This window comes from Equus quagga, chromosome 10 (genome assembly GCF_021613505.1).
Source record: "Equus quagga isolate Etosha38 chromosome 10, UCLA_HA_Equagga_1.0, whole genome shotgun sequence".
Lineage (NCBI taxonomy): Eukaryota > Metazoa > Chordata > Mammalia > Perissodactyla > Equidae > Equus > Equus quagga.
The window spans coordinates 53,326,097-53,398,185 of NC_060276.1; the positions used below are offsets into that span (position 1 = coordinate 53,326,097).

Genomic DNA, 72,089 nt, shown 5'->3' on the forward strand with positions numbered 1-72,089 from the left:
GTTTTTATTTTGCTTTATGCTGTTGGAATAGAGCTCTGAGTGCCTATGAGAATTGATTCACAGATGAAAAGCTTTAAATGCAGTTCCTAAACTTGGCAGACTAGGAAGTAGTCAATTGCTCAAAAAATGTAAATGGACATACCTTCAAAGAACAAACAAAAATTCTTTACATCTGTTTTTTTCTTTCACATGCTCTGTGCTTACGAAGTCTCTCCCTTTCACTTTCACTCAAAGTTCTAAGGATTTTGTCAAATCCATATCTTGAACAGATTGTCTTAGCTGGAAATGGAAATATCCTTTTTATTTTCTTGAAAAAATTAAAGCTGAAGCTTCAAGATGTCATCCACTGCTTTTTTGTGCTTTCTGACTGAATGTGAGTATGCGTATGTGTGACAGAGAGAGAGAATGTCTTGTTATATATGCAAAATATATAGACCGTGAATCACTTTCACTAAGTTAAACTCCATGTTGCTGATTGTGAAGATTTTAAAATAATTCTTCTTCATTAATTTTTAAGCAGTTAATTTTCAAGCCGACATGCTTCAAAGCCTCAGAAACACAAACACTAAACACCGTTTAGACATAAAATTTTTAAGTAACTCAGTCTATGCTTCTAATAATTCCATTCCAGAATTTGCCCTTTAAGTTTGATCCCAGTTTATTTCAGGTTCCATTGTTCCTGGTGCAATGTAATAAAGGAGTCAGACATCAACTTCTATTATTATCTTTCAACTAGATAATGACACATAGGCAACCTCATACTGATGGATCTACAAGGGTATTTTCTAGTATTTTTGCCATACTTTTGGCAAGGCTAGGCTCTGCACTCTATGAAATTATGAGTAAGACAATAACAACAACAGGAAATATTACTCCCTTATTATTGCAATTATCAAGTTTCTCACAGAACATACACATTGTACAGGGCTGAGTATAATTGTGCAGGCTATGCTTTTTAAAAGGAGGCCAGTGGAGGGAAGTGAAATCCGGTTCTCATTCCACTTGTTAAACCTTTTCTTCTGGTAATCAGCTCCATTTGGCCAGAAAGGGCAACTTTTCTTAACTCATGTAAAGATGCTGTATGTCAGTGTTCTTAAACCATAGATGCTGAAGGACTAACTTCTTTTTTATTTTTAGGCCAACCCACTGATGATTAATATTTTTGTAAAATGCAAAAGAATTGTTATTTTAATTTTTGTAAAATAAAACACAGAACACAAAATACAAGCTTTACAAAATACAAGCTCAAAATTTTATATTAAACAGAAATAAAATTACATTTCAAAAAATATAATTAGAGCATACAGCATAGGGAATTACAAAAGCCTACACTGTTTCTTGAAAATGTGCATATGATCAATTAATATAAAGACTCCCCATTACACATAACTTTTTATCATTCTACAATCATATCTAAATTAAAAAATTATGGGGGAAGTGCTGGAAAGATGGTGGCATAAGAGGACTCTGAATTCATCTCCTGTAATGGACACAACAAATTTGCAACTACTCTTGGAACAATTACCTCTGAGTGAGAACCAGAAACTGGATAAAACGAACCCCCCAAACAAGGGACAGTGGTGACTGAGGTGGAAGAGGAAGAAATTCCCTTCTAAAGATGAAAAAGCCACATCCTAGCTGTGGCACTTCACAATCAGGAGCAACCTTAAGGTACAAAGCTTTCCCTGGCAAAGCAGGGAAGCTGAGTGGGGGAGCGTGACCACTATAAGCAGCTTTTGAAACCAGCACAACAGAAATGAGGATCATAATATCTGGCTTTGCTGGCAGTTAACAACAATGAGGAATACCCACAGAAAAGCTATCAAACATAAGAGAAAGAAAAGCTTGCTCTTAAAGGGTCTATGCACAAATTCACCTGTTTTGGAAAGCAATCTAAAATCACCAGAAAGAAAAGTGCACAGTCCTATGGTAAAAAGAGACTCCATTGATAGCTTTTGGGTGCATCTCGGTGAGGCCGGAGGTGTTGGGGACCACCTCGCCAGTGACTGAGAAATTGGCAACAGCCATTATTGTGACATAGTCCAGGCATGCTGACTCAGATGCTGGCAGATGCCATTGGAGTTCTTCCCCTGGCCTGTTAGTGCAGAGGTCTGCCACACCCACTAGAGCACCAATTTAATCCAGCCCAGCCAGGGCCGGCAGCCTGCCCTAGGGACTGTCCCCACTCAATAGCAAGCCCTTGGGCAAATACTGGGCCCACATAAGCAATGTGTGTGGGGTCTCTGCAGCAGGGTGAGTGGGTCCCCTCTCTGGAGCAGGGTGTGCAAGAGAGGCAGGGTGTGTGTGAGGCGTGGGCCTGCATTGACAGAGTGTGTGGGGCCTCTGTAGCAGGGCAAGTGGATTTTCTTCAGTAGGTTGGAGTGTGTGCACAAAGAGAGGACTGCATGGACAGGGTGTGGGGGCTTGCACTTCGTGGAGCTTGTCTCCTGCAACAGACTTGTGCTTCTCAAACAGCCACTTAAGGGATTGGCCACACCTTCCAATGCCTGAAACAATTGTGTGCTGCCACACCTGGTGCCAGCCCCACCCAGCTGCACTACTGAGAGAGCTGGCAACAGCCTCACAGGCCAGAGGCCTACAGCAATTGGAAGCCCCTGAACAAAGCAACTAGCCACTCTGGAAGCCTACTCACTTAACAGAAAAACTGCAACAGGAATGTGTTATTAGATCTTGCAGCCAATGTGCTGGGGCTCCCCATGCCCAATAAAGCGACTGAAGGGAGCTTAGCAGCTGAACACAGCTGAGCATTACCACCAGCCAGTCAGGGGGACACCCTAGCCTCCCTATGCACCTGAAGAAAGAGCAAGCCTGCCACGACAGGAGACCAGTAGCCCACACAGAGGACACTCCTGGAACATTTGGAACTGGTGATGAGAGGGAAGCACACTTCTGGGCCTCACAAGGCATCACTTACATAAGGCCACTTCTCCAAGATGGGGAGATCTTAGATGTATTGGATCTATTCAATACATAGATATAAACACAGAGAAAAAGGCAAAAAGAGGAGACAAAGGAATATGTTCCAAATATGGGAACAGGACAAATCCTCAGAAAAAAATAAACAAAACAGAGATAAACAATCCATCTGATAAAGAGTACAAAAAGGATGCTTGCTAATCTTTTGAGAATAATGGATGAATTAAGTGAGAACTTCAACAAAGAATTGGAAAATATAAAAAAGAACCAATCAGAACTGAAGAATACAATAACGGAAATGAAAAATTCACTAGAGGGAGTCAAGGTATAGTAGATGATACAGAAGAATGGATCAGTGAGCTGCATGAAAGACTATAGGAAATTACCCACACTGAACAGAAAAAAGAATTAAAAAGGAGAGCAGCCTAACAGACCTCTAGGACAGCATCAAGTGCACTAATACCCATATTCTAGGTGTCCCAGAAGAAGAGAGACACAAAGGGGCAGTGAATCTATTCAAAGAAATAATTGCTGAAAACCTGCCTAACCTAAGGAAGGAAATAGCCAAGTACAGGAAGCACAGAGAGCACCAAACAAGATAAACCCAAAGAGGTCCACACCAAGACACTTCATAATTAAACCATCAAGAGTTAAAGATAAAGAGAGAATCCTAAAAGCTGCAAGAGACTTCTCAGCAGAAACCTTATAGGCTAGAAGGGTGTGGTATGATATATTTAAAGTGCCGAAAGGAAAAAACCTACAACCAAGAATACTCTACCTGGTGAGGTTATCATTCAGAATGGAAGGAGAGATAAAGAGTTCCCCAGACAAGCAAAAACTAAAGGAATTTGTCACAAATAAAATGACCTTAAAAGAAATGCTAAGGGGACTTATTTAAGTGGAAAAGAGAAGATCACAAATAGGAGTAAGAAAATTATCAAAAAAAACCCTTACAAAACAATAAAATCACTGGTAAAGGCAAACATGCAGTAAAGGTAGCAGATCAACCACCTATGAAGCTAATATGAAGGTCAAATACAAAAGTACTAAAATTATCTATTTCCATTATAAGAGGGTGAGGTATACACATGCACAAAAATGAGGTTAAATATGACATCAAAAACATAAAATATGGGAGGAGGGGAGTAAAAGAGTAGGGCTTTTAGGAAGAGGTCAGACTTAAGATGCCATCAACTTAGTATAGATTGCTATATACATAGGTTATTATATATGAACATCATGGTAATCACAAACCAGAAACCTATAATAAACACGCAAAAAATTAAGAGAAAGGAACCCAAACACAGTACTAAAGAAAAACCATTAAACCACAAGGGAAAAGAGCAAGAGAAGAAAGAAACAGAGAAGAATTAGTAAAACACCCAGAAAAAAGTAACAAAACAGCAATAAGTGCATACTTATCAATAGCTACTTTAAATGTCAATTGACTAAACGCTCCAATCAAAAGATACAGGGTGGCTCATGGGATAAAATCACAAAACACAAGACCCATATATATGCTGCATACAAGAGACATACTTCAGACCTAAAGACACTCACAAACTGCAAGTGAGGGGATAGAAAAAGATATTTCATGCAAATGACAATGAAAAGAAAGTTGAAGTAGTAATACTTAATCAGACGAAATAGACTTTACAAAAAAAACTGTAACAAGAGACAAAGAAGGGCAGTACATAATGATAAAGGGAGCAATCCAACAAGAAAATATAACACTTGTTAATATCTATGCACCCAACATAGGAGCACCTAAATATATAAAGCAATTATTAACAGGCATAAAAGGAGAAACAGACAGCAATACAATAATAGTAGGAGACTTTAACACTCCACTTATACCAATGGATAGATCATCCAAACAGAAGATCAATAAGGAAACATTGACCTTAAACGACAATTAGACCAGCTGAACTTAGTACATATATACAGAATATTTCTTCCAAAAACTGCAGAATATACATTCTCTTTGAATGAACATGGAACGTTTTCCAGGATAGGTCACATATTAGGCCACAAAACTAGTCTCAATAAATTTAAGAAGATTGAAATAATACCAAGTGTCTTTTCTGATGGCATGAAACTAGAAATCAACTACAGGAAGAAAATTGGAAAAGCCACAAATATGTGGAGATTAAACAAAATGCTACCAATGAATGATTGAGTCAACAAAGAAATCAAAGGAGAAGTCAAAAAATACCAGGAGGCAAATGAAAATATGACATGCAAAAATTTATGGAATAGAGCAAAAGCAGTTCTAAGAGAGAAGTTTAAAACAATACAGGACTACCTCAACAAACAAGAAAAATCTCAAATAAACAATCTAACAGCACACCTAAAGGAAATGGGAAAAGAAGAGCAAACCAAGTTCAAAATCAATATAAGGAAGGAAATAATCAAAATCAGAGCAGAAATAAATGTAATAGAGACTAAAAAACAATAGAAAAATCAATGAAACTAAGAGCTGGTTCTTTGAAAAGATAAACAAAATTGACAAACCTTTAGCAAGACTCATCGAGAAGAGAAGAGAGAAGGCTAAAATCAATAAAATCAGAAATGAAAGAGGAGAAATTGCAACAGACACCTCAGAAATACAAAACATCATAAGAGAATACTATGAAAAGCTATACGCCAAAAAGTGGATAATCTAGAAGAAATAGATAAATTCTTAGACTCATACAACCTTCCAAAACTGAATCAAGAAGAAATACAGAATTTGAATAGACCAATCACCAGTATGGAGATCGAAACAGTAATCAAAAACCTCCCCCCAAATAAACGTCCAGGACCAGACGACTTCCCTGGTGAATTCTACCAAACATTCAAAGAAGACTTAAGACCTATCCTTCTCACTCTTCCAAAAAACTGAGGAGGAAGGGAATCTTCCTAACTCATTCTAAGAAGCCAACACTACCCTAACGTGGAGAAAAGGAAACTCTCATACACTGCTGCGGGGAATGCAAATTGGTGCAACCACTATGGAAAACAGTATGGAGATTCCTCAAACAATTAAGACTAGAACTACAAAACGATTTAGCTATTCCACTGCTGGGTATTTACCCAAAGAACATGAAAACACGAATGCATAAAGATGTAGGCACTCCTCTGTTCATTGTGGCATTATTCACAATAGCCAACACTTGAAAACAACCTAAGTGTCCATCAAGGGATGAATGGATAAAGATTTGATATATGTACACAATGGAATACCACTCAGCTATAAAAAAGATGAAATTGTAACCATTAGCAACAATATGGATAGACCTTGAGGGTATTATGTTAAGTGAAATGTCAGATGCAGAAAGTCAAATACCATATGATTTCACTCACAAATAGAAGATAAAAACAACAACAATGAACAAACAGATAGATATGGAGATTAGATTGGTGGTTACCAGAGAGGAAAGGGGGAGGAGGAAGGTGAAAGTCATGACCAGGCACATCTGCATGGTGATGGATGGTAATTAGTCTTTGGGTGGTGAACACAATATAATCTACACAGAAATCAAAATATAGTGATATACACCTGAAATTTATGGAATGTTATAAACCAACGTTACCTCGCTAAAAGAAAATTTATGATTGAAATAGCAATTCCCAATAATCAATGCCTATACACACACTTCAAAGGAATACCATGTATATCAATTTTCAAATATTTGAATGTGAAACATTAGTTTGTACGTTGTTTGTTAACTAATCTAGTTTGGATTGACAACTCTTCTCACAGGCAATAATGTATATCTAAGTGTGTCTATGTTTTATTTTAATAATATTCATGGTAGAGAAGCAATCTCATAGACGTATGTTGATGGGAATTGAAGAAATTTTAAAGCAATTTCAGCGAACTCAGGATACTATTAACTTTTATCCATAATGAAGCAAACAAGACTGTATTTTGAAAATCGTCTTCAAAGCTTCATCAGTAGCCAGAACCAGCAATTTATATTGCACAGTTTTTGATAAGTTTAAATTATCTTTAAATGAAAGAAATAAATTCCAAATTCATAAATTTCTTATGTACGGATTTTCTTCTGAAAGAAAGTAGAATTCAGTACATTCTACCAAATTGTAATGTATTTGGTGGTAACTTTTTACAAATATTCAATATCAAGTTTGATCTACTTATTACATTCATTGTTCAATTATGGAGCACACTGTTATAACCTGTAGAAACTTTTGACCAAGTGTTTATAATTGCCTGTTTCTTATCCTCTGTTTCATTGTGACCAAAAATGTTAATCAGGTTCCCCTCCTCCCCACAAAGTCCCCTGAACTTTTGCTTGTCCCCAAGACTGAATAAGCACTAAAATGTACTCCCCTTATTAGCATACCAAAAGTCAACCGACAACAGTGTGACAAATTTCCTTTCAAACCTCACAGATCGTGTCTACTGGCTCCCTCTGGATTTTCCCCTTATTCATTGCTTGTCCCTCACTATAAAAGTAATTTCTTTTTCTGTTTGATTTTGAGAAATTTGCAGATTTTTGAAATTGAGAGTGTTCTCCCTTTGTGATAGTCCTTTTGAATGAAGTTTTCCCTTATCTAAGTTCAGATTTGTTAGCATTGGACACTACTGTTTCAGGCTTCTTTTTCTTTTGCCCTTTGATCTTAATTGCCATCAAAAAAACAGGCTCCCTTCTTTCCTTCCATGGAATTATTATAATGATTAAATATATCAAATATATCAGATAAATAAGCAAGTCTGTCCAATTAACATCTTCAACTATTTTGAACCAAACTGGTTTCTTAATCTTGCAAAAACACTAAGATTTTGTACATTAATGACAATACTTTAGCATGCAATAAGGTTGTATATGACTAGCATATAAATTATCACACAAAGAGAGTAATCTTGAATTTATCACATTAACCTATGTAATTCACATTTTTTTAAACTTTTTATTAAGATTATGATAATTTACAATCTTGTGAAATTTCAGTTGTACATTATTGTTAGTCATGTTGTAGGTGTGTAATTCACATTTTTTACTACATCACTAAGGAAACTGTTTGGTTCAGCTGACCTTTTTTCATAGCAAGACTTTTTCAGTTATGGAAGCAAATTTACACTCACGGGCAAGCACTCTAATCTGCCTACATTCCTACCATTCTAACTGTTCCACAAAAGCATGCTTTCAGATGAAACTTAAACTCCAAATCACAGTCATTGACAATTTGATTTTTCCTAGTTTTTATATAATCTAGAGTAGTTGTGTTTGTAAGAAAAGGAATTGAAAAAATAATTCTTACTTTATATCGTCATGTTCAAATTGTACGTCTTCACAAAGAATTCTCACATATCTTTGTCAAATTCCCTGTAAAATACTTAGCTAGCTGTATGAATTGTGTGTTAGTGTTCTGCATGATTTTCGAGTTCCTGAATATTTTGAGCTATGGTATTATTAGAAAGTGGTATTTTTGAGCTAACTTTTGTTTTTGCCACATATTCTCCCAACGTTCTCAAGCAATGATAATTGATGTAATCTTTTAATAATATCTCAGAAGCTGTATACTTTTTGGTCTTAGCCACTTTAAGTTATTAAAAGGCCCTAATATTTATTTGTAAAATATTGACTGTTTCTGTCAATTTTTAATACAATGCTCTTCCTTTAAAAGCATTACTTTGGTTTTAAAATTATTTTGATGTTCTGTATGTAAATGTCATTTAAATTTTGATGATTTCATCGCTTAATTAGCCACTATATTCAGTAAGTATAAATTGTGGGTTTAGATCTTCACCATCAATTATGGCCAACATATTGAAATCAATAAATGAAGCAGCACATGTTGAAGTAAAACTACTACAAACTCTACTGGTCTCCCTTTTCTTCCCGAAGAGCACTTCCATCATCAACATTTAGTTTATGGCAGCTGCCACATTCAGAAAAAATATGCCTTTTCTTAGCAAAAAGGTTTAGTGAAGTTTGTTTTACCATCAGTCTATTACACTCAAATGTAAATAATACACATTTTACTTTCCTAATTTGGCTAATAATGTTAAACTATAAAATTTCTTAAAAGGCTTTGTTAAAATTTAAACAATTTCAAAATAATTTATAAAAATAAATCTTTATATTTTCTCAGATATACTTTTGGGTGAATTTGACAAGCTAATCCTAAATTATCAAAATTTTTTGGTCCTGTTGCCCCTTATTAGTAGACACCTCATGCCATATGCACTTTACCATGTGAATAAGCACCCAAGATCATCTGTATCTTGTTCAAGAAGGCAAGTCCACTAATCACATGCTTGAATGTTATAACAATGTCAGTTACTATAAAAGTATCTATAATTTGCCTCTAATTCCTACAATTTTGTTGTGAGCCAGCAACAAATAATTAAGACACAGTTACCTACCATCCTTTGAGTAGCACTTAACTTTGGAGATACTGAAAACTCTCACACTTTCTAAGATACAATGAAAATACAGTAATTACAGCTGTTTGAAGTAAAATTTATTTTCTGAGAGCTTTTCTACCCATTTTTGGATCTTTGATGGTGATCACATTGTTTTAGCCAAGAAAGATAACTTGGAGATTGTTATTCATGTCTAAGTATGTTGTGGCTTCTTTTACTGGTAATATAGTAGATAAAACACTGTTTCAAGCTCGTACTGAGCCTGTCATCAGCCTACTACTAACACAGGAAGAAACAACTGTGGGAGTCTAACATTCATGTAATTCTTTTCATGTTTGAGGGTACAATGGAGGTGGTCTTTCATGATTTTTTATGGTTACTCTGAATCCAAATTAAAAAGGTGTTATTCTTACTTCTTCACTAAGTCTTAAAAGATTTCTGGGACTTACCCTTTTATCTTCTAGTATAACTCTGCACTACATAGCCACATTTGGTCAACAATGGACCATATATTTGACGGTGCTCCCATAGGATTATAATGGAGCTGAAAAATTCCTATTGCTCAGTGACAGTGTAGCCATTACAGCATTGGAGCATAATGCATTACTCATGTGTTTGTGGTGATGCTGGTGTAAAGAAACCTACTGCACTGCCAGTCACATGAAAGTATAGCACATACAATTATGTACAGCACATAACACTTGATAATAATAAATGACTATGTTAGTGACTTATGTACTTACTATATTATAATTTTTATTGTTATTTTAGAGGGTACTCTTTCTCAATTATAAAAAAAGTTTACTGTAAAACAGTATGCCATGTTACACCGGCAGCAGCCTCATAGATCTCGAGTTTACTGCATCTCTTGATTGCATCATTTTCTCTGGTGTTTGATTTAATATAGTGTTGTTTTGTTCATCGTAGGCCCTAAACGTACAAAAGCCACTGCTAATGTTGCCAGTAAGAGGCCACATTGAGTGATTGTCCTGGAAATAAAATCATATGTGATTAAGGACTACAAAGGTGGAAAATCAGTAATGGTTGCTGCTTGCCAGTCAGGCATGTCTCATTCCACTATAGCTATGATCTTGAAGAACAAGAACAAAATGATGGAAGCTGTTGAAAGATCTGCTTAAGTGAAGGCAATGAGATTAACAAAAATTCAGGAAGCGCCTATATCAGACATGGAGAAATTTCTACTGACTTGGATTGAATACCAGACACAGAAACATATCCTTCTCAGCACCATGATGATCACAGTGAAAGCAATTTTTTTTGCAATGTTGGAAGAAGAGATTGGACCTGACTATGTTAAATGTACTGCTATCTCTGGGTGGTTTAAATGATTCAAGAATAATCATTCATCACATATTGTGAAAGTGAGTGGTGAGTCTTTGAGTGCTGATCTAAAGCAGCTGAAGAAGTTTTGGAAACTCTAGATAAGCTGATGTTGGAGGAAAATCACTTGTCAGAGCAAATATTCAATATGAATGAAACCTCTCTATTCTGGAAATGGATACCTGAAAGAACTTTCATCCATAAGGATGCCAAGTCAATGGTTGATTTCAAGGCTTTTAACAACAGGATAATCGTCTTGCTTGGGGGTAATATTGCAGGCTACAAACTGAAAAAAAATCGAAACCCTTTGTGATCTGGTACAGTAAGAACCAGAGAACCTTCAAGCATATCAATAAGCACAGATTGCCAGTGTAATACAGGAGCAATAAAGAGTCATGGATGACCCAATTTCTCTTCCAAGATGCCCTCCTGAATACCTATGCCAGCAAAATAGAGAAGTACCGATTGGAGAATAACATACATTTTGAGATTTTTCTTATTGTTAATAATGATCCCAGACATCCTTTTGTTATTGATCTTCATCCCAATATCAAAGCAGTGTTTCTCTCTCCAAATACCACCTCTTTGATGCAACTAGTGGATCACAGATTTATAGTAACTTTTAAGGCCTACCGCCTGAGGAGAACCTTTGCCCAGGCTGTTGTTACAACTAAGGAAGACACTGAGAAGACACAGATGCAATTCTGGAAGGATTAAAACATCTATGATTGTATCAAGAACCTTTCTTGGGCTTGGGATGATGTCACCAAGGAGTGTATGAATGGCATCTGAAAGAAGACACACAAGAGGTTCATCCATGACTTCAAAGTATTTGCCAAGGATGAGGAGGTTGCAAAAATCAAGGCTGTGGCTGATACAGCAAGCAACTTTAACCTGGGTGTGGATGAGGATGACACTGAGGAGCTCCTGGCTCCTGGAAGTGGTTCCTAAGGAGGTGACTACTGAGTAGTTGCTAGAACTGGAACAAGAACACATACCTTAAGAAGAGACAAGTGTAAAGGACACTGTAGGAGAAGAAAAAGAACAAATCCTAAGAAAATTCACAGTGAAGTGTTTACCTGAAGCTTTTTGCAGTTCTCAATAAGCTTCTTAAAAATTTTGAAAACGAGGACCCCCAACACCAAAAGGTTTTCATTAATAGAGAGGAACTTTCATGGTACATTATCTGTTTATAGGCATAACTATGATGAAAAAAATAACAAACCAAGCAAACCACCGTGGACATATTTCTGAAAAGAGTGATGCCTCCTCAACAAGAGCCTCAGGCAGGTCATTCAGGAGGCCTTCTAGGAGAACACATTATCATAGGAGATGACAGCTCCATGGGTGTTACTGCCCTTGAAGACTTCCAGTGGGACAATATGTGGAGGTGGAAGACAGTGATGTTGATGATCCTGACCCTGTATAGGCCTAGGCTAATGTGTGTGTTGGTGTCTTTGTTTTATCACAAAGCTTAAAAAGAAAAAAAATTAACAATAGAAAAAACCTTATATTTCTTCTATGTTTAGATACACAAATACCATTGTGATGCAATTGCCTACGGTATTCAGTACAGTAACATGCTGTACAGGTTTGTAGCCTAGAAGCAATAGGCTATGCCATATAGCCTAGGTGTGTAGTAGGCTATACCATCTAGGTTTGTGTAAGTACACTCTATGATGTTCACACAATGATGAAATCGCCTAATGATGCATTTCTCAGAACTTAACCCCTTCATAAAACGATGTATGGCTGTAGTTAGAGTTTCATTGATAACTAGATGCCAAAAGAAGTGGTAATAGTAAGAAAGTTCTAAGAACAACAAAAATCATCACCTATTTTCCATTTCTTATATTTTTACCATGTGATTTCCTTTCCTCTCTTCTATAAATATTCAATTTCTTTATACAAATATACCGTATAATTTTATATAAATAGAGAAGTATGATTCCTCTGCTCTCCTTGCCCACATTAGGTCAACTCCCACCTTTCTTGAGGATGACTTATTTTAGTAACTTAGTATTTATTCTTGCATATTTTTATCCATGCTTACTTTATCAAATATGATTAGCTTTACTTGCATATAAAAGAAACTAAATAATTGTGGCCTCAAGAAAACAATGCTTACTTCACTATTAGGAAAAACAAGTCCATAGTCAGGGAAATATAGACAGGTATGGTAGCTCTGCTTCAGGAAATCACCAAAGATCCAGGTGATTTCTAGATTGTTGTTCTACCTTTCTAGGTTAGAGTCATTTTCCTCATGCTTTTTGACAGCTTCTACAGTTCCAGCCATTATATCTGCATTTTAGGTGGCAGAATAGAGAGCGAGAGAAATATTGCCAACCTCTTCTTTTATTCTTAATGTTTTATAATGAAAATTTTCAAACAAAAAATAAAGAGAAGAGTAAAATTCACTCTTGTATACCACTTAAATTAAAAATTGATAATGTTCACAGAAATATTACTGAAGCTTTTAAAAGGAAGTTAAATTTACAATGACCCTTTCTTTCTAAATACTTTCACATGCATCTTGATAAAAGACTATTTTTATATCGCATATAATGATTAGAAATAATTTTCTTATATATTATCTAATAGCCAGATGACATTCAAATACTTCAGAAATAAGCTTTACAGAATTTTGAACTAGAATCCATTTAAGGATAACACATTGAGTTTGGTCAATATTTCACTTGATTCTTCTTTAATATAGAATACTTCATTTTTTTCTCATGATATTGACTTTATATAAGAAGTCAATTATTTTATGGAATGACCCACAACGTAGATTTGTCTAATTGTTTCTCTAAGATGACCTTTAGATTGTTCTAATTATTTTTGTTTTATTGAGGCATAATTGACAAATAAAATTATACATTCTGATGATTTTATATTCATATACATTGTGAAAGTATTTCTCCCATCTAGATAATTAACACATCCATCACTTTATGACCATCTATCTAGTTTGGTGAGATCATCTAAGTTCTAGTCACTCACCAAATTTCAATTATACAATGTAGTGTTCTCAACTATAATCATCATTTATACATTAGATCCTCAGACTTTATTAATCTTATAGCTGAAAGTTTGTACCCCTTAACCAAGCTCTCCCCATTTGCCCCACCTCAGGCCTTTGGCAACCACTTTTCTACCCTCTGGCTCTATGAGTTTGACATTTAATTTAGATGCCACTTATAAATGATGCCATGCAGTATTTAGCTTCTTCTGTCTGATTTATTTTACTTAGCGTAATGTCTTCAAGTTCCATTCATGATGGAACAAACAACAGAATTTCCGTATTTTTCATGGCTGGATAATATTGATATATATATGATATATATGTATATATATGTATATTATATATGATATATATTGATATATATCATATATGTACATATATGTGTATATGTATAGATATTTATATATCATAATATATACATATATGTGATAATATATGCATATATATATACACACACACACGCTCACACACACACACACACATATTACTTCTTTTGTATGTATTCATCTGTGTTTGAACACTTTAAGTTGGTTCCGTTTCCATGTCTTGGATATTGTGAATAATGATGCAAGGAACATGAGGATGCAGACATTGTTTGAATATCCTGTTTTTATTTCCTTTGGATATATAACCAAAACTGGGGTTGGTGGATCATATAGCAGTTTTATTTTTAATTTTTGTGAGAAACCTCCATACTGTTTTTCAAAGTGGCTGTACCACTTTAAATTCTCATCAAAAGTGAGCAAGGGTTCTGTTTTCTCCACATCCTCATCAACACTTAATAGTTCATGTTTTTTGATGATAACCATTCTAATAGGTATGAGATGATATCTCCTTGTGGTTTTGATTTGCATTTCCCTGATGACTGGCAATGTTGAACATCTTTTTATGTATCTATTGGCCATTTGCATGTCTCCTTTGGAGACACATCTATTCAATTCCTCTGCTCTTTTTTAAATTGGATTATTTATTTATTTATTTATTTTCCTATTGAGTCATGTGAGTTCTTCACATATTATGAATATTAGCCCCTTATCAGATATATGATATGCAAATATTTTCTCTCATTCCACATGTCGCCTTTTCATTTTGTTGATCCCTTCCTTTGCTGAGCAGAAATTTTTTAGTTTGATGTAGCCCCACCTGTGTATTTTTTCTTTTATTCCACTGCTTTTGATATCAAATCCAAAAGAATCATCGCCAAGACTGACATCAAAGAGCTTATCCCCTATGTTTTTTTCTGGGAGTTTTAGGGCTTCAGGTCTTAAATTTAAGTCTTTAATCTATTTTGAGTTGACTTTTGTGCATGATGTAAGATGGGAGTCCAGTTTTGTTCTTTTGCATGAGATTTTCCAGTTTTACCAATACTTATTATTGAAGAGACTATTGTTTCCCCATCATATATTCTTGGCTCCTTTGTCATAAATTAATTGACCATATATGCATGGGTTTATTTCTGGGCCTCTACTCTCTTCCATTAATTTATGTGTCTGTTTTTATGCCAATACCATACTGTTTTGATTACTATAGTTTTTAATATAGTCTCAAATCAGAAAGTGTGAAGTCTCCAGCTTTAGTCTTCTTTCTCAAGATTTCTTTAGCTATTAGCAGTCTCTTGTGGTTCCATAAAATTTTAGGATCATTTTTCTGTTTCTGTGAAAAATGCCATTGGATCTTTGATAGGGATTGCATTAAATACGTAGATGGCTTTGGGTAGTAGAAACATTTTAGCAACATTAATTCTTTCAATCCAATACCAAAGAGTAACTTTACACTTCCTTGCATCTTCTTCAATTTCTTCCATCAACGACTTACAATTTTCAGTGTAGAAATCTTTCAACTCCTTGGTCAAATTTATTCCTAAGTATTTTATTCTCTTTGATGTAATGGTAAATGAGATTGTTTTCTTAATTTCTTTCTGATAGTTCCTTGTTAGTTCATAGAAATGCAACTAATTTTTGTATATTGATTTTGTGTCCTGTAACTTAACTGAATTCATTAATGCATTCTAACAGTATTTTTGTGGAGACGTTAGGGTTTTTCTGTACGTGATATCACGTCATCAGCAACTACAGACAATTTTAATTCCTTTTTTCCAATTTGGATGCCTTTTATTTTTTTTTCTTGCTAATTACTCTGGCTAGGACTTCCAGTACTATGTTGAATAAAGTGGCAAGAGTGGGCATCATTGTCTTGTTTCCAATCCTAGAAGAAAAGCTTTCAGCTTTCAATATCAAGTATGCTAGCTATGAACTTGTCAAATATAGCCCTTACTACGTTGAGATACATTCCTTCTTTACACAGTTTGTTGAGAGTTTTTATTATGAACTATGTTGAATTTTGTCAATTATTCTGCATCTATTTAAATGATCATATAATTATTATTCTCTATTTTGTTAATGTGTTGTATCAAATATATTGACTTGCATATGTTGAACCAACCTTACAACTCTGGAATAAATCAACTTGATCATGGTTTATGATCTTTTTAATGTACTGTTGAACTCAATTTGGTAATATTTTGAGGAGGGTTTTTACATCTATGTTCACCAAAGATTTTGGCCTGCAATTGTCTTTTCTTATAGTGTCTTTGGCTGGTTTTGGTATTAGGGTGATGCTGGACTCATTCAATGAATTTGGAAGTGTTCTCTCCTCTTCTATTTTTTGAAAGAGTTTGAGAAGGATTGGTATTAATTCTTCTTGAAGTGTTTGGTAGAGATTGTCTGTGATGCCGTCTGGTCTGGAACTTTTCTTTGATGGGAGATCTTTGATTACAAATTCAATCTCCTTACTCATTATTCATCTGTTCATATTTTCTATTTCTTCCTGATTCAGTCATGGTAGGTCATATGTTTATAGCAATTAATCAATTTTTTCCTGGTTATCCAATTTTTGGCATGAAATTGTTCATAGTAGGCTGTTATGATCCTTTGTATTTCTGTGGTCTCAGTTGTAATGTCTCCTCTTACATTTCTAATTTTATTAATCTGAGTTCTCTCTCTTCTTTCTTCCTAAGGCCATGTGAAGGTTTGTCTATTTTGTTTATCTTTTCAAAAAATCAGCTCTTAGTTTCTTTTATCATTTCTGATGTCTTTTTGGTCTCTCTTTTATTTACTTCTGCTCTGGTCTTGGTTATTTCCTTCCTTGTACTAATTTTGGGCGTATTCTTCTTCTAGTTTCTTGAGGTAAAAGGTTAAGTTGGTTAGTTGAGTTTTTTTTCTTAATGTAGGCCTTTATTGCTGTGAACATCCCTCTTGGAAATGCTTTTGCTGCATTCCATAGGTTTTGACACATTGTGTCTCCATTTTTATTTGTCTCATGATGTTTTTTGATTTCTCTTTTGATTTCCTCTTTGATCTCTTGGTTGCTCAATAGCATGTTATTTAATCTCCATATACTTATAAATATTCCAGTATGCTTCTCGTATTTGATTTCTATTTGAATATCATTGTGGTCTGAAAAGGTGCTTGATATGATTTCAGTTTTGTTAAATTTATTAAGACTCATTTTCTGCCTAACATATGATCTCTGCTGGAGATTACTGCATGTGCACTTGAGAAGAACGTACAGTCTTCTTCTGTCGAGGGGAATGTTCTGTAAATGTCTGTTAAGCCCATCTGGTCTAAAGTGTAGTTTAAGTCCAGTGTTTCCTTATTGATTTTCTGTCTGGATAATCTATTCATTGTAAAAAGTAGAGCATTGAATTCCCCTATTATCATATTACTGTCTATTTCTCCCTTCAAGTGTGTTAATATTTGTTTTATATATTTATGTGCTCCTATGTTGAGTGCATAAATATTTGCAAATGTTATATTATCTTGTTAAATTAACCACTTTATCATTATATAATGACTTTCCTGTGTTTTGTATGTGGGACACTACCAGAGCATGGCTTGATGAGCAGTGTGTAGATCCACACCTGGGAATCTGAACCTGTGAACCCCTTGCCATCAAAGTGGAATGCACAAACTTAGCCACTATGCCACTGATCTGGCTTCACTCTATGTCTTTTGACAGGAGAATTTAGGTAATTTACATTCAAAGTAATTATTAGTAGGTATGAGCATTCTATTGCTATTTCATAAATTGTTTTCTGGTTGTCTTGGTGTGTGCCTCTTTGTATTCATCTTATTTAGAATGTTCTGGCCTTCCTGGATCTGGATGTCTGCTTCTTTTCCTAAGTTGGGAAAAATTTTAGCCATTATTTCTTTGAACAAGCTTTCTGCCTCTTTCTCTCTTCCCCAATGGGACCCCTATAATGCACATATTGGTTCCTTGATGGTGTCCCATAAGTCTCTTAATGTATATTCACTCTTTTACACTTTTTTTCTTTTTGCTTCTCTGATTGGATGAATTCCACTGCCCTTTCTTTGAGCTCATTGATTCTTTTTTCCACTTGTTCTAGTCTGTTGTTGAACCCTTTTATTGCATTTCTCAGTACAGTTATAGTATTCTTCAGCTCTGAGATTTTTGTTTGGTACCTTGTCCTCTTTTCTATCTCTTCGCTGAAGTTCTCATTTTGTTCATGTTCATGCTTTGCTTTCATGACATTGGTGAGCATCTTTACAACACTTATGTCGAATTTTTTATCAGGAAAATCACTTATCTCCATTTCATTAAGGTCTGTTTCTGGAGTTTTATTCTGCTCTTTGTTTAGAACATATTTCTGTGTTTACTTGTTTTCCTTGACTCTCTGTGTTTGTTTCTCCACATTAGATAAAACAGTCATCTCTTCCAGTCTTGACGGAGTGGTCTTGTGTAGGATGTAAACTTTATTGGTCATCCTGGCCCAATCCAGACTTTTATATAAGAATAAATAAATTTTTTCTTATATAAAGCCCCACATTGTGGATTTGTCTAAATGTTTCTGTATGATGGTGTTTAAAGTGTTCAACCACATGTTTTTACTAAAACAAGCTAAATATTTTGTCAAGGATATGTCTTATGTAATGCTGACTATATTACATCACTTAAGAGGCATATAAATTCAATTTATTCAATTAATAATGGTTCCAGTTCATTATAAGTTTAAGATGGTGATAACCAAGATTCTACTTTGTAAAGATAAATATTTCTCTTTGAACAAGCAAACAGGGTGATACTAATGCTTTTTGTATCTACAAATAAACCTTACTTGAATCAATTATTTTATTAGTGATTGTAAAATGTTGATTCTTAAATTGTAACAATATTATTACATTTTTGTTCTGGCATTCTTTTGTAAACAAGAGATTTTCCTCATCACTAGGTCTAGTCATTTATCTTAAGTACAGTTTATACTGAAAAGGCACAGTAACTACTTAATTTTTTCATTTTAATTATAATTTCATAGTAAGGAGTTGATGAAATAGTCACTGATAATGGTAGAAAGTAAGGCTTTTCCTTTTTTGATTAATATTGCAAACTAAGAATTTTTAAACATTAGATATGTTTTAATAAGTTACTGTCATCAGTTTTCTGATCATCAAACTGTCCCAAACTTTCCCAGTGAGAGTTCTTTTGCACTGGCTTTGGTGTCATTGTAACTTGACCACATTAATCTTCAGTGTTTTCCTGTTTTGCAGCACAAAATATTTACAGATTTATCAAGTATTTTCATGGCCTCCTCATGAAATCTGCTTTTTCATCAAGGAAACTTGGTTCTTTATATTAAGTTATGTTATTTAAGAATCACAATTTAAATTCTCAGATTTCTCTTTAATACTGAAATAGCTATAAGTCTAACATATTTTTGTACAATCTAACATTTTGTACATCTAACATATTTTGTAAAAAATATTTACAAAATCTCTATGAGGAAAACTACTAAACTGATGAATGAAATCAAAGAAGATTTAAATAAATGGAAATATATTCCACATTCATGAATAGGAAGACTCAATATTGTCAAAATATCAGTTCTTCCCAATGTTTCTATGGATTCAATGCAATTCCAATAAAAATCCCAGCTATTTATTTTGTGGCTATCAACATACTGATTCTGAAGTTTGTATAGAAAAGCAAAAGATTCAGAATAACTGACACAATATTGATGGTGAAGGACAAAGTTGGAGGACTGACATTACCCAATTTAAAGACTTACTATAAAGCTATAGTAATCAAGATAGTGTGTTATGAGAAAAAAGTAGACAAATAGATCAGAATTACAGAGCACAAAATTGCAGGAATAGAATGGAGAGCACAGAAATAGACCTCCATAAATATAGTCAACTCATCTTTGTCAAAGGAGCTAAGGCAATATAATGGAGCAAAGATAGCCTTTTCAACAAATGGTGTTGGAACAATTGGACATCCACATGTGAAAAAATGAATGTAGACAAAGATCTTACACATTTCATAAAAGTTAACTCAGAATGGATAACTCTGACCTAAATGTAAAATGCATAACTATAAAACTCCTAGAAGATAACATTGGAGAAAATCTACGTGTTCTTGGATATGGTGAGGAATTTTTATATGCAACACCAAAGGCATGATCCATGGGAGAAACAACTGATAAGCTGTACTTCATTAAAATAAAAATACTTCTGCTCTGCATAAAAAAAATGTCAACAGAGTTAGGAGACAAGTCACAGACTGAGTGAAAGTATTTGCAAAATACACATCTGATAAAGGACTGTCATCCGTAATACACAAAGAACTCGTATATGGCAACAACAAGAAAACAAGTGACCTGATTTAAAAATGAGCCAAAGATCTGAATAGATACCTTGCCAAAGAAGATATACTGATGGTAAATAAGCATATGAAATGACGCTCCACATCATATGTCATCAGGGAAAGGCAAATTGAGACAACAAAACTGAGAGATCACTACATACCTATTTGCCAAAATCTGGAACGCTGACAACACCAAATGCTGATGAGGATGTAGACCAAGAAGAATTTTCATTCATTGCTGGTGGGTATGCAACATGGTACATCCAGTTTGGGAGACAGTTTGGTGGTTTCTTATGAAACTAAAACTACTCTGACCATATAATCCAGCAATCATGCTCCTTGGTATGTGTCTTTCTTGATTACTAGTGCAGAGCTGTTATCTTTCTTTATGCCCCCTGATCCCCCACTCTCCTTTAATCCCAACCTCAACCAGTTTAAGAAAAAAGCCATGTATTCTGGCAACTTCAGGGAAACGAGGGACTGAAACTTTTATAGCTCTGTAGCATACATGTCTCCCAATCACCATCCTACCTGCATCCACAAGGAGTGGAAACAACCTAATTCAACTAATGGTGTTTGTGCAATATTCATAGTAGGGAAGGAAGCTAACATGAGCTTGTGACTGGATACCTTTAGACTGATTTAATATGATTTTTTAGTTGCTTCAACATCTGAATATATAGTAGGAATTAATATATTACATGCTTTTACTTTTCTATTTGTAAGTACCATAGAGGGTTTTCTTCTTTGGTGAAGACCTGTGGATAGACGAGTGCTAGTAGGACAACCCCCACTCTGCCATTTCCACCAGTGAGTGTGTCAAGATTTATTATGAGTGTCTCTACCTTCTGCTGTCCAAAACTTTCAATATATAAATGATGTCCTGAAAATTAAGAAGTCACAGCCTCAACAGCACTGACTGTGGTTTTATTACACCTCTGGTAGCAGGGGAATCTGATAACCCTTGACAAAATTCAATGGCTTACTTGCCTAGTAAAGTGTATTGGGGCTATGTGAATGAATTCATAACACTCAATCCCTCCAACAAGCAAAGAAAAATTGCTTTCTCTTTACCCCTTCTTCCCTCTTGCCAAAAGAAAGTCTAGCATCTTATTAGGATTTTTGAGGATTAGAGACTATATCAGTCAGGGTTTTCCAGTAAAACATAACCAGTGGTGCTGGAACAACTAGATACCACATGTGAAAGAATGAAGTTGGATCCTTATCTCATACTATATATAAAAATTAACTCAAAAATGAAGAAAAACCTAAATGTCAGCACTAAAACTATAAAATTCTTAGGAAAAAACATAGAGATAACAAATCAAGTCCAAATATTACAATTGGGTGGGTTATCTCTTAAATCTCTTAATTGTGGGTCCCTCCTCCTCCTTCTTGCCTTTGCTCTCTTCCTTTCCTTTTTTTTCCTGTAGAGTATCCCACAGTATGGATTTTGTGATCACAGCACCTTAGTGCTACTATATGATCCTCTATCCTGTACATTTCCAGTAAATTTATATCTTAGATGAACAACCAGATTCAGAGGTAGGTTTGGACTCAAATTTACTTCATAGGTGGTGTTGCATTCTTTAGTCACTAGATACATAAAGTCTTGGTTACTTTTTTGTCAAATTAGCATCAATTGATGACTAGTGTCCAGATCCATTAATTCTTTCAGTGTCACAAAATTATGTCAGCAATAAATGTGACTTTATTCCAGTTTTTCCACTGAAACGGATTTGCAAATCTTAAATTATTAGGTTGGTTTTTGTTGCTTTACAAAATTCATGAGTTAGGGACCTTTACAACCATTTAAGTATGTAAATGACTTATTTTAGTAATCTTTTCTTATAATACCAGAAAATGGACAATATTTAGTATCCATTCACTTGTGAACATTCCCCATCCCTTTTCTCTAGATAAAGCAATGACATGATATCCTTTATTCAACATATTAAAACCTACATTTTTTTGTGGGTATTTAGCGTAGGTGAAAGATCAGAAAGATTCAGATCAAACAGTAACAGAGTTGATCTAATGGGGAAGATGCAACATCATTGGATCTTGTTCAAAGGGGATTTTAATTGTGTGAACAATATTTTGTTCCATCTTTTAAAAGAATGATAAACATACATATTACTTATACAAATAAATTAATACAGAGCACTATGTTCTAGCCATCCCAGCCCTCTCTATGTTCCTTAGAAGACAAAGATTCTTTCTCCCCAAGACATTTGCAATAGTTTGCCCATTCCTCCAACTTTGTGGAACATTCTTCATCTTAATGCTTTGATTGCCAGCCCCTTCTCATCCTTCATATTTTAGCATAAATTTAATCTCTGCAAAGAGGACTTCCTTTACGTAAAAATCTAAAGTATTTCCTCACATTCCAAAACAAGTATTTATTTGAAGACCTATTTTCAATTCTTTGGGAATATACCTAGAGGTGGAATTGCCGAGTCACATGATAATTCTACACATTTAACTTTGTGATGAACTTGTAAATGTTTTCCAAAGCGATGACCATTTTACATTTCCATCCACAATTTACAAGTATTTCCATTTTTTCATATCCTGGCCAATACTTGATATTCTCTGCTCTTGTAACCTAATCACCTCCCAAACATGCCAACTGCTAATACCATCACATAGAGGATCAGGTTTCAACATACAAGTTTTGGGGGGAGATAAATGTTCAACCTATAGCAAATGGTAAGTAAAATGAATCAATAATACAAATTGCTTAGGCCTCTTTTAAAGTTATTTAGCATGCTCACACAATCTCATACCTGAAAGAAAAAGAACAATTGTGGTTACCTATCATTGTCTCCAGAAATTTCTCCAGGGCTGCTGTGATGGTTAATTTTATGTGTCAACATGAATTGGCTAGGGGATGCCCAGATAGCTGGTAAAACATTATGTCTGAGTGTGTCTGTGCTGGTTTCTCCAGAAGAGATTAGCATTTGAATGATTAATTCAATTAATTAGCAATTAGCATTTGAATCTTCTTTACTCAGTAGAGTGAGTAAAAAAGATTGTTCTCAACAATGCAGGAGGGCATCATCCAATCCCTTGAGGGTCTAGGTAGAACAAAAAGGCAGAGAAGGGCAAATTTTCCCTGTGCTGGAACTACAACATAACATCTTCTCCTCCCTTCAAACATTGACACACCTGGTTCTCAGGCCTTCAGGTTTGGATTAGAACTGTACCACCAGTTTTCCTGAGCCTCCAGCTTATAGATGTCAGATCATGGGACTCTGCTGCATCCATAATCATGTGAGACAATCCCTCATAGTAAATCTCTTTCTATATATATATAGATATATCCTATTGGTTCTGTTTCTTTGAAGAACACTAACTAATACAGATTTTGATACCAAGAGTATTGTAGAGGAACAGACCTTTAAGAATGAGTTTTCTGAATTGTTTCTGGAGTTTTGGAACTGACTCTCTAATCTGATTAAATTTTAAAATGATAAAGACCCTATTTCTAATAGTAAAGAGAGCACTAACAGTCAATAACATGAACTATTTATAGAGATGAGCAAAATATCTTCATTGGATACTTCTAATCAGCCACTTATAAGAAGCAAGGAGCTAAGTGTTATGACACTTTCAAAGATTTTTGGAAAACTAATGACACTGGTTGATTGCTCTGGATGTTAAGGGACAAAGTAGTGAAAGAAAAGGATGAATGCAGGGGTTCAAATTCCAAGTTAAAATGCCATATAACAGATCTAAGATCTTTGTGTGCCCTAAAAGAGTCCCACAGCTCCTGCAGCTGCAGGGCTGAAAATGCTGAAAATCAAATGCAGAGCTTCACTCTGTGACTGGCCAAATTGCAAGACAAGCTGAACTCCTGGCCTCACAAGGTGTCTACCATTAAAGTGAGGGCATTGATTTGGAAAGAATGGGATCCTATGCATTGGATGGAGACATGTGGGAAGAAATTGACGAAGCTAGGGACATTGACCCCAGTGGAATTGGCCTCCACACCCCCAGCAGAATTGGCTTTCTCAACCCAGGGGCAGTGTTAATACTGCCTAAATAGCTAGGACAAATACAGCCATTGGTTAACATAGGTTAGCATAAAGGAAGCTATCTTATAGAAGGGAACCATGTTAGAACTATAAATGATCCTGATCCATAAGATATCCCCTTTTCTTGTCAGTAATGCTTTTGTTTGCACATAATCTAGATAAGTATGCATCTGCTTGTGAGAAATATATATGCTCTGCTATTTTCGTAGCCTTGGCTTACACGTAGACTTCCCTATTCTGATAAGGCGATAACTTTGTTCTTTAAGTTTTTCCCGGGTTTTAACAACCTCTGGGAAAAAAAGCCCTATGCTGATATCCATCACTGATGACAAGAGAAAGGGGAGATCTGGAGTCTCAAGGCCTACAACACCAGATGGTCAACATTCCAAGACTCCCCTTTCCCAGCCCATTTGCCCCATATAACTGCTTCAAAATTTTGTACTTTTAAGATGGTTCTTTAGCATTCTAGTCCACCGTCTTCCCCCTTGCCAGCAAGCTATAATAAAAATACCCTTTCTTTCCCACCACCTTGCCTCTTGACTGTTGACTTGTCTTTGCAGCAAGTAGAAGACCCCTTTTTTGTGGTTATAGTAGTGGCTTCCCCACTCCCAGTGATATCGACCCATCCACCCACAGTATTATTTGCCTTTCTACCTCCCTCTGAGGGAATTAACCCTTCATTGCCTGAAGAAATGGTAATGGCCTCACCTGAGGCAGTAGCTATGCAAGACAATGCTGATTCTCTTTAGAACCAACTCCTACCACCACTTCTAGATTATAACTAGATAGACTCAAGTTCCAGTAGGACCCTAAAGGTGAGATACAAAGCATTACCCATGAGGAGATGTGCTATACTCCAAAAGAACTGGTTAGGTCTTCTATTCATACAGACAGAAAACCAGGGAACATGTGTGGGAATGGATTCCAAGGGTATGGGGTAATGGTGGAAGCAACATAGTTGGGTCAGGCCAAAGTAATTGATATGTGCTCACTAAGCAGAGATTCTACATTTGATGTTGAAGCTCAAGGAAGTTAGAAAGAGCTCTATCTGTTTGTTTGGTTGGCTGAAACATGAAACAAAAGATGACCCATTGTTTGTGAAATGGAAATGCTAAACCTGCCTTGGTTTAATATGAAAAAAAGGATTCAGAGGCTTAGAGAAATTGGAATGTCGAATGGATTTGTCATTTAAAACCTATTCACACACACTGAGAGGGTCCAGAAGACATATCTTTCATGAATATTGTGAAGAATAAATTCGGGAAGGGAGCTCCAGTATCCTTGTAGAGATCTGTGATGGCTTTTCTGCATAGGCCAGATCTCACTGTTGGAACTGATGTCACTTAATTGAGAAATCTAAATGCAGTAGGGATAATTGGAACCTAGGGTGGCAGAGACCAAATGGTGACACTCAACTGCCAAACACAATGTCGACATGATTATCATAACGGACATCAGAGTTAAATTATAAATCAGAATAGTCTGACTTGTGCAGACATATGGCATTGGATAGTTAACAATGCTGTTTTTAGAAGTGAAATAGCTAGTAGGCCTACTAAATTCTTATTTGATCTGTATAAGTAAAAAAGTTCTTCATCAAGTGAAAAAAAAAGTAACTCAAATTATAAAAAAAGAATCACATTGCCTCAAGCAATTACCAGACTTGAGCCAGTTTACAGAACCAGAACCCTTTGAATGGGTCCCCTTCAGAAAAGATCCTGGTAACTACAGAAATTTTATACTTTTAATCTCTTATCTAGTCTTCTTCCAAGGAACCTATGGTTTTTTACTAGGGTAACTTTACATTGGGGAAAAGGAAATAATCGGAAGTTTTAGGGACGACTTGACACTGACTCTGAACTGACACTAATTTCAGGATTGCTAAAATGTCGCTGTAGTACACTAATCAGAGTAGGGGCTTATAGATGTCAGGTGATCAATAGAGTTCTAGCTCTATGCTAATGGCTCACATGATTATGCAGGCTGAGCAATCCTATTGTCTACCATCTGCCAACAGGGAGCCCATGAATGCTGATGGTGCAGTTCCAGTTCAATCACTAAGGCTTGAGAACCAGGACAGCCATCAGTGTAAATTTCAGTCCAAGCCCAAAGGTCTAAGAACCAGGAGTGCCAATGTCAAGGGCAGGAGAAGATAGATGTCCTATTTAAACCAGAGAGGCATTTGCCAAATCAATAGCTGCATACCAAGTATCAGACAATGTGTTAATTTCCTCAAGCAATGAAACGACATCTGGTACAGTAGCTACAATCGGAGTTACCACCTGGTGAAGCTTATAATTATCCGCTGTCATTCTTCAAGTTTTGTCTTCTGCACAGGCCAAATAGGACAACTGAATAAGGGTGTGAGGAGAATCACCACCCTGCATCTTTCACCACCACTTTCATCTTTCCTTGATGGTGGCACTAATCTCTGCAATCCCTCCAGGGATATGGTATTACTTCTGATTTACTATTTTCCTAGGTAGAGGTAGTTCTGATGGCTTTCACTCAGCCTTTTCCATTGTAACAACCCTCACTATGTAAGTCAGGGAACCAATGTTAGGGTTCTGCCACCTGCTAAGGATGTCTTTTCCAATTATGCATTCTAGAACTGGGGAAATAACCACAGGACACGTTCAGTAACTCATTGTGAGATAGACCTGAGCTAAAACTCCCTTGGCCACCTGACTTCCATAAGGCCCACCAGAAGCAGTTTGCTTTCAGCTGGCAAAGCTGGTAATAGACCTTTACTGTCCTACCTAAGGAATACATCGACTCTCCAGCCCTACGTCATAATTTAGTTTGCAGGGATCCTGATCACCTTTCCCATCCACAAGTTATCAATTACTCCATCACATTGATGATATTATGCTAATTGGACCTGGCGAGTGAGAAGTAGTAACCTCTCTAGACTTATTGGTAAGATATTTGCATGCCAGAAGCTGGGAGGTAAATCCAATTCAAATTCAGTGGCCTTCTGACTCAGTAAAATATGTAGGGGTCCAGTGGTTTGAGGCATATCGAGATGTTTCTTCTAAGGTAAATGGTAAGTTGTTGCATCTGACCCTTCTTGCAACCAAGAAAGAGAAACAATGCCCAGTATGCCTCTTTGGAGTTTGGAGACAATATATTCCACAAAAGAAGGCTTTGGAATAGGTTCAGGCTGCTGTGTAAACAGTTCTGCCACTTGGGCGATATAATCCAGTAGAACCAACGGTGATTGAAGTTATAAATAGTATAAATGTGATGGGGCCGAAGTGGGCTCTGAGGGCACAAGTAAGTTACATAAAGAAGGGTACCACATGCCCGTGGTCCCCATTCCTACTACAATGCCTTCTCTCTTCTCTGCGCCTATGGCCTCATGGGGTTTTCCCTATGATTAGTTAACAGAGAAAGAGAAGACTTGGGCCTAGTTTACAGATGGTTCTTCATGATATGTAAGCACTATCTGACTGTGGATATCTGCAACACTACAGCTCTTCTCTGGAACATCCCTGAGGAACAGTACTGAAGGAAAACCACCCCTTTGGGCAGCTATTTGGGCAGTGAACCTGGTTGTGCACTTCACTTGGAAGGGGAAAGACTAGACATGCAAATATTCTGCTTCATGGTCTGTGGCCAATGGTTTGTATGGATGGTCAGGGACTTGGAAGGAACATGATTGAAAAATTAGTGACAAAGAAATTTGGGGAATAGTTACCTCTCAGAATGGGCAAAAATGTGAAAATGTTTGTGTCTCATGCAAACGCCCACCAAAGCGTGACTTCAGTAGAAGAGGATTTTAATAATCAAGTGGATAAGATATCCATTCTTTGGACACCAGTCAGCTTCTTCCCTAGCCACTCCTGTTATTAACCAATGGGTTAATTTAAAAAGTGGTCATGGTGGCAGGGATGGAGTTTATGCATGTGCTAAGTAACATCAACTTCCACTACCAAGGCCAACCTGGCTACAGCTATCATTAAGTACTCAATCTTCCAGCAACAGAGATAAACACTGAACCCTAAATATGGGACCATTCCCTGGAGTAATCAGCCCGCTACTTGTTCATGGTTTGATTATATTGGACTGCTTCAATCATGAAAGGGGCAGTATCGTGTCTTTACTGAAATAGACACTTACTCTGGATATGGATTTGCCTTTCCTGAATGCAATACTTCTGCCAAAACTACCATCCATGGACTTACAAAATGACTTATCCACCATTGTGGTATTCCATACAGCTTTGATTTTGATCAAGGCACTTATTTCACAGCAAAAGAAGGGCAGTAATGGGTTTATGCTCATGAAATTCGCTGGTCTTATCATGTTCCCTACCGTCCTGAAGCAGCTGGCTTGACTGAACAGTAGAATGGTCTTTTTAAGACTCAGTTACAGAGCCAGCTAGCTGACAATACCTTGCAGGGCTGAGGCAAGGTTCTCCAGAAGGCTGCATGTGCTCTGAGTCAGTGGCCAATAAATGGTGCTCTTTCTCCAATAGTCAGAATTCACAAGTCCAGAAGTCAAGGGGTGGAAATGGGAGTGGCACCATTGACTATTAGCCCTAGTGACCCATTAGCAAAATTTTTGCTTCCTGTTCCCATGACTTTATGTTCTACTGGTCTAGTGGTCTTAGTTCCAGAGCAAGGAATGTTTCCACCAGAAGACACGACAATGATCCCATTGAACTAGAAGTTAATAATGCCACCTGGCCACTTATGGCTCCTCATGCCTCTGAATCAACAGGCAAAGAATGGAGTTACTGTGTTCTCTGGGGATACCGATCTTGATTACCAAGGGAAAATCGGACTACTATTCCACAATGGAAGTAGGGAAGAGTGTGTCTGGAATACAGGAGATCTCTTAGGGGCCTCTATTAGTGTTACAATGCACTGTGATTAAGGTCTATGGAAAACTATAACAACCCAATCCAGGAAGGACTACAAATTGCCTAGACCCTTCAGGAGTGAAAATTTGAGTCAGTCTACCAGGTAAAGAACCACGACTAGCTGAGGTACTTGCTGAAGGCAAATAAAATTCAGAATGATTAGTAGAAAAAGTTATAAATGTCAGTTACATCCATGTGGCAAGTTACAGAAATGAATACTGTAACTGTCATGAGCATTTCCTCCTTATTGTATTATGAGTATATTTGTGTGTATATATACACATATAGGTCAAATATTTTTGTTTTCTTCCCTCTTATTCTCTTATCATGTAACATAAGATGTATTGACTTTATATCAGTGTTTAAGTATTGTTAACATTACATCATATTATTTAAGTTATGGGATATCAAGAGAAGAGTAAATATCACTCAAGGGTTTTACCTCCTCTTTTACGGAAGAGATTAGCACATTTTTAGTTGTATGCAGGGTAATTATATCACGTTTGGTAGAATTATGACCTTGTTATTGTCTTTATTTGGAGATTAAGTATGGTTTAGAAAGATGTATATGGGTGTCAGTGTGACGAGGTGTGGACTTGTAATGCTTAATTTTATGTGTCAACTTGACTGGACTAAAGGATGCCCAGCTTGCTGGTAAAACATTATTTCTTTGGGTGTCTGTGAGGGTTTTCTGGAATAAACTAGCTTTTGAATTGATAGACTGAATAAAGAAGATTGCCCTAACCAATGCAAATGGATATCATCCAATTCCTTGATGACCTGGATAATACAAAAAGACAGAAGAAGGGCAAACATGCTCTGTTCCTGAGCTGAGACATCCATCTTTTCCTGCCCTCGGACATCTGAGTTCCTGATTCTTGGGTGTTCAGACTCAGACAGGGACTTATACTATCAACTCTTCTAGTTCTCTGGCTTTTGGGCTGGACTGGACCTACACCACAGGCTTTCCTGGGCTTCTAGCTTGCAGATGGCAGCTAAGATAGCAGGACTTAGCCTCCATAAACACATAAGCCAATCCCTTGTAATAAATCTCTTTTTATATATCTGTATTTGTATCTATATCTATATCTATCTATCTAGATATAGTTATGTTTATCTGGAGAAATATAAGTATGTGTATATATATCTATATATAGATATATATATAGATATAGATATAGATATATATCTGGTTCTGTTTCTCTGGAGAATCCTGATACACTTGATTTTTATTTTTGCACTCTACTAGTCCTTTGTCATGAACAAGTGGTTTGATTTTGATGCCACAATTTGACTTCCTGTCTCTACCCAGGCCCTATATTGACCCTGTGGCTTTAAGATTTCTCATCATTCACCTTCTATAGTGCCCAAGGGTAGCCTTTACCCTAGATGAGTGAAACTCAACTCTCATATCCCCTCTGAGCCTCATGGCCTTAGATGTATCAGGAAAATTTTCAACTTGACCCAACCCAACAGCAGATGGGAATTAGAAGTGATCTAGAGATATGATCAAAGTAAAAGTACATCGATAATAGTCAAAAAGGTAGTCAAAGACTGTAAGGATCCCTACTGTTTGATGATTGGAAGCTAATAAAGGAAAATCAGTTAGGCAGTGAAAATAAAATATTCATCTAAACTAACAAAAAGGAAGACCAGGCAAATGATGTAAAGACAATTAAAAGTTTGGAAACCAACTTAATAAAATGGAATAATCAGCCATATATTATCTCAAGGTAAGATTGCCAGATTTAGTAGACAAAAATATAGGATGCCCAGTAAAATTTGAGTTTCAGAGAAACAATGCCCAAATCCCAAAACAAGCAAGTACCAAAACAAATTTGACTATAGTTGGTACAGACTTATACTAAAAAAGTATTCATTTTTTATCAGAAATTCAAACTTTACTGAGTGTCCTGTACTTTATCTGGCAATCCTATCTGCATGCTGCTTCAATTTTGAGAACAGCATATAGTTAAGATTTTATCTGTAATGAGTCAAAAATTATGAAGTTCTGGGTATTCCCAGCGTTTACTCCCCTTGCTGTGTAAAAATGATTCAAGATTTGCCATTGTGGTTATTCCCTCCTCCTCCCCTATGCAGAGGGTTCTGTTAGGTTGCTGGGTTGCCAAGTTCTGTGGACATTGTGATGCAGAATCAAAAGAGCTATAAATGGAGAGGTAGAAGGCAGAAAGAAAGGAGGAGGGCAGGTTTGGCCTAGTGAAGCACGTCTTTTGGAGGGATTTATCCTACTGAGAGTGGAGGTAAACGGTAAGTTAAAAATGAAAAGGAAAATATACGGGATCTTAATAGGTACGTTTTAGTCTATAGATCCACTTTATAGTGTTTAAAATTATTTTGAAATTAACTTTGGTTGCTTGATTTATGATCCTTTGATAGAGATGCGACTCTGAGACTTGTTCTTTGGGTCAGGCCTTCAATATGTTCACATGTGATTCTGTGCATATACCTCAAATGGAGAAAAGCACCCCATCTTATTTATCGCTAAAATTTTTTGGCATGATAAATGCATTTTAAAAGTAAAATTAACAAATTTGGAGGAAACAAGAGAAGTTAAGTTCCCTCCAATGAAGACATTGGGGCACATGAGGGGTTTCCTGACACTCATAAGTGCTTGGGGCTCAGAAGACACATGTTAAATGAGGACTTTTCATCCAAGATAATGTGAAAGTGTATCTTGGAGAGTTTGTCACAAGAGAAAGATGAGACATTCAATTCCTGTACAGAAATTTTGACTGAGCTGATAAATCCTTAATGCAATTTAGTGTAAAATTTTTAAATTTTTGGTAGAAGTAACAAACATACATATAAGTATGTATACAACTTCAACAGGCCTTGCATGTAAAAATCTGTCAGAAGGGAGAATATTTAAAAACACCAACTCTGGTATTTAGTTACACTTTTCATTTTATATCACTCTTTATAAAGATATAACTGTAATATTGTACTTCCTCAAGGGCCCAATGATCAACTCAAAATGTGTCTTATTTTAAACATTATATTTTTAAAAGCTATCAGGCACATTTACATTTATCTTTGTGAAATACAATTTTGGTTTCCTGTCTAATAAACAGGGAAATGCTGCTTTCAGTAAAATATATATCCAGTATCATATTATATATATAATTAAATATAGATTATATATAATGAATAAATGCCCTAATTGAGTAAATAAAATCAAATATAAAGAATAGAGAACAGGAAAAAAAAGATTAGAAGACAGTATTACTGTATTACATAAACATGTACATATTTGGCTGAGTAATTAGAAAATGATCAAGTAAGGAAGAAGACATATGATTCTTGGCTATTTCCAAACACAAATTCAGGCATTAAAAGATAAAGATGAAGATGTTGAATAGAATAACCCGTATGCTTCTTGAGCAATTTCAATGAGGACTTATTTTTTAAATGAACAATAATGACCCTAAGTACATAGATTTCTGGTGTAGCTTCTCTGCAGAGCACAACAAGCCTTCAAATATCATTTACGCCCTGTAGACCAACCCATCTTAATATATTTTAATAGCAAAAATAAGTGTGATAGATAGAGGCATATGCATTGGATAGTTCTTCTATGAAATGCCAGGGAAGAATGTGTAAGGGAACAAGGAATCTCATAGCCTGGGATGTGGAAGTGGAAGCCTTTACCAAAGGGCAAAGCAGAATAAGGATTTTACTTGAAGGTAAAAGGCGCAGGAGCTGATGAGTCTCTATCTGTTTTATGAAAATATCTTGATTTGTTTTCAGGGTGCATCTGACAAGATCTAGATGACCAATAGGAACTAGAGTTCCCACCAAACTACAGGATCTCAGCCTTACTAAAAAGCAATCAGTCACACTATCCTCAAACTTAGTGAGTCCAATTTTGTTATTTTAGACATCTGATAAAATGTAGACTGTTCATTGTCTTCCCTTGATTATAACTCTGTAGCTGCTGAGATATCCTGGTAGAGCCTCTCTAATTGACAGTCTGGAACAGATCAAACTCACTTAAGCTCAGCAAGGACCCACTCCTTGAAATTTGGGGAGAGTATGAAGACATTGAAGAAGAGAATATGAAAAAATAGACTAGAGGATAAAGAAATAAGTCTTCAGGAATACCTACATTTAAATGTTAGGAAGAGTAAAAAAAAATAAAAAGCAAGTAAAACAAAGACAAGTTAGATAAAGATAAAGGAAGCAGAAGAGTAACAAACAATCTCATGGTAGCAGAAGTCAAAGAATACAGTGCTTAAAAGTAGGGGAAGACGAAGAGTGTAAAATTCCATGACTACTAGAACAACACTAGAGTGGAACGTATAGAATGAAATCTCAATGTGATCACTGTGCTCAGTAAAAAATTTAAAGTCTGTTTGAGAGAAAAATAGTTACACTTGAATTAACATCAAATTTTGGAAAAAAATACTTAAAGATAAAATTTTAAGTTAAATATGAGTATGAAATAACAAAAAGACCAGCAGTATTAGAACAAAAAACTCATGCTGAGTGAATAGAGAAAAGAAAGTTGCACAGGGCAGTGGGGTCAGATTATGGACGGGCTCTGAAGACTGAAGTATGAGATAAAGGCCTATGCCACTTTATGTCTTTAAATTCACCTGACATATACATAAATTCTGTCTAGATTAGCTCATAAAAGCAAGACATAAAAAATGGAAGCCCTGTTTGTTAATTTTGCAACTTCCTCGAGATTTCTTTCAGTCCACTTGCATTTGCCTTTCCCCACCATCGCCTTCAGTAAGAAACTTCCCTATCCATCTTTCTACTTAGGAGAAATCTTCCAACTCAGATTGTCCCAGTTCCCCTCATAGAAAGGAATAGCAGCTATATGGTTCAGAGAATCAGTATCCACTGAAGGTGTTTGAGCAGGTATGTGACATGAGGAAAGGCGCAGGAAAGAGGAGAAGAGTGAGCCAAGACTTTGGAATGAGGAAATCAGCTGCTATCAGCAGTAAAGCAAGCATGATGTGATTATCAGCTTGATTAGTGCTGAGGCAATGAAAATGAAAAGGAAATGGTGAATTTGAAAGATATTTTAATAAATGACTCAGAATGTAGTCTTTTTTCTTTTTGAGGAAGATTAGCCCTGAGCTAACATCTGCTGCCAATCCTCCTCTTTTTGCTGAGGAAGACTGGCCCTGAGCTAACATCTGTGCCCATCTTCCTCTACTTTATATGTGGGATGCTTGCCACAGCATGGCTTGCCAAGTGGTATGTAGGTCCACACCCAGGATCCGAACCAGCAAACCCCAGGTCACAGAAGTAGAACATGTGAACTTAACTGCTGTGCCACTGAGCTGGCCCCAGAGTTTGGACTTTACTGTTCAACTTCCCTCTCTTACCTGCTCTGCCTTCCCCTCCCACATAACTCATAATTGCTGCTCTTTGCATAGATATTGCTTAGAAAGAACAGATGAAAGAATAAAACAAAGGAAAAATTCCAAGGAAAGAATAGCTTGTTCTTCATACGAATTCAACCTTTTCATTTTCATGTAGGTCTTAATTCTCTCTTAAACATATATACTTATAAAAGACTGCCTTCTACTTTATGGTCTCATTTTAAAATCCCAGGTCAGTAATTCAGATCTATCTTGTTAAATAAAAATTCTATTTAATTCACCATCCAAAAGGGAATAATTGGGCTTTCTATTGGGAACTATATGTACTGTAGTGTGAAGAGTACATTTCTATATTAGCCAGAAGAGAGTTTATATTACTGCAAGTTTGTACAAGTTGCAGAACCAAGTAATGAGAATATCTATTTAATAGGAGTCATATTTGCCCTCAGGTTTGATTTTTCTTATTTTATTTTGTGGGTATGGGACTCTGATATTAAAGGTTCAAAAAATATATATTTATTTAAAGATGTGAGAAAGCTCTGGAATAACACATCCACATGCTTTTTGCCAGGACTAAGGAATGACTTCTTATGAAGTGGAGTATTCCTCAATTTAATAGATCTTCGTCTTTCTCATAAATAGAACCCAGAATGACTTCTCTTACTAAAGAAAGAAGTGATCCAGCTGACAATGCTCTCAGAAATCCAGAAAATGAGGCACCAAATGACTGTAGTACCAATATTCAGCCTTTATTTGCTGATTCTAATATAATTTCTCAGATGGAAAGCAACCCAGTGAACAGGGAGCTAGACACACCAACCTCCCAGGAGCATGATGTTCCTCAAGTAGCAGAAAACAATGAGCTTAAAATAGAGAAGACTCAAAAACATCCTCAAAAAGAAGACTTAAGGAAGGAAGAGTGCCTTCTCATTCAGATCCCCATTCCTAGAAAATGGATCTTTCTCACCTCAGGATTAGAAAGAATTATCTATCTGAATATCCCACTAGTAAAAATTGATAAAAACAATCCCTTAACTAATAGAACAAGATTCTACTCAGGAAAAGTGGAGATGAAAACAAGTAATTTCTGTCATAGCATCATAAATTACAAAATTCCTCTCCAACTCTCAATTTCATGGAGAAATCCATTCATCAACAATCACGAGATGAGAAGAATGATTCACCGTCTGCTGTGTGGGAGGCATTTCTCTCAGCCTGCAAGTCTTCAAAATACCGTATGGGTAAAGCAAAAATATACAGCATTTCTTCCTCGTCAGAATGTCCTCACCCACGTGGAGAAGGCCATAATATTGAGAAGACCTTTGAAGATGTACTACTACCATACCGTCATTGAGAGACTTACAGCAGGGAAATTTTACAAGTCAACTGATACTAAAGGGAAGGATGAATTCCACATTTTTGCAAGGCCTGTGTTCTGTGTCCCATCAACCCAAATCCAAGGCACATTTAATGGAAAAGATTTTGAGGATCATTTGAAATCTCACTATAATAGGAAGTTTATGGTCATAAGCAACAATAAGTGTTGGAAATACCTATGTCCTATCTGTGGGTGTAGTTTCAACAATTTGGATGAATTTAGACAGCATTTTTGTAGCTTTCCTTGGAATTAAGTTCAATTGAGGTGAATATATTTTAAAATTTAACTTCTAAAAATTCATATTTTGACTACCAAATTGAGACGAAATTGTATGGACATAAATTTTAAATTTTTAGATAGAGTTGCAGAAAGCAGCACAAAATAATAGGATATCTCGGGAAGAAACACCTTTGAGAAAAGAGGACAATTCGTAAGAAAACGTCTTTTTATACTGTACTAGTACAAATGGATCATCAAAATATCAGGTCCTTGATCTGTATTGGGTCAGCAACTGAACTAAGAAAATGTTTGCACTTTCTCAACATCCATTTCTGCAGGTAAGAATATTGTTAATATTATCAGATTCCAAGTTCACAGGATCCTGACAGTGATAGCAAACATATATGAGAGGGCTAGATAAAGTTCCACCAGATGTTTCTAAAGACTCTGCTAAATTTAATATCTGAAAAGTTCTCCATAAATTCAATAAAAATCATTTTAAAGGCATTGAAAGTTGCATTGTATGCTTACAACTAGGTAAAAATTCCTGTGCCTAGAAAAACAGTGCAAGTATTATAAATATGCTACATTCAGATAATAATTTTGATGATTCCAAATAAAAACTCATAAAAAGAAAATATTTTGGTAGAAGTGGAATAATTTGAGATAGAAAGGAACAAATAAACTGGTAGCATACAACCGTAATCATTTTTTTCTTGGATAGATGAAGCTATCCAAGATGAAGTGAAGCTTCATCACTATTGCCTACCATCACCACCCAAATTTTCCATTCCCCCATGTATATATGCACATTGCCCACACATATTTAAGGAATTTCCTGTCTTGCTACTTGCAGCTCAAACTTTGTACCTCTTCTTTCCTTTGATCTGTGTAGTCATAAAACTTAAAGGTAGACTCCATAGCTACACTTCTAAGTCAACTCATATTTATTGGTCACCCATTATGTGTGAAGCACTATGGTAAGATCATTAGATGTGTTAATTAATCTTCACAATAATCTTACATGTATGCATTTTTATGGTAAAATTAAATGTATAGAAACAGTTTCCGGGTAAGTGAATGACTTTCGCAGGTCACACATTTAGCAAGTGCATATTGTTGTTATCATATAATAAGGTAATATAGCTGGAATTTACTGGGAGGCTTGTTGCATATTATACCTTATTGAATAAGTATGTATAAAATAGCATATAGAATTTATTTAATCCATAGATATACTGCACTACATAAATCCTTCAACTCTCATGATGCAGAGGATAATTATGCTATATCTGAGACAGGTCAAATTTGTTCATCTGGAGGTAAATTTGCTGCTTCCAGATACAATTATTCAGTGTCAACAGTGAACAAGGTGAACAATTAAACGGATTAAGACAATATAGGCAACTATATCAAATGTTTCTCCATTTTTAAAAATACATGCTATTTGAATTTTTATCTCATTAAAGCAAATGAGATATGACACGTAGTTATACAAAACTGCAAGCCATCAGGTAGATGTCAATAAAAATAAAATACAAAAAATCTTTTGTTTGTCATTTTTCCTAACTGAAGATAAAATGAAAATAGCAATTGGATTTAAAAAGTAGTATTTATCGCTGTCATAGTACCATCCGTAGAATCCACATTTTAGCTGACACACCTCCAAAAAATTTGAAAATATTATTCAAATGCAGAAAAAACTAGTTGAACTGAATATTACTCACATTTTTGTCATAAATACAAAGGTATCTCTTGAGTTAAAATTTTAGAAATGATAAGTAAGAATGAGTTAGGACAGAATAGTGAAATCAGAATATTCTAAAATAAAGAATCCTAGATATATCCTTTGCTAGCAGCCCACTTGAAAGATGTTCTCAACTTCTGTGGAGATGGAAAGCAAGTTTATACCTAGAAAAAGTGAATGAGAAATGCAGTTCAATGTTTAAAAAGATTGTTATCTGTCTTTAAAAATTTGCAAACTAACTCAACACCTCACAGGTGTACTTATTTTTTCCCAAAGATAGAGGAACAAGCATGTATTTTATTCCTTTTATGATTGCATTAGTAATTTTCAGAATTTCTTCACAGAACATTATATTTTAAAATATAGGTACAGGATATTGCCTTTACTTAGTATACACACAGTAACTAACTTCTATAATAATAGTTTACGTTAACATCATCAAGACCAGCAAATTATATACTCAACACAGGGTAGAATACATTTTTAGAATAAGTAAGCTTATAGAACTCTGAAAATGGCAGCCTTTTATATTTTTATGTTCTGAAATTTTGACTAGTTAGAATTGAAGACTATATTCTTATATTTTATTTCAAAAATGTATCTTATAATGAACTTTTCTGTTTGCCTCATATTATTTATCTGTCATCAGTGTATTGAATATCTCTTGGTAAGTTATGTTTTTAGACATATTTAATCAAAACAATTCCAGGGTTTTGAAAGAATGAAACTGCATCAAACATATGGTAATAGTTTTATTCTAATTTATGCAAGATACTTTAAAAGTTAAATTGAAAGCATGAAAAAATATTCTAGGAAATCTAAAATCACAACAAAAGTGTACTTGCAAATAATAATTGATTTTATTCCCAATTCCATTGGTACATTTAGTGTCTAATACTATTCGTTTTCCATAGGAACAATCTGAGATGACTCACTTTAATCAATAGAAATAAAGGAGCTGAGAATACAGGCGTCTCTGAGTCTGATTTTGGATTTGTTTTTGCATCAGAGTTAGGATATGAAAGCTCCCAAACTGTGGATTTATATAGTAAGACTACAGTCATTCATATTAAAGAAAATAGCTTTCAATTCTAAGCAGACTATTATTATTCAATTTTCATGTATGAAATATATCATATATTAAAACACAATGTAGTCAGGAATTTGCTCAATTGTCAATTTGAAATTATTTAATTAAATCATGTTGAAATCAGCTTACAAATTTTATTATAAAGTTTGACTATTATGATGCTAACAACTGATATTAAACAATTTCACAATACATTCATTTTTCAAAAGGAAAACTTGGGTAACAAACATTTATAATTTATTCCATCTAGTAATCAGCTAAGAAAAATAGAGTCCTTATTGTATAATAAAGTAATGATTAGAATTATCTATAGATTTGATGAAGGATCATTTACTGTTCTTGTTATTGCTATATTCTTAGTATTCTTATTATCTGGGTTGAGGAAAAGGAAGGTGGTCATTAGCCTAACTATGGTTTAAATGTGTAATTCTCAAACTTTTCTGACTTACTGTAGTTTACACTAGCTGATGGGTGGTTTGTTTAGATAAAATTTGCCCTGTTTCTACATATTGTGAAGAGGCACTGGCAGCTGTTGTTCATAACTTTTCACAGGTGTTTGTACAGCAAACAACCTTGGAAGCTATAGATAGTATCTCCCTCTAGAGCAGAGGGTAGATTAGATTTCTTTCCTAACCAGGATATTAAACATAATATCACCCCCAAAGGCAAATGTTGGGCAAGTTTGCAAGCAGCCCTCTTATAAGATTGGGAGTTTTCTAAACTCTACGTTCCTCACTAATGACACAAACCCACTATGTGCACAATATTTACCTGTGCCACTTTGCATCACCGCTGCATGACTTGGAAGGCAAGGGGCAACGATGCAAATATAAAGCTCAGGCTGCCTGCTTTGCCATGAGTAATAAAATTCTTTGTCTCTAACCCTGGAATCTCATGTCCTATGTTAGAATCTATGAAACTATGGCAGTCCAACTTCAAGATTTTACCCTGGGAAAATCTCAAACTGTGCACAGTTCTTGATATTTGAAAGAAAGCTGCGTGAATAAAATCGTTTTTAACTAAATTTTGTTATTTTTAACCGGGTGACACCTTCTATTCCTTCAATAGACTCCAGGCACAACATCGTTGAGAGTGTAAGGGGGTTAACTGGGATGAAATATTTGTATGAATGTGTAAGTACACACAGGTTAATGAAGGAAGCATTGGGGTAATTGAGGAGTGAATCATTCTGTTCTTTACCAAACAACTACTTCTATGAATGGAAGAAGTTACATGTCTGTTACTGCTTCTGAATCTGTATTTATAGAATATAAATATGATTTAACTCTCACTAAATAAAATATTAGAAAACTTTCTCTTTATCTGGATATTCTCATGAATATACAGACTCCTTCTTGGTAACATTTAGAAGGACCTGGCAATCAGAGTAAGGACAACAACAACAAAAACAGAGCAAGGAAGAGATTTGCATTATTTAACTGAGAAATACTAGATTACTTATTTATGAATAGAGTAGGGAAAATCAGAGGCTCAAAGCTAATGCTAAAGTTTCAAGAAATATGTTAATATTTTTGGTGTTGCATGGTATTTTAATCTTTACTAAGCATTAAGCAATATATCCTTTTAGAGAGTTATTTGTGATGTTTTAGTGTAACCAATATTCATTTTTCAATAAAGTTGTTATAATTAAAATATCGTCGCATAAAAAATGTGTAGTGCATGAAATGTATGTAAATATAAAAGTATAGTTGCACTGCTAACAACATTTTTAAATGATTTCCCTTAAAAGAGGATTATGTCACCATACAGTATGGAGTAACAACAACAAATACATACTCTTAATATACTCTCTCTCTCTCACTTCATATATATATAATTATATCTATATTAATAATATAGATTTGCTTTGTTTTAGTCTCTGTGAGAGCTGATGACATCTAAGGAAGTGTAAAGAAAATTTCCAACCTAAGTCTGGAAGAGGAAAGAAAAATTTTGACATGGTTTTGCATGTGGATGCTATGGTATATCTCTTGGTATGCCACTCAGATATCCCTCTTGAGGACTGAGACATTCATTCTCCAAACATCACGGATTGTAGACTGCTGCCGCTCACAGTGGAGTCCCTTCCTAGTAATTGCCCCCAATCAGGGGAGCTGCCTCTCTCAAGGTTAGATCCTCTTTCTAGTACCAGCCCACATCCAATTACTGGCCAATGAGAAGATATAACATCTTTGCCCCTTTGCCTCATTTCAGGATATCACTGAAGTGCATCCCAGCTCCAGAGATCCCCTGAAATTGTCTAGTCTTTTAGCTGCTTCACATTTGAACTCTGTCTTTAAATAATACTGCTTCCTTCATTTTCTAACAGGTGTTGTTGTCAGTGGCATGCCACTCTACCCCACAAACACAAAAAAATTTCCTGAACATAAATCTCTATCTCAGAGTCTTTTTTCTGGTGAACCTGATCTAAGACAGTTTGGAACAAAGAAAGGAGGCAAGAAAATTAACAGAGACAAAAAGAGATAATATGACCTGATGTCAAAATCATTAACTTGAATGTGATTCAGAGGCATAGACAGGTGTTTTAATAAGAGTAAACCATCTGGGAAATCTGCGATGCATGAAGCAGAAGAGGGAAATGGATAATCACTAACTTTAAAAGTCATAGCTACAAGGTAAAATCTTTTTTTTTAAAGACTCTAACAGACTGTTCTAGATGTTATTAAAAGCTATGATAGACTGAGCATTTTGTTCTCGTTTGTATGTTTGGGAGTAGTTTTGTACACTTAGAACACATTTAGAAAATTATAGATCACATATTTGGATAGTCATAAACAACAGCACAGGTTTTCCAAGTGTACTACATTAGAACAAATTGAATATTAAGAAATATATATCAGATTAAGTTTCTCCACTAGGAAGATGAAACAACAAAAAATTCTCCCTCACATAATCACCCTTCCACAAATCTCCATTCTCTATATTTTTCATCCATATCAGTTTTAAAATTTCCAGTAAAGAAATCTGGCAATTCAATTTCATAAGAAATAGCACTCATTTATTTTCTTCACAAAGAAAGTATTTCTTTCTTATTTGTGTTGTATCTCTTCTTTCCTGAAAAGACAATACAAGTAAAGGAGAACCCTGAAAATCCTTCAACTTTGTTGAGGAGAGGGCAGCTAAAAATTAAGAATTCAATTTCCTAATCATATCCATTCAATCTTCATGTGTTTAATTATCAAACACAAAATCTATAAGGGAAACTAATCAACTTTGCTGAGTTCCTGCTATGTGCATAACTCTGTGTTAGGCACAATAAGAAAAGTATTTTCCAAACTTCAGTTAATGGTATTAACCACCTACGATATTTGCCATATCCAAATTATACGTGTGTTATTTTACACAATAGTTTTATTTAAATTGAATAATTTTTTGCTTAATTAATTTACAATAGACATGAATGGGTAATAAAAAAGAGACAGATATGAAATTTGGATAGGGCAATGTCCTCTGAAGAAAAAGCTGTACTCAAAGTTGGAGAGTACTGACTGGCAACTTCAAGGATAGCAAGATAATTAGGTCTTGATCTGCTGATTCAAGTTTCAGGGGTAGCCATGGGCAGGAAAGGATAAAAACGTTAAAGCTTAGCTGGCCCCATAATAAATATTCTGCAAACTATATGGGAAAAATGGAACTCCAGTCTGAAGAAAAATTTTGGCCAAGGAAATATGCAGAAATAGAAAGTAGGAGATTGGGTATCTGCAACTGATAGATTTTTATAAGACTATTATAGAGGGAGATTGCAATGACGATGAGGCCAAAACTAAAAAAAATGCTAGGGATGTGTAAAATGGGAGGACCTAAGGAAGAGATGTATGAGTTGGGGTTGAAAGATGGAGAGCCTGTAACAGGTATGACTTTTTGGACTAAGATAAAAGCCACCTTAGGAAAGAGTTTGAGCTGAAGGAGGAATGTAACATGAAGATTAAGGCCTAGAATGAAGTATGAAGAGGGTTGAAAGAAGAAAGGTTAAAAGAATATAACAATTTGAGAACAAAGGGATATATTGGACTTTTAAAAATGGCACTCAGGAATTGCTTATAGTTGAAGGAGGTAGATTGAAGATGGAGGATCTAAAAGTTGGAGGATGAGAAAGGAACTTGGAGGGGCTACTGAGAATTGGGGTGGGGGATACGAAAATGAGTGACAGACAGAAAAGTGGAGAAACAATTTCAGGAACAGCAGACAGTAGGGAAGAAACAATTTCAGATGGTCAATCCCCTCCTTATCAGTCTTAATAGATTGTCTTACTAAAAATGAACAGTGAATATAACAGTCCTGGCCAGGATTCAATAAATAGAGCTCACATGTTAGTGCACCACTGAAGTAATTTGGTTTTCTAACAGAGGTATTTGTACCACCTATAGGGCATCAACATCTATGGACCAATAATGTATAAGTGGTAGTCTGTCATTCAATGAGTTTACAAGGTAGTTAGGAAGATAAAACTTGCGTATATGAAATAGAGAACATTTAAGTGCTAAAATATGTTTCAAGAGTAATTCCAAAAAAATGAAAAATACAAATGAGCAAAGTATGAAATACAACTTTATAATAAGTAAGATAGGGATGAACTTTAAAATATGGACACGATACAGATATGAGGAGACTGGCAGAATGTTCAAATAATGTGAGGAGTTTAGTAAGTAAAAACATGAACAAAATTGATATATCCCCACATGTCAATCCTTTTGAGAAAACTAGCTCATATTACATGGCAAGTAGGCAGTAAATATCTTTCTAGTATACAATATCTATGATTCTTTCTTGTAGTACTAATATTCTATAAAAATAACTTTAGCTAGAAGGCATAGACATACTTGTGGAGAGCCCTAGAAGTCACACATAAATTGTAGGACCTGATAGTTGGACAAAAGTAGCACTTGTAGAGTGTCATGTGATACGGCAGTAGCAATGTCATTAGATGTTGCTGTCTGCAGTATGAACTGTAGAATAGAAGAGAATAGAGGATAAAAGATAAAGACTAACTAATAGAGTATTGTAGTCATGCAGGTATGAGGGCGAGTGGTGGCAGCAAGAACAGAAAAGGACAGATAATCCAATAAACATGGCCAAAAACAAAATGGCAGGCATTGGTGAGTGGTATTGAAAAATCCTGGCATAAAAAGTAGTGAGAGTCAAATACTATACCTATATTTCTTCCTTTTGGAACCATAAGAAAAGTGGTCGACTAGACTAAAATAAAATGAATGGAAATTGGTGCCAGTTTGTTGAGATGAGGAATCAGTTCTGGATATATTGGCTGAGGTCACAATTAATCATTAAACTGAAGATGATCTGGCTGCAGTTAAAAATAAGTGTCATATGTCAAGTAAATACACATTTATACATATATATTTGGAAATTCTCTATGCAGAGGTGGGAATGAAACCATGAAAATGGATGAATTATTGAAGTAATGGATTAGAGAGAGAAAACATAATTTGGAGGATTAAGTTTTGCAAAAAGTATTCTTAAAAAATGTGAAGGAAAATAAAAACCAGAAAAAAAGACAAAGTGGAGCAAGCAGAATGGTAAAAGTGGAACCAAGGAAATCCGTGTCCTAGAAGCAGGTCTAGCAGCAATGATTTCCCTCAGCTTTTGTTTGTCTGGGAAAGATTTCCTTTCTCTGTCATATCTGAAGTGTAATTTTGCTGGGTAAAGTATTCTTGGCTGAAGGTTTTTATCTTTTAATATTTTTAATATATCATTCCATTCTCTGCTAGCCTATAGAGTTACTGTTTGAGAAATCTACTGATAGTCTAATAGGTGTTCCTTTGTGGGTTATTTTCTTCTCTCTGGCCACTCTTAATATTCTTTCTTTGTCATTTACTTCTGACAGTTTTAATATAATGTTCCTTGGAGAAGGTCTTTTTTTTGCAGAGATAATTAGGTGTTCTTTAGCTTTATATATTTCTATATCCAGTTCCTTCCCCAGGTTTGGAAAGCTCTCAGCTATTATTTCTTTCAATAAGCTCTCTGCTCTTTTCTCTCTTTCTTCTCCTTCTGGGATAACCATTATCCTTATATTACTTTTCCTAATTGAATTTTATATTTCTCAGATAATTTCTCCATTTTTTAAAAATCTTAGTTTTCTCTTCTCTTCCACCTGAATAATTTCTAGATTTCCAGCTTCAAACTTGCTGGTTCTCTCTTCCATATGGTCTGCTTTATTTCCAATGCTTTCAACTTTATTCTGCATCTCATTTATTGTTTTCTCTAGCTCAAGAACTTCTTTTTGCTTTTTTTCTTTTTTAGAATTTTAATCTCTTTGGTTAAGTACTCCTTATGTTCATTAGTTTTATTCCTGAGCTCACTGAACTGTCTTTCTGAGTTTTCTTGTAATTCACTCAGTTTCTTCATGACAGCTATTTTGAATTTTCTATCAGTTATATCTCAATCTTCTGTGATGTCAAGTTCGGTTTCTAGAAAGTTGTCATTTTCTTTCTGTGTACTGTGTTACATAGTTCTTCATGGTACTTGATGAGTTGTTCTTCTACTGGCACATTTGTGCTAGCAAACACCTGTCTTGTTTGGGTAAGGCTTTGTTTACTTGATCCTGAGCTCCTTCTGGCTGTGCTTGAGAGACTGTACTTTCCACCCTCCACTGCCTCTTCCAGAGGCATTGTCAGTGCCCTTGTGCTGTTTGTGCCTCTGAAGTTACTGGTACCTTGCTGTTTATGATATTTCTGCAGTCATGGGGTTTACCTCTGAGGTCACTGGGCTATGAGCAACTCTGCTGCTTCCAGTGTCACCTGGGTCACGTGTTCCCCCACTGAAGTTGGGGGAGGTGTAGTGCAGGGCTCAAGCTAGATTCCTGGGTACATCTGCAATGTCTTAGTTTATTGGGTCTACAGGCACAGCTGCTATGGGTGGGGAAGCCAAAGTTGCCAGCACCTCTGCTGGGCATGATTGAGGTCATGGGCTCCACTGTCGCTGTTACCTGGTTCCCCACAGGCTCTCCACAGCCTGTGCACTGATACTGCATTTGCTTCCTGTGCTGTTGCTCCCAGGTTCTGGGGGTGCTGGCAATGCCGCTGCCAGGGGCACTGGGTTCACAGATGTAGCTGTGACTTCCAGATGTCTAGGGTCATGGGTGACACCACCACAACCATTGGAGGAGGTTTATCTGGGTAATAAGCACTGTCTGGACTCCCAAAGCCTCTTGGCTCAGGTGCTTGTGCAGTTCCTGGAACCTCAGATCATGGGGACTGCTGCTCCTGCAGAGGGCCCAGGGTCTTATACGCAGCTCCTACTGCTGGCAGAGCTGGTGTTGTGGTGCCACCACCTGGGGCTGGCTCACAGGCACTGCTGCAGCTCCTGAAGCCTCAGATTGCAGATGCCACCTATTGCTGCTGGAGGAGGAGTAGGGGCTGAACTGTAAGTGCCATTGTGGCTTCTGCAGCTTCTGGTCTTGGGCACTGGCATGATTCCTCGAATCTCAAATCAAGGACACTGCCACCGCTGCCAGAGGTAACAGGGTCTTGAATGCAGCCCCTACTGCTGGAAGGGCCAATGTCAAAGGTACACTGCCAAGGCAGGGGTTTGGTCACAGGTATCGTTGAGATTCCTGGAGGCTTTGGTTGTGGGCCCACATTGATTCCTGGCGCCTCAAGGATCATGAGCTGCCTGGATTCCTGGGATCTCCATAAGGGGGTATTACCTCACTTCCAGGGGCCTCTATTCACTGGTGCACCTGCAATTACTGGAACCTCAATTTTGGGGAGCTGCCACCACTACTCCTTTGTTTCGACCATCTCCAGGAGATCCATTCCACCCACTTTCAGATATATAAATGCATAGATCTCTCAAGCATTGTGGTGTGCTGTGCAGAGAGTACTTTGTTGATCTACTGGTTGTAACTTAGAAGGGAGAGAAAAGGGAACAGCTCACTCCACTATAATGTTGACATCACTCTCCAAATTACCTTTTCTGATCAAAATTAAATAAAAGTAGAAATTAAAGCCAGAAGGAAAACTGGAAAACACAGAAATAAGTAAAAATTAAGCAACACACTGTTAAATAGCCAATGCATGAAAGAAAAAATCACAAGGGAAAATAGAAAAAAATCTTGAACAGATGAAAATGAAAATACAATTTAACAAAACCTATGGAATGTAGTGCAAGCAGTGTTGAGAGATGCATTTATAACTGTAAACTCTTACATTAAAAAAAGAGAAGATCTCAAATTAACAACCTAACTTTACATTAAGGAATTAGAAAAAATAAGAATGAACAGAACCCAAATCATTCAGAAGGAAGGAAATAACAAAGATGAATGCAGAAATAAATGAAATAGAGAAAAGAAATACAATAGACAAAAGCAGTGAAACCAAGAGTTGCTTCTTGGAATAGATCAATAAAATTGACAAATCTTTAGTTAGATAGTCTTAGAAATAAAGATAAGACCAAAATACCTAAAATTGGAAATGAAAATGGGGACATTACTACTGATTTTACAGAAAAAAAGAAGGATTATAAGGGAATGCAATGAAAAATTGTATGCTAACATACTGGATAATCTAGATGAAATATAGATTCCTAGAAACACCCAACCTTCCAAGACTAAATCATGAGGAAATAGAAACTCTGAATAGAATGTTACTGGTAAGAAAATTGAATAAGTAATCAAAAACCTGCCAAAAAGAAAAGTCCTGGATGACATGGGTTCACTGTCAAATTCAACCAAACATTTAAATTAGAATTAATACTAATCTTTCTCAAATTCTTCAAGATAATTAAAGATGAGGGGATGCCTCCCAACTCATTCTATGAGGCCAGTGTTACTCTGATCCAAAGCCAGACAAAGACATGACAAAATAAGAAAACTACACACAAATATCTCTGATTAATATTGATGTAAAATTTCTCAACAAAATACTGGCAAAACAAATTCTGGAGCAAACTAAAAGGATTATACATCATGACGAAGTGGGATTTATTCTTGCAATGCAAAGAGAGTTCAACACATGAAAATTAATCTATGTAACACACCACATTAACCAAAAGAGAGAAAAGAAAACCCACATGATATCTCAGCTGATGCCAAAAATGTATTTGACAAAATTAAAGACATTTTCATGAGAAAAACACTCAACAAAAAAAGGAATAGAAGAAAACTTCCTTGATGTAATGAAGGCCAAATATGAACAAACAACAGCTAATGTCATACACTATGTTGAAAGACTGACAAGTTTTTGTCTAGGAAAAAGACATGGACCACTTCTATTCAACATAGTATTGGAAGCCCTACCCAGTGCAATTAGTAAAGAAAAATAAATAAAAGGCATCCAAATAGGAAAGGAAGAAATAAAATTATCTTTGTTTGTAGATGAGATGATCTTATATGTAGAAAATCCAAAAGATTTCACACACACACACACAAACTGTTAGAACTAATAGACAATTTCAGCTCAGTTGCAAGATACAAAATCAACACACAAAGATTAGCTGTGTTTCAAGACACTAAAAATTATCAATCTGAAAAGGAAACTAAGAAAACAGTTCTACTTATAATACTGTCAAGAAGAATAAAAAGCTTACAAATAAATGTAACCAAGGTGACAAAGATTTATACATAGGAAACTAGAAAACATTGCTGAAAAACTTAAAGACAAATAAATGGAAAGACAACTCATGTTTAAGGGTTGGAATATGTAATATTGTTAAAATGTAAATACTGCCCAAAGCAATCTACAGATTCAATGCAATCCCTATCAAAATCACAATGATGTTTTTTGCAGAAATAGTCTTACGAGTCACAGAGAATCTCAACAAAGTATAGATAGACAAAACAATCTTGAAAAAAATAACCAAGTTGGAGGTTTCACATTTCCGGATTTCAAAGCTTACTACAAAACTATAGTAATCAAAACAGTGAGGTATTGGTATAAAACCATATAGGTCAATAGAATAGAATATAGAACCTAGAAATAAACTCTCATATTTATTATCAAATGATTTTCAATAAGGGGGCCAAGGCCATTCAATAGGGAAAGGACAGGATTTTCAACAAATGGTGCTGGAAAAACTAGATAACCATGTGCAAAAGAATGAAGTTGAAACCTTATATTACACTATGCACCAAAATTAAATAAAAATGGATTGAAGATGTAAACATAAGAGCTATAATTATAAAAGTCTTAGAATGAACCGCAGGGAAAGTGTTTACTGACATCGAATTTGGAAATTATTTTATAGCTATGACACCAAAGGGACAGACCACAAAAGAAAAAATAAATTTGAGTTCATCTAAATCAAAAACTTTTGTGTATCATAAAACATTATCAACAGATCAAAAAGGCAGCTCACATAATGAGAGAAAATATTTGCAAATAATATATATAATAAGGGATTAATACCGAGAATATACAACAAACTCCTGAAATTCACCATCAACAAAAAACACAACTCAATTAAAAATGAGCAAAGGACTATTTAAGTCCCTAAGACATTTCTCTAAAGAAGATGTATATATGGCCAATAAGCATATAAAATGCTGCTCAATAACACTAATCATTAGGGAAATACAAATCAAAACCACAATGAGGGACCATTTCACATTGATTAGGATGATTATTATAAAAATAAAACTAACACATATTTGTAAGGATGTGGAGAAAATGGAGTCCTCGTGAGTTATTGATGAGAATATAAAATTATGAAGCCACTGTGGATAACACTATGACAGTTCCTGAAATAATTAAAAATATAACTGACATATAATCAGCAATTCCACTTCTGTATATATACCTAAAATATTTGAAAACAGGGACTGCAACAGATCTTTGTGCACCAATCCATAGCATCATTATTCACAGTAGACAAATGTGGAAACAAGTCAAATGCCCATCACAGGATGAATGAATAAATGAAATGTGGTGTATATATACAACAGAATATTATTCAGACTTAATAATGAGTAAAATTCTGACAGATGCTGCAACATGGATGAACTTTGAATACATTATGTTAAGTGAAATATACTAGACACAGATGGACAAATATTTTATCATTACATTTATATGATGTCCTTAGAGAAGTCAAATTTACAAACCCAGATATTAGGATGGTGGTTGCCAAGGGCTGGGTTGGGTGAAGGGAGTGATAGGGAGTTATGATTTAATGTGTACAGAGTTTCAGTTTGTCAAGACAGAAAAGTTGTGGAGATGGATGACATAACAATGTTGCATAACAATGTAAATGCGCATGATGCCACTGAACTGTACACTTAAAAATGCTTAAAATGGTAAATTTTATATTATGTATGCTTTATCTCATCAAAATAAATGAGAAATTGCAATGAAAATTATAAAATACATTAAGATGAAGTGAAATGTAAACACAGCATACCAACACTTACAAGATGCAGCTAAGGTAGGGCTCAGAGGGAAATTTATAGTTGTAAAAATCTATGTTAAAAAAGAAGAAAGAGACAACTCAAATCAACAACCTAACTTTCTATGTGTTTTTTATTATTATTATTTTAATTATTTTATTTTTTTCCATTTTCTCCCCAAAGCCCCCCTGTACACAGCTGTATGTTCTTCATTGTGGGTCCTTCTAGTTGTGGCATGTGGGACGCCACCTCAGCATGGTTTGATGAGCAGTGCCATGTCCGCGCCCAGGATTCAAACCAATGAAACACTGGGCCGCCTGCAGCTGAGCACACGAACTTAACCGCTCAGCCACGGGGCCAGCCACTAACTTTCTATCTTAAGACATTAGGCAAAAGAACAGCAAACCAAATCTAAAGTAAACAGAAGAAAGGAAACAATAAAACATAGACCTGAAATTAAGTGAAATAAAGAATAGAAAAACTGATAGAGAAAATCAATGAAAGCAATAGTTTGCTCTGAAAAGATCAACAAAATTGACAAATGTTTAGATAGATCAAGAAAAAAGAAAGATGACTTAAATTACTAATATTACGAATGAAAAAAGGGCAGTACTCTCACTCTTACAGAAATAAAAATGATTATAGGGGAATACTGTGAAAAATTGGCAGCTCAAAATTTAGAAATCCTAGATGAAATGGACAAATTCCTACCAAAACTGACTCAAGAAGACACAGAGAATCTAAATAGACCTATAAAAAGCAAATAGATTGAGTTAGTAATCAAAATTTTTTTCACAAATAGAAGACCAGGCCCAGGTGCCTTCACTAGCTAATTCTACCAAACTTTTAAAGAAGAATTAATACCAAATTTGACAAACACTTCAAAAAAATAGAAGAGAGAACGCATCCGAATTCATTTTATAAAAAACGGTATTACCCTTATATGAAAAACAAAGACATCACAAGAAAATAAATCTACAGGGCAATATGCCTTATGAATATAGATGTAAAGTCCTCACAAAACATTAGCAAACTTAATCCATCAATATCTAAAAAGGATTACCACTGTGACCAAGTGGCATCTATCTCCAGAATGCATAGTTTGGTTTAACATCTAAAAGTTTGTTTTGACATACTGTATCAATATAATAAAAGATAAAAACTTCTCAATAGAGAATAAGCATTTTACAAAACTCAACAGCTCTTCATGATAAAAAACACTCAACAAAGTAGGACTTGAAAGGAAATTCTTCAACCTAATAAAAGGTGCCTATGAAAATCCTACCGTTAACATCATACTTAATGGTGAAAGATTGAATATATTTCTCCAAAGATCAGTAAGAAGACAAATGTATTCTGCTCCTGCCACTTCTATTCGACATTGTATTGGAGAGTCTCACCAACTGTGCAAAAAAAAAATGGAATAAAATCCAACGTGGGAATTTTGGAAAGGAAGAGGTAAAAATATTCTGCAGATGATGTTTTGTATATAGAAAATTCTACAGACCCCACTAAAAAAATTATCAAAACTAACACATGAGTTCAACAAAGCTGCAGAGTAGAAAATTGTACCCAAGTTTGGAGTACTTTATAGAGCTACTCTAAGGCTGTTTATATAAAAATGAAAATTATAAAATTTCTACAAAGAACCACTCAGTTGTATCTATGATGAAAGATAGAGTAGATAATGCACTTGCTCTGAAGGCTGCAGACTTTGGAGTCACAATGAGTCAGATTAGCACAGATATTTCTGCAAAGAAGCAGCAGATATAATTTTGGGTGATGATTTCTAAGCCATAAGGTGTGCAATTAAAGAGGGTAAAAGTTAGCATAATAATCTTAAAAATGCTGTTATATTCAACTGGGCACCAATATAGCTGCATAAACTTTAATCTCAAAGTGTACATTAATGACACATTTCTAATCCTTTCAATGACTTGCAGATTTTATAAATCAATGTCAGTATGCATGAACTTCCAGCTTTGGAGTCAGAACAAATCCAGTGAATAAAAATATCATTTGTAAACCTCTGTACAACTGGAAAGGTAGCATTTTGACAAAAATCTTGATAATGAAAATACTTGTTTCAACAATCATTGTGTGCAGTACTTTGTCTTTTGATGGGAGATATGAGACAATGTGATAATGATGAGACACAACAGTGACCTTCGCATTGCTTGTATTTTATGACATGTTTAATGCATAAGTTCCAGATCCTAGAAAAAACTCTGTATCAGAGTGCATAGTGGCAGGAATTATACAGGGAAAAGATGTAGAAGTATATTAGTTTAATGTGATCATTTATCTTGAAGTATGATGCATATTGCATTTTTCTTTTATTAACTAAGAATTGTAATCTGAAGATCAACTGGAAAGGCAAGTTCAAGAGGACAAATGAGGATCTGAGAACTTCTTAATTTCTTTCTATTTCACTGATTAAAAATGAGCATTAGTGGTAAAGACTTGATTTGAGACTTTAAGCTGCTGACAGTCTCAAATGAAATTATGCAAGTTTGATTACATGTTCTTTGATTTAAATTGATTTCTGTGACTGAGGGGAAATTTCTAAAGCAAATGGGCAGTTAAAAACAAAACCAGAATTACCTTCTGCCTATAAAGAAGGCTAGCAGTACAAATACACTATCTACCTTAATTGTTATTGACATGTATACATATATACAGATAGATAGATAGATAGGTAGATAGATAGATATGCATTTTAAAATGTAGTATTTATAGTGGCATTGCTTTGTTACTAATACACTAATAAAATTAATCATTTCAAAGACATTCTGTTTGGTTTAGAAGTTGAGTTCCAAGAGTTCCATATTTCAGCTATCGTAACTACTTTTTCCAGCAACATAAGAAGCTCAGATAGCTTATGCTACCATTTTGTATTTCAAGGTTATTTTTGTAACTAATAGATTTTATTTTTTGAGAAGTTTTAGATTTGCAGAATAAATTGAGTAAAAATTACGGAGTTCTCATATACCCCTTCACCTCTCAAATGTTATCAACTTTGCGTTACTGTAGTATATTTCTTACAATTGATAAACCAATATTGATACATTACTATTAAGTCATGTACATAGTTTGCATTAGGATTAACTCTTTGTGTTTGTGTTGTACATTCTATGGATATTGACAAATATATAATCACATGTGTCCATCATTAGAGTATCATACTAAATAACAATTTCATTTTGCTTAAAGTTCCCTGTGCCTTATTTATGCATTCCTCCTTCCCTCTCCCATCCCCTGACAACCACTGGTCTTTTTATTGTCTCTATAGTTTTACATTTTTCCAGAATTTCATATGGTTGATGTCACACAGTATGTAGCCTCTTTAACTGGCTTCTTTCACTTAACAATAAATATTTAAGTTTCCTCTATTTTTTTGTGGCTTGATAGCTCTTTTCTTTTTGTCACTGAACAATATTCCATTGTATGAATGTATCAGAGTTTATTTATTTGCTCACCTACTGAAGGGCATATTGATTGCATCCAAGGTCTGGTAATTATAAATAAAGCTGCTATAATCATTTATGTGCAGATTTGTCCATAAGCATAGTTATCAACTCATTTGAGTAAATAGCCAGAAATGCACTTGCTGGATCGTATGGTAAGATTATGTTTAGTTTTGTAAGAAACTGTCAGCCTGTCTTCCAACATAGTTGTACCATCTTGTATTCTCAGTGGTAATGAATGGGGGCTCCTGTTGCTCCACATTCTGGTTAGCATTTGGTGTTGTCTATGTTTTGGATTTAGCCATTCTAATAGGTGTATAGTGATATCTCATTTTTGTTTTAATTTGCATTTCCTCATGACTTATGATGTGTGGTATCTTTTCATATGCTTGTTTTCTATGTGTATATCTTCTTTGGTGAGGTGTCTGTTAAGGTCTTTGGCTCATTTTTTTTGAGGAAGATTAGTCCTGAGCGAACACATACCACCAATCCTCCTCTTTTTGCTGAGGAAGACTGGCCTTGAGCTAACATCCGTGCCCATCTTCCTCTACTTTATATGTGGGATGCTTGCCACAGCATGGCTTGACAAGCAGTGTGTAGCTCCACACCAGGATTCGAACTGGCAAACCCTGGGCCACTGAAGCAGAACGTGTGAACTTCACCTCTGCACCACCAGGTCAGCCCCCTTTGGCTCATTTATTTGTTTTAATTAATTTTTAAAAATTTTTTGAAGAAGATTAGCCCTGAGCTAACATCTGCTGCCAATCCTCCTCTTTTTGCTGAGGAAGACCAGCCCTGAGCTAACATCCGTGCCCATCTTCCTCTACTTTATATGTGGGACACCTACCACAGCATGGCTTGCCAAAAGGTGCCATGTCCTTACCTGGGATCTGAACCAGCAAAACACGGGCTGCCGAAGTTTAACGTGAGAAATTAACCACTGTGCCACTGGGCCAACCCCAACCCCTTTGGCTCATTTTTTAATCAAGTTTTTTGGTTTCTTATTGTTGAGTTTTAAAAGCTTCTTTGTATATTTTGGACATTAGTCCTTCATCATATGTTTCTTTTGCAAATATTTTCTCCTAACCTATGACCTATCTTAACAGTGTCTTTTGCATTGAAGAAGTTTTTCATTTTAAGGTAGTCCAATTATTATTTCTTCCATGGATCATGCTTTTGTTGTTATATCCAAAAAACCATTGCCAAACCCAATGTCATCTAGATTTTCTCCTATGTTATCTTCTAGGAGTTTTACAGTTTTGCATTTGCATTTAAGTCTATGAACCCTTTTGATTATAATTAAATATGATATTAGCTGTAGGTTGTAGATGTTCTTTATCAGGTTGAGAAAGGTCTCCTGTCTTCCCAACATACTAAGCATTTTTATCATGAATGGGTGTTGGATTTTGTCAAATGCTTTCTCTTCATCTTTTGACGTGATCATATGATTTTTCCTCTGTAACTTGTTAATTTGATGAATTACGTTAATTGATTGTGAAATGTTGAACTAACCTCACATACCTGAAATAAAACCCACTTGGTGACGTTGTATAATTCTTTTCATATATTGTTTTACTTGGATTGCTAATGTTTTGTTCAGGATATTTGCATCTATGTTCATGAGAGACATTAATCTGTAGTTGTGCTTTCTTGTGATGTCTTTGTCTGATTTTCATATTGCTGGCCTCATGAGTTAGGAAGTAGTCACTCTGCTTCTATTTTCTGGAAGATATTGTATAGAATTTGTACAATTTGTTCCTTAAATGTTTGGTAGGTGTCACCAGTGAATCTATTTGGGCCTGGTGCTTTCTATTTGGGAAGATTATTAATTATTGACTCAATTTCTTTATTAGATATAGGCCTATTCAGATTATCTATTTTTCCTTGTGTGAGCTTTGATGTATTGTGTATTTCAGGGAATTGTTCCATTTCATACAGCTTATCAAATTTGTGAGCACAGAACTATTCATAAGATTTCATTATTATCCTTTTAATGCCTATGGGATCAATAGTGATGGCCCAATTTTCATTTTAGATATTAGTAATTTGCATCTTCTCTCTTTTGTTCTTAGTTAACCAAGCTACGAGTTTATCAATTGTATTGATCTTTTCAAAAAAACAGCTTTGTTCAAGGTTTTTTGTCTTTTGGCTTCTTGGGCTTGGTTTTACTGCAGAAGATGTGATCACTGTTAGATCACTGTGGTTTTCTTTTCTTACTAAGATAGTAAGCATGAATCTCTGAGTTGTATGTTCGAAAATGAAGCTTCAAATTGTGGAGCAATCATTTACTTATTGAGCATCCACATGGAAGAATCATGAGAGTAAAAAGGGACAATACAATTTATTTAAAAGTTTGAGAGTTAAAAAATTATGTGTCTTATCCCAGCTTTGCTACTAACTAGATCTGTGTTCTCAAGGTGGGAAGGGGGGCAAAAACACTTGGCCCCTTAACACCAGGCTCCATACTAGGAAAATAAGGGGGTTGGATACTATCTAAAGAACCTGATAGCTATGACATACCATGATTCTATGAAATTGTTAGACCTTCTTTTTTTACTGAGCTAAATAATAAGTTGAGTCAAATTAAACTGCCGACGTATAATCTTTTTATTTTCTTACAAAAAAAGTAATATGATCCAACCTGACATTTTAAAAGTTTCATTTATGTGCCAGACTCTATACTGAGCACTGAGGATACAGGGATGTATGAGATAGTTACCTAATTGTCATACTATACTGAAACCTCTCTAAACAATTCATGGTACTCTCAAGTTTCTCACTGATACTCAGAGCACAAGCAATTATATAGAGTAATGTATCAGGGAGTGACTCAGAATTTCAGTGATGATCAATCTTAGAGCATATGATGCAGCTCAAGCAATAAAATTACAGATCATCTACTTTTTTATCTCCTCTCTGCCCCCTGCCCCTTCATGTTTTCAATTCACAGCGTCTCCAATTTCATCCCATTCAGATTGGTACCCTATCTAATCTCCCTTTGAGTTTAATTTCTTTTCTGGACTACTAGAGATCAGGCCACTCTGACCAATGGAAATTGCATCTTTAAAGAAGCTGATTATGTACAAAGCAAAATGCCAAGCAATTTGTTCCACTATTGTGGAGGTCCTGGTTAGAGTCAAATTACTGAGAGCCCTTAGTGACAATTTTTCGTGATCTTTCACCCCAAGAACTTGTATTCTAAGTAACTATTAAAAGTGCATACTTGAGGGGGCCCGCTCTGTGTCCGAGTGTTTAAGTTTGCATGCTCTGCTTCAGCAGCCTGGGGTTTGCCAGTTTGGATCCCAGGCATGGACCTACATGTGGCTCATCAAGCCATGCTGAGGTGGTGTCCCACATAGAAGAGCTAGAAGGACGTATAACTAGGATATATAACTATGTACTGGGGCTTTGGGGAGAAAAAAAGAGGAATATTGGCAACAGATGTTAACTCAGGGCCGATCTTCCTCAAAAAAATAAAACAATGCATACCTTATATTTGTCTCATTCTAAAAAACCGTGCTGGGTCCTATCTTTGATGTTATAGCCCTTCATGAGTAATAAATCCATTCAGATCATGTCAGATGTGGTCACAGTTTTGTAGTAAAAACATTTTGATTTGTAAAAGTGAGAATAAGTAATTGCTGTGGAATGGTAAGGCTAAATTAAGGATTCTTTATTGTATGCTAATGTACTCACTAAGCCATGGCCAAAAGATTTTTGTAAAGACAAGGCCTCTAAACATATGGAGATCTGGATGCTGTTGAAGTTGGTCATTTGTAATTTTATAATTTTGAAAGCTTTTAACATTAAAAAAGGAAATAGCATAGCTTTTATACATTTTTATCTTTGTTTTTCCCTGTCACACCTGTAATTCATTAGCAGAAATTCAAAATAAAAAAATTTGCTGTTTCAAAATTTTTACATTAGCTATATGAATGGTTAGATATCACCTGGTTGCTCATTTTAATAATTCCATGACTGGCAAAACATAATAAACATAATCAATGAATCAATATTTGTTGAATCATTGAATTTGCACAATTTCTGACTCTAAGTAAAAAAATTCTCCATTTGCCTCTTTTTGAGCCTAATGTCTTACGTATTTCTGTATCCTTACTTTCGGCATAGATATACTAATTAATCCCTTATAGATAGCAGTTTCCATGAAATTCTAAGAAAAAAGGTTGGAAATAGAAGGTAAATAGATTATCTCAAATGTTAGGAAACTGGGGAAAGAGAGCAGTAAAATGTAATAAAATCTTAAAAATAGTGAGTTCTCTTGCATTCAACATTTATCATTATTTTACCTGGGACTTTTTAGTGAGTATTGAGAAGACAACAATGAAACTGGATTTTGAAAATTGTATTTTGTGCTTATTGTTTTTATTGCTTGTATCATTTGTATCAAGATAAAATCTCTCTAAATTAATGAAGTTTACTGTATTCTGAAGTGTTGTTTTTATCATGTCTTAGAGTGAAATTTGTTGCCAGATATGCATAGTGAAATTTTTATGTTGAAAAGCAATGGTAACGTAGACTCAATATGGAGGCATTCATTTTCCAGGTAACTCTATGGTAATACATGCATTCTATTCAGTAAGCAGTTATAATATTTGAAAGACAGATTTGGTTTCTTTAATAGAAAATCAAGTATTTGAGCATTATTTGTGTCATCTTTTTTGTGAGCTTTGTGAAACATGGATGAATCTTTCTATATCTTTGGCATAAATTGTTTTATAATGCTCATAATGCTAAGTTCTGCCTGAAACACTACAATTAACTTCCAATGGGATCAGTAGGAATAGTACAGCATGCAGCCTAGGGTTATATACATAAATACAAGAAACACTGGAAAAAATAGTATATTATATCCCTATGTAAAAATGAATTAACATCCAAGCTATATGACATTCTTACCAAGTTTACCACAGATTTAATCTTTATTTAATTTTTATTGATTTGAATGGAAGAAAACCACACACCATTTTAGTATTCATTTATATTTCTTTGATTCCTTTATGTGCCAAACATTTTAAATATTTTCCCCAATCTGCCAATACCACATTTAATAAATATAGCAGTTCTATAATTTTATCATGGCTAACATCTATAGTGGAAGGAACAGATTATACTTAAAATTTCTCCATTTTAAGCTCTCCTTGAGAAAAATCATACACATGAAAACAACAGTTCCAGAGTCATCATTTATTAAGTATTAGAGCAGAATACCACTGGAGGTACCAACTTCATATAATACCCTCTGCCGCGAAATTTTCTAAAGAAATTTAAGCTAAGAAAATCTTCAAAACTACATATAAGTACTTTTATAATCTTGCTGTCTCCAGGTCAAACAGCTAATATAATTATGCCAAAGATGCCCAATAGTTAGGCACCCCCTTTTACCATGATAGTATTTAGCTTCCAGTTCCCCAGTTACCCCCAAGTCCTGTGTATGAATCACATACTTCAGTAATAATTACCAAACTCCAAGAGGTAGGTTTTAGTGACCCGTTATACAGATGAGATGGCTAAGGCTAAGGAAGGCTAAGTGATCAAGGCCAGATGTAGAGATGTGGGCAGAGTTGACATTTGTATCCTAGTCTGTCTGCCTTCTTTTGGCACCATGCTGCCCTATGTTATTCCATTATTAATACTTTTTTTCAGCCAGAAAGTGGCTCCTGTCTCTTTCGTATTTATCTAAATCTTAGTCATTGTTTAAGACCCAGTGATTTCTTGCATCTTTGAATTTCTCCAATAATTATTATTAGTACCAATCATTTGGTACTTATCAGACATTGCATTACTTAAATTTCTTTTGTCTTCTCATCATCCTGAGATCCTTGAAAACTGAAGCCATATCTTATACCTCTTTGTACCTATCATACTGCCAGGCATCACATATTAGAAATAAAATGTAGTTTGGGGGGTCTTGCTAATCTAGATTAGATTATCCCAGCTGATCATAGTGGAGCTGTGACCTCTGGCAGTTATTTAGCCTTTCCAATTTTCTTTTTATTAATCTTCAACATGTATATAAGAATATCTATAATGTAGGACATTAAAGGAAAATTTAAAATAAGAGATTAGGTGTTAAAAATGGAAGTAATGCAGAGTATCCGTTAAGAGGATTGACTCTGGAATCAGACTGCAAATGTTCAAATACAGGTTCCGCTCATCTTAGGGAATTTTCTTCCAGAGCCTCACTTGCTTCATTTGTAAAATGCATACAGTAATAGAACCTAGATATGGAATATTGTGAGGATTGAGTTAACAACACAGATAAAATAGTGCCTACCACAAAGTGAGCACTCTATAGATGTTAGCTATCGTGATCTAAAACATTCTCAATAACTGTTGGTTCCTACCACATCCCCTGGAACAATATAACTTTCTGCAAACATAGTAAGAATTCAACAAAGTTTGTTAAACTTTCCTTTTGCTTTGCTTATGTCGGTCCCCAATTAAGGATTGGTTGTGTTCTAGAGTTTCCTTACATCAGTAGCTAGTAACATTGATAAAGAAACTAAAAAAAAACAAAAACTATTTTAATACATAGATACTAAAAACATGATTCAAAAAGTACTATTTCAACTACCACTAATCAGAATTTATAGCACTGTTCCCTTAGTTTTCACAGTGCCTTATTCTCGGGGTTTTCTTCTTTTCTCTCTGCCTATTTATTCTAAACTTCTCTTTCGGCTAACCTTTTCTCCTCCTGGCCTTTAAGGCTTGGAGTCTCTCAGAGCTTAATCTTGGGCCCTTTTTAATTAATTTATTTTTTAGTTGAGATATAATTGTTATATATCATTGTATTAGTTTTAGGTGTACAACATAATGATTTGACATATGTGTATATTCCAAAATGATTACCATAATAAGTTTAGTTAACATCCATCACCACACATAGTTACAAATGGTTTTTCTTGTGATAAGAACTTTTACGATGTACTCTCTTAGAAACTTTCAAATATACAATACAGTGTTTTTTGCTGTAGTTAACATTTTAAATATTTTTAATAATTATTTTTTGTATTATTACATTATTTTCTGTATGCATGATTGAGCTCTTCAAGTCTGTTGATTCTTCCTTTTTTCTCTTGAAGTAATAGAATTTTTCTTATTTGTTTGTTGAGGTTTTAATTTTTGGAAACCAGTGTTGCAAATATTTCCCAGGTTTGTTCATTTGTTTTTGGTTTCATCAATAGTGCTTTTTGGTATTCACAAATATTAATGTTGGTACAGTAATAACTATCAGGCATTTTTCCCATGGTTTTAAATGAAAAAAAATTGCTTCACTGTTCCGTATTAATTTATTTTCATGTCCAATATTTCTGAGTATTTTATAATTTTATTTTTCCTTTCTTTCATCCATCTAGGATTACTTTTGGTGTATAGTACAATGCAAGTGTATACTTGGAAACTTTCTTTAGTCATCAATTTTTCTAACATATTTTTTAAATAATTTTTCCCATTGATCAATTATCTTCTCTTATCATGTATCAAGCTCATATTATACTGCTATTCTAGTTTCCCTTTATTTTTATTTCACATTTTATATAAGTATTCCCTTAAATTATTGTAAATTTGAGAGCTGTTTAATATCTTGTGTCAATTTTCACACATTTTCTTAATATCTCTTTATTTCATATGAAATATCACTCTAATGGATGTCTTTGAAGTTGTCTCCATTCTAGACAGTTAGAAGTGGAAAAGAACATGAAGGATCACAAGAAGGATTTTTTTTGGACCCGCGTTAAAAGTGCTGTATATTCCACACACATTGCGTTCAACAGAACTCTGTCACATGGCACCACCTTAAGAAGGTACACTGGAAAATTTAACCTTGCTATCTATGAAGAAAAAAAATTAAACTTTGTATTCAGCTAGCCAAATCTCTACCAGAAAGAGTAGAAAATTGTTAATGTATTTTAAACTATTGCCAAACTATGATGTGGAAGCGTTATATCAATATAAATTCCTAACTTACATGTACTTTGGTGTCTGCAAAATAGTGCTTTTAGAGCAGAGAAATTCAGCATGTTTTTGTAGCTCAATCTTACACTTTTTTATCTCCTCATGTTTGTATGCAGTTTTATAACTAACTTCTACCAAAATATTTTGTGAAATATCTTCTCTCTCAAAAAATGCTCTTGAATTTACATTGTTTCTACTGTATTCACATTTGATTTAAATCTATATTCCATCGCATGAAGCATTGACATCACAGGTCAGCAGTGAGAGTATTGAAAACCATGAAATGAAAATATAGGATCAGAAAATTACATAGTATTATTATTCTTTATTAATTTTGAAATTATATTATAGACAATTCTAGGGAGAAGCTGGTTTACATATGGTATGAAAACCTATTAACTAAAAAATGTAGCGCCTATGGGGTTTTCACAAGGACTGTAATAGTCATTTTCTCTACTGGACTTGAAAGTGGGGAATATTTTTTGTTATTTTAAAAACAATCTATGTACATTTCCTTGCAGATGCGTATTTTATTTTTGTTAGAGTAAATGTGATATTTTGACCAAAAAACAAGAACTAAAAAACATATATATATATATATATATATATATATATGGTTTTTTGCTCATTTTGGAATAAATATTAAAGGAAATGTGGAAATAAAACAAAAGTTCACACCTTGAGTAAGTTAAGTTTTTGTAACAATTGCATCTTATAATAAAGTATTAGACATATAATTATTAATGAAAAATGCTCAGCTGTTTCACACTTCTGGTGATAGTGAGTCTGAGAATTTCAAGAATAAGAAAAAAGATGTTTTATGATAAAGTTCTATTGGGATGTAGCTTGCCTTTTCTATTCCCTTCTATTTGTTCTACTAGAGTAACTTGAGATTTCCTGACTCAGCAGGAGAGCATAATGACTGAGGAGTTGGTGATTCGAGGTCACCTGAGTGTTCCCCCAGTTGTATCTATTGCATTTATATATCACTGATCTATAAAACATGAAGTTTTTATAGTTAATACTGCTTGGCTACACCTGAGTAGTTCTTATTTATGTTTCAGAACCACAAAAATAGGTGAGTTGGATAAAATCATTCATTAAAAATTCCACAATGAAACAGTTTATTGAGAAAAAGACACCAAAAGCATTAAACTTGGAAAATATACTAACATTTACATCTTCACTCTAAAGTTTTACTCTATTACCATATTATAGTTCTTTCTAATCTTTCTTCAAATTTAACTATACCCTAACCGTTATTATAACCTGCATTTCTCTAAAACTGATTCCTTCAGAGTAGCTGCTTATAAATAACAATATAGTCAAACTGTGGAGAGTTCTAAATAATCTAATTCTTTTATCATTTCTTTCATGTGTAATTGTGAAATCTATAACACAAAAAAATTGCAACTTTCCAAGGGGAGTACTTATTTCAGCTGACAAATTCCTGTATATTCTTCTGCATGTGGACTTCTCCCTTGGAAACAGATGGAAATATTTGGTTATTTCAAGTCAATATCAAACCATACCCCTTAAAATGTGAAAAATTCTGTCTAAGGATCATTGTCTCCGTATAAAACACTATAAAGTAATGTTACTAAATTCTTCCTTATAAATCAGCTGATTATTTCTGCACAAAGAAGGCGTGGCAAGTACTTGGTGGGAACTGATATTTATTGTAAATAGAAATTAAGGCTCAGAAGATACTGATATGAAAAAGGGTGGAAATAGATGTTTGCAGCTGGTTAATATCTATAATTGTATTTTTCCCACAGCCAACTTTCTAAAATGTAGTGTCTATAATATTTGTGAACCTACTTGATCCCTAGAAAAGAAGCTGGCCATCAGCTGACTCAAACTTGTTGAAAACAAATAGATGACATTAATGATGAAAAAGAAATCTATGCAATTTCCAGATTTTCACCATGTAAACTATTTTGAAGTACAAAACCAGTAAGGAATATGAAGGATATTTTGGACTATGTGTTAAAGTAAGTAGTTCTATACAAAAATATTGCAAATAGTATATTTCTTCAATAATTTCAGACTCTTACATGTTTATAATATGAATACATTTCCTGAATACCCCTAAGAGAATGTATATAAGGGTAGAAATCTATATAAAATTTGTGCAGAAATTCCAATAAATTAAATTAGTTTTCAAATAATTTTTTCCTTTTTTTAATAAAATATAAATCAAAAGCAGTCATAACTTTCAAATGGTACTAAGATCCACAAAGAAAGAGAGAAGGTATGTGTGGATGTGTGGAGAAAAGGGAGGGATTGAATAACATTTCAATATTACTAGTTATCAAGTAAACCTGAACTGTAAGTAACATTGGTTCTAGATAAGTGAGCATTATATCAACTCCGAAATGCTAAATACCTTTGATTTGAAAGTAGCTCAGGGGTAATCAATCAGTGGAAAATAAGTTAGGAAATAAAAGAATCCACCTTTTGAAAAATCTTGTCTATCACACCAGTATAATTGTGGGGCTACTTCAGTTTTCCTCCAAATGCAGTGTTCCATACTACAGATGACATTTGTCTACTACACAGCTTAAAAATACTAATAATTCTGTGAAGATCCCTGAAATCACTCAGGTGATTTCATGGTGGAATCAGGTGGTAAAATTATTTTCATCACATACTATTGCATTATTTAGACTCTTAAACACAGATCATCTACAGCCTACAATAGATAGATAATTCTTGGTTTTCTTTTTAGGAAAGTGTGCAGTATCACAGTAATAATTTTCTTATAATTTTAATTGGCGCTTAAAAATTAATTTAGCTGAGAAACAATTAAAAGTTAGGTTTTGCTTTGTGAAATGAAGAAAAATGTTCTTCATCATTTCCTCTCCTAACAGTAACTATATATTTTACAAATAATTTGTTACATTTTAATCCTACATTCACAATTATTCATTAATCTAATGAGTTCATGAAGTTTTCGTTAACTATAATAAAGAGATTACTATGGTCTATCTCTTTAATGCAAATATATTTTCATATTTCCTCTGAAAAGATATTATTTAGTATGATGGTACAGTTTATTTGGGGGAAAAAAACACTTGTAGCAAATTAATCATGTGCAATTGGTGATTTTAGTCAAATAGGATCTTGAGATAGAAAATGCGAAGACAAAAGAAAAATCTATAATTGAAAAAAGTAAAAAGTTTTCAATATGAAAGGTTTATATTAAATGATTCAGGAAAGCGTGGAAGATTTTTAAAAGAACTCATAAACAAATTACAAAGAATTTGCTTGCTTTTAATTAAATATAAACAAAATTACCTTTACAGCTAAGCACAAATTACAGCAATTTTAAGGTAGTTACTACTAACTCTTTGAGAATGAAAAGAAAATAAAAGTTAAAGTCTAATAAATGCATATAGTATTATGATGCTCTAGGCTTTGTATCAAGAAATAAAATGGAAATAGGGTCAGTTTTATATGAGCTGATATACAAACATGTGACAGGACACAACACGAGCTTAAATGCAAAACCATTAGTAGAAGAATCTCCAAAGAATTCAATTTCAATGAGGGAAGGAAACTTGTTTGTTATTTATGGAATCAGAAAAATTCTTGGCAAAAAATAGACTCTCAGTAATTATTTTGTTGAACAAACAGTTTGAAATGCATAAATTAATAAAATGATAAATCTAGTAGGACAGGGTTCATTCTGACATAAACAACTTTTCTGGATTGGCCAGATCATATTTATTTATTCATTCATTCAACAAGCTTTGATTAAGAGCCAACACGGATAGAGAATGTAAAACTGCAGCCAAAAAAAAGATTGTTTAGAGTTACAGCGGGGACCCAAAAATACCCCAGTTCTCTCATTAAGTGATATTACTATATATTGAAAATAAATTTGAAAGGAATAGGAAACTGTATCTTATTTATGAAGGTCATTTGAAAATTAAGTCTAGCTATGTAAGGAGGATGGCAAATCCCTGTAAGTAGTCATGAGAAAATGGAAAGCAGTATTCTGAGGTAGCATCTATTAGTGGATATATGGCTCAAAAATGATGATTTATATCTTCATCTATTTCTTGATATATTCAACAAACATTTCACAAGTATCTTTTACAGGACAAGCATGAGGCTTGATGCTAAAGATTGATATAAAATTAAGCAAAAGCTTCTGTTAGTAAGCTATTATGAAGATATAAAGATGACTTTCTTGAATATTCTGTACCCCTAACATTAAGAAAAATGCCAGGAGGATAACAAAAGGAGAGACCAAGAAGGTGGCATAGGAAGATCCTGAACTCACTTCCTCCCAAGGACACACTGAATCTACACCTACGTATAGAGCAATTCCTCCTAAAAAACAACTGAGGGTTGATAGAACAGCTTCTGTACAACAAACAATAGAGGGATCACATAGAAAAGAGTAAGAGAGACAAAGACACAGTATCAATGGGAACCACACCCTTGATACTATGACCTGCAGCAGGGAAGGATATCGCTGAGGGACCCATGCACAGCCTTTCCCCCTGCAAAGCACAGCAAAAAAAACCTGTGGTTTAAAGGGCACCTATATTATACAAGAAGGAAATCCATTTACTAACACTAGAGTGTCTCCGAAATGAGCGAGGAACTGCTATAACTCTTTCCAAGATTGGAGGCGCCAAGAAGCAACATTCTTTGCATTCTTCCACCACCTTGATGGTTTGGGTAGGAGCATGGTCCAGATATTCTACCCAGCTTGTTAAAGTCACCCTAGTGCACCCTGGGCCCCTTGCCCACACCAGCTCCAGCCATCTCACCCAAGTAGCCCTGGTATGGCATGACCTGGGACCCCCTGGCTCATATCCACTCCAGCTCCAGCTACCTTGACAGGGAGACCCCAGCATGGTGTAGCCTAGGGTACTTGGCCCATGCCCATTCAAGCCCCAGCTTTCTCAACAGGGTGGCCCCAGCACAGAACACACTCGGATCCCCTGACTCATGTCCACTCCAGCTCCAGCAATCCCACTGAGGCAGCCTGAATGCGGAGTTCCCAGGAACTCCCCTGGCCCATACCTGATCCAGTGCTAGCTGGCCTTCCAAAATCACCCAGCACATGCAGTCTACTCAGGGGATGCTCCTCTACAAGGCCACTCATTCAAGACCAGGAGATGTAACAGTTTTGCCTAATTCATAGAAACAAACACAAAGAAGTCAAAGAAAATGGGGAGACAAAGAAATATGTTCCACACAAAAGAACAAGATAAAACCTCAACAAAAAACCTTAATGAAATAGAGATAAGTAATCTACCTGATAAAGTGTTCAAAGTAATGGTTATAAAGATGATCACAAAACTCAGGAGAAGAATGGAGGAACACAGGAAGAACTTCAATAAAGAGTTCGAAAATATAAGAAAGAAACAGTCAGAATTGAAGAATACAATAACTGAAATGAAAAAATACACTAGAGGGAATTAACAGCAGATTAGGTGATACAGAAGAACAGATCAGCAGTCTGCAAGACCAAATAGTGAAAATCACCCAATCAGAACAGCAAAAAGAAAAAGAATTTTAAAATATGAGGATGGTTTAAGGGAACTCTGAGGCAACATCAAACATACTAACATTCATATTATAGGTTTCCCAGAAGAAGAAGAAGAAGAGAAAGGAGCAGAAGACTTATTTGAAGAAATAATGGCTGAAAACTTCCCTAACCTGGGGAAGGAAACAGACATTCAGGTCCAGGCAGCACAGTGAGTCCCGAACAAGATGAACCCAAAGAGATCCACACCAAGACATATTGTAATTAAAATGACAATATTTAAAGACAGAAAATCTTACAGCGAGCAAGAGAATAATAAGTGACATACAAGGGAACCCTGATAAGACTATCAACTGACTTTTTAGCAGAAACTTTGCAAGCAAGTGAATGGCATGATATGTTTAAAGTGCTGAAAGGAAAACACTTACAACTAACAATACTCTTCCTGGACAGGTTGAAGGTGAGATAAAGTTTCCGAGACAAGCAAAAACTGAAGGAATTTATCACCACTAAACCAGCCTTACAAGAAATATTAAAGGGACTTCTTTAAGTGGAAAACAAAGCCACAAGTAGAAATAAAAAAATATATGAAAGAAAAAAAGTCACTGGCAAAGGCAAATATTTAGTAAAGGAATTGGATCAGCCACTTAAAAAGTTAGTATTAAAGGTAAAAGACAGAAGTAGTAAAATCAAGTAAAACTACAATAAGTAGTTAAGGGATACACAAAATAAAAAGATGTAAAATATGATGTCAAAAACATGAGGTGAGCAGTAGAAATGTAGTGCTTTTACAATGCATTGGAACTTAAGCAACTATCACCTTAAAATAAACTATAAAAATCTCTATATATAGTTTGATATATACAAACCTTATGGTAACCACAAACCAAAAACCTACAATATATATGCAAAAGATAAAGAGAGAGGAACCCAAACATAAAACTAATGAAAGCCATCACACCATAAGGGAGGAAACCAAAAAAAAAAAAAAAGAGAGAGAAGAACTACAAAAACAACCAGAAAACAACCAACAAATTGGCAGTAAGTACATACTTATCAATAATTTCTTTAAATGTAAATGGACTAAATTCTCCAATCAGAATACATAGGCTGGCTGAAAGGGTAAAAAACAAGAGCCATCTATATATTGCCTACAAAAGACTCACATCTGATCTAAGATACACACAGACTGAAAATCGAAGGAGTGGAAAAAGATAGTCCATGCAAATAGAAATGAAGAGAAAGCTGCAGTAGCAATACTCATGTCAGACAAAGGAGACTTTAAAACAAAGACTGTAACAAAAGACAAAAAAGGGCATTAAATAATAATAAGGAGGTCAGTCCAAGAAGAAAGTATAACATTCATAAATATTTATGTACCCAACATAGGAACACCTAAATATACAAAGTAAATATTAACAGACATAAAAGGAGAAATAAACAGTAGTACAATAATCGTAGGAGATTTTAATACTCTACTTACATCAATGGATAGATCATGCAGATGGAAAATCAATGACCTTAAAAAATACATCAGACCAGATGAACTTAATTGATATATACAGAGCATTCCATCCAAAAACTGCAGAATACACATTATTTTCAAGTGCACATGGAACATTCTCCAGTATAGCTCACAGGTTAGTCCACAAAACTAGTCTCAATAAATTTAAGAAGATTGAAATATCAAGCATCTTTTTGACCCAAAATCAATTACAAGAAGAAAACTAGAAAAAACGCAAACACTTTGAGACTAAACAACATGCAACTAAACAACCAATGGGTCAATGAAGAAATCAAAGAGGAAATCAAAAATTACCTTGAGAGAAATGAAAATGGAAACACAACTTTCCAAAATCTACAGGACTCAGCAAAAGCAGTTCTAAGAGGGAAGTTCATAGTGATACAAATCTACCTCAAGAAATGATAAACAAAAAAAAAGGGGGCCAGCCCAGTGGCACAGCAGTTAAGTTCACACATTCTGCTTCTTGGTGGTCCGAGGTTCACCGGTTCAGATCCCGGGTGCGGACATGGCACTGCTTGACAAAAGCCATGCTGTGGTAGGTGTCCCATGTATAAAGTAGAGGAAGATGGGCATGGATGTTAGCTCAGGGCCAGTCTTCCTCAGCAAAAATAGGAGGATTGGCAGTAGTTAGCTCAGGGCTAATCTTCCTCAAAAAAAAAAAAAAGAAATTAGAAAAATCTCAAATAAAAAAATCTAACTTTACCCCTAGAGGAACTAGAAAAAGAAGAACAAAGAAAACCCAAGTTAGTCGAACGAAGGATATAATAAAGAGCAGAGTGGAAATAAATGAAATAGAGACTAAAAAGATGATAGGATCAAAGAAACTAAAAGCTGGTTATTTGAAAAGATAAACAAAATTCATAAACCTTTTGCTAGACTCATCAAGAAAAAAGGAGAGGGCCCAAATAAATAAAATCCAAAATGAAAGAGAAGTTATGATTGACACCACAGAAATACAAATGATCATAAGAGACTACTACAATTACACACCAAAAAATTGGAAGACCTAGAAGTAATGGATAAATTCCTAGAAACACACAACCTTCCAAGAAAGAATCATGAAAAAATAGAAAATCTGAATAGAACAATTACAAAGAATGGAGTTGAATCAGCAATTTAAAAATTCCTAGAAAACAAAAGTCCAGGACCAGATGGCTTCACAAGTGAATTCTACCAAACATTTAAAAAGGAGTTAATACCTATCCTTCTCAATGTATTCCAAAAACTGAAGAAGAAGGAACTCTTGCAAACTCATTTTACAAGTCCAGCACTACCTTAATACCAAAAACAAAGACACCAAAAAAAATAAAGTTACAGGCCAATATCTCTAATGAACATGAATGCAAAAATCCTCAACAAAATATTAGAAAACCAAACTCAACAATGCATTAAAAGGATACTATGCCACAATCAAGTGGGGTTTATTCCAGGGATGCAAGGATGGTTTAACCCAGCAAATTAATCAATATGATACACCACATCAACAGAATGAAGGATAAAAATCATATGATCATCTCATTAGATACAGAAAAAGAATTTGACAAAATTTAAGTTCAATATTCATTTATGATAAAAATTCTCAATGAAGTGGGTATAGAAGGAACATACCTCAACATAATAAAAGCCATATATGACAAAGGCACTGTTAACATCATACTCAATGGTCAAATCTGAAAGCTTTCCTCTAAGATTAGGAATGAGACAGGGATGCCCACTCACTACTTTTATTCAACATAGTATACGAATTCCTAGCCACAATAATTAGGCAAGACAAAGAAATAAAAGCCATCCATATTAGAAAGGAAGAAGTAAAATTGTCACTATTTGCAGATGACATGATACTATACATAGAAAACCCTAAAGACTCCAACAAAAAACTATTAGAACTAATAAGTTAATTCTGTGAAGTTGCAAGATAAAATAATTAATATACAGAAATAAGTAGTGTTTCTATACACTAATAGTGAACTATCAGAAAGAAATTAATAAAAGAATCCAATTTATAATTGCATCAAAAACAATAAAATACCTAGGAATAGACTTAACCAAGGACGTAAAAGACTGGTACACTGAAAACTATAAGATGCCAATGAAAGAAATTGAAGATGGCACAGCTAAATGGAAAGGTATTCCATGCTTACTGATTGGAAGAATTAATATTGCCAAAATGTCCATACTACTCAAAGCAGTCTACAGATTCAATGCAATCCCCATCAAAATACCAACAACATTTTTCACAGAACTAGAATAAAGAATCCTAAAATTTGTATGGAACCACAAAAGACCTTGAATAGCCAAAAAATCTTGAGAAAAAAGAACAAAGTTGGAGGTATTATGCTCTCTGATTTCAAATTATACTACAAAGCTATAGTCATCAAATGGTATGGTACTGGCATGAAAACAGACACATAGATCAATAGAGTAGAATAGAAAGTCCAAAAATAAACCCATATATCAATTAATCCACAACAAAGGGCATGAACATACAATGGGGAAAAGACAGTCTCTTCAATATATATTGTTGCGAAAACTGGACAGCTACACGCAAAAGAAAAAAAAGAAACTGGACTACTATCTTACACCATATACAAAAATAAATTTGAAATGGATTAAAAACTTGTATATAAAACCTGAAACCATAATCCTCCTAGAAGAAAACATAGACAGTCAGTTCTTTGACATAGGTCTTAGCAATAGTTTTTGTGACCAATCTCCTCAGGCAAGGGTAACACAAGTAAAAATAAACAAACAGGATTATACCAAACTAAAAAGTTTTCGCATAATGAAGGAAACCATCAATAAAATAAAAAGGCAACTACTGAATGGGAAAAGATAATTGCAAAACTTACATCCAATAAGGGGTTAATACCCAAAATATATAAAGAATTTACACAACTTAATATAAAAAAACCAAAGAACCTAATTAAAAACTGGGCAGAAGACTTGAACAGACATTTTTTCAAAGAGGACATATAGATGGCCAACAAGCACATGAGAAGATGCTCAGTATCAGTAATCTTTAGGAAAACGCAAATCAAGACTACAACGGGATACCACCTCATACCTGTCAGAATGGTTATTATCAAAAAGGCAAAAATAGCAAGTGTTGGTGAGGATGTGGAGAAAAGGGAACCTTTGTACACTGTTGATGAGAATGTAAATTGATGCAGCCACTATGGAAAACAGTACAGAAGTTCCTCAAAAAATTAAAAATAGAA

The 72,089-nt window shown here is 34.9% G+C and overlaps 1 protein-coding gene across 1 annotated transcript; it reads left to right on the forward strand.

The window, feature by feature from the left end:
* Positions 1-35,253: 35,253 nt before the first annotated feature.
* CPXCR1 (CPX chromosome region candidate 1) lies at positions 35,254-46,382 on the forward strand. The gene is made up of 4 exons (XM_046672858.1): positions 35,254-35,566; positions 35,627-36,126; positions 36,338-36,411; positions 46,016-46,382. The coding sequence occupies exons 1-4, from the start codon at positions 35,254-35,256 to the stop codon at positions 46,380-46,382; spliced, it is 1,254 nt and encodes a 417-aa protein (XP_046528814.1).
* The last annotated feature ends 25,707 nt before the right edge of the window (positions 46,383-72,089 follow it).

Excerpts from the sequence above, each read along its gene's own strand:
- CPXCR1 (XM_046672858.1), top strand. The coding sequence starts at position 35,254 with ATGACTTCTCTTACTAAAGAAAGAAGTGATCCAGCTGACAATGCTCTC. Across the intron at positions 35,567-35,626 it reads TCCTAGAAAATGGATCTTTC|ACAATCCCTTAACTAATAGA; the intron begins TCACCTCAGGAT and ends AAATTGATAAAA. Across the intron at positions 36,412-46,015 it reads TTGAGAAAAGAGGACAATTC|GCTCTCCACAGCCTGTGCAC; the intron begins GTAAGAAAACGT and ends GGTTCCCCACAG.